Genomic DNA, 70,448 nt, shown 5'->3' on the forward strand with positions numbered 1-70,448 from the left:
CCAAACTACTCTCACCCTAGAATAGGGAGAATATGTGTTTTAAATAAAGATTAAATCAATAATATATAATAAATCAAGAGTATAATTAATGATTTATAAATTTAGAAAATTCATGAATGATAGAATAAATTGTTCACCAGGCCTCTTTTTGAACTGAAACATACTTTGTTGCATTATTTGCTATTGCTGCATAAAAACTAGCACAAATTAATGACCTAACACAAGACATTCATTATCTCACATTTCAGTAAGTGCACAACATAAACAGAATCTCTGTCCAGGATTTCACCAGCCTAAAATCAAAGCTTCATGCAGGACTGTGTTCTCATCTGGAGTTCAGGGTCCTCATCCAGACTCCTTCACATAGTTGGCAGAATTGAGCACCTTGTGGTATAGGACTGAGGTCTCTGTCTTCTTGCTGATGTGAGCTGAGGGTTGGTATTAGCTTCCAGCTGTTTGGACCTGTCTGCAAAAGGACATTTTGCATCTTCTAATCCAGCAGAGGAATCATCTGTTGTTTCTTATCTTTTTTAAATGCTCAAATAATTAGCATATTCTCCCTTATGATGAACTCAGAAGCAAATAATCAGGGTACCTCATTTACATCTGTAAACTCCCTTTGCTGGACAATGTAACATAATCACAGATGCAATACCCCATGACATTCATAGGTCCACTCACATTCCAAGGGGTGGACTAGCATTTGGGGGTCAGGAACCTTGAGTGATCTCTTAGAATTCTCCTTACACAACTATCTAGATCATTCAATTTCCAAACTTACACAAGTTCACATCTTACCTGGCCTTTGATTGACTTTTCTTATTCTCTAGTTCCATCACCTCCATTTTAAAATAAAACTCCCATTGGTTTTTGAAGAACCTACAGTATTCTCATAAGTAATTCCCCTGTCCTTAGTTGCAAGTGTTTACAAATTCTCCAAATTGATGCAAATGGGATCTCAAAAATACATCTTCACATCAGTTCTCACCCAGAACCAGCTCTTTGCTGCCTTTAGCACGAAGTTGAAACTCTATCTTTTCACCACAGCAGCCAAGGATCTTCCCAATATCACCAAAACATACTCTTGCTGCTATCTAACCTCTTCCCAACCCCAGAAACATTTTTATACAGTCAACCTGGGTTTTTCCTATTCACTAAACTACCAAATGCAGCAGGTTCTCTCTCACTGCTATGCTTTCCTTAATTCATGTACTTCCCACTCTTCTTTGAATGAGCTAAATTCTTCAGGCTCATTATTTGCTCCATTGACCCATTTATAAATTTAACATTAATTTAGTTACTTTAGGAAGATTTTGTGATATCATTTTCTCCACATCAAGTCTGAAGAATTTACTACTTCTTCTGGAGAAACATCTGTTTGTACTTGTACATTGGAATAGTTGTTATTTCATTCTATAATCGTAAGTTCTTTGAAAAAAAGACTCTCTAACTAAAATAAGCTATGGGCAGGTGGATCATTGCTAATTCATCATTATAATCCAAATACCTTGCATTCTTTTCTGTATAATGCAGGATAACAATATATACTTGATGTAAATTAAATTAAAGAGTTTTGAATCAAGGATTCTGAAAATATATCAGGACCTAAACACATTCTTGTTTTGCCTATTTCAATTATGCTATGTTTCCTGAAATCACACATGTGGTTATTGGCCTTATCTTACTGAGCTCTACCTCCTTCCCACAGAGTAATTTGTATTTGTGCCTCTGTCTGTGTGTATATATGGTTCTTTTGTTGTTTTTTGATGGAAGACTCTGTTCTTTTATTGTAAATGTTTATGTTTTCCCTCCCCCATTTATTGATAGTAAGTCTCTCCTTTTGTAAATTAACACTCCAAACCCACTGTGAAAGCATGCTGCTAGATCTATGGAGAGCTACCATGAGTTATATCTCTCCGTGATTACAGAGTCAGCTATATATTGATAGGGTCAGGCAAGCCTAAATTCAACTGCTAGAACTGTCACCAACTAGCTGAGGTTCTCCAAATAACAACTTTACATCAGATTCCACTTCTGTGAAATTAGTAGCTCATTTGTAAAGCATCTAATATACTATCACATTTAATAGTAGGAAGCATTTAATCATAGGAAGTGAGAATGAGGATAACGGTGGTGGTGGTGGTGGTGGTGGTGGTGGTGGTGGTGGTGGTGGTTGGTAGCAGTACAAACAGCTGGCCTTAGGGGACAGTTTTGAAATGTAACTCAACCCAAAACTCTCATTTCACCAATTTTATGGGCACTAACAACCTGCTCCAAGCAGCAAAACATATGCCCCATGGATTAACTGAACCCCATGGGTTAGAAGAAAATGTACCCACAAATACAGATTGTAGGAAAGAGCTTTTTGCAATTAATAAATCTCCCTCATTCTTATAGAAATCCAGTATATGCCATCTGATTTTTCCCTGAGTGCAGTATTTTTACTTATAAAGTATGGAGATGTGGTATTCCTAGCCTCATTTCCAGGAAAGAGCTTGAGGAGCCAGGGAGATGTTTTACTCACCAGTAGATGTCATATATAAGGAGCCATGACTCAGGCTGCACGAAATCTATTAATCAGAAAACTCCTGGTGTTCGTCTTTGTGACCCCCGAGTGTGAAGCTTCCCAAGGTTTCATTCTCCCTCACAACTTCCTTCCATTCTGTTCATTACACTTACTTTTGCAGGGACTGATTTATAGTTCCATATATATATATGGAAATATATATATATATAGTTCCTTGATTGTAAGTCTTGATAAGATTTTCTTAAAAGTAAGTTTGTGAGGATAAAATTTGAAACAAGAACACCTGCTCTGTGCACGGGCTCACTCCTGATCCCCACGCTACTCCCCAACCCAGCTGATAAATGTATCCTCCAGCATCATGTGGATGAATTTTGTACTCTCTTTAGAAAACTTTTCATTGCTTCCAAGAACAAATAAATAAATAAAAGCTTCATTAATTCTCTCACAAACACTTTATCTACCACATTCCAGAGTTTTTCACTGGTGATACAGAGAATAGAACGAAGTCGCTTTTTCTTAAATGTTTAAAACCCAGTAAAGAAACAGACATAAAACTCAGTGATTACAATAGGGCATGTTTATGATGAGCACAATAAAGCAGGTTTTCATCCTGCAGGAAGATCAGCCCAGGTCTGTCAGGAGACAAGAGTGCACAAAGCATAGAAAGAACAGAGGTGACTAATAACATGTTCCAAACACCTGGAACCCTGGGTTGAAGTCAGGAGCAAGTGAGGAAGCTAAACTGGGAGGCAGGACCCACATCATGGAGGTCCTGGCATTCTGAAGCATTTGAATCTAAATAACATAATAGAAATAGCTCAGCTAAGAGTTTAATCCTTCTTCTCTCTTAGAAAAACAGATTTCTACAGCTTCTTTTGAAATAACTGTGGAAGTCAAATACCTTATTTGAGGCTCCAAAATATATTGCAGTTCCCTGTTTAATGTCAATATCAACCTGAATGGTGAGACTATCAAAATTTCCCTCTAAGCCACAGTACATCCATTATGCAGAACTATTAATTTAGGAAATATTTGCAAACAATTTCAATGTTCTCAAAACATTTTAGCAGACTCTTCATCACTTACTCTTCCAAATTTTATATCAGATTAATCAGATTTATTATCAGCATTCACTCCAACAGCCTTGAGTGAGCATTGTTACAACAGGTCTATTAAAGCAAAATTTATGAAAACCTATAGACCTCTCACAGTTGGCTCTTCTTTTTTTAATTCAAGTGCCTCAGAAATGGCTATTTGAGGAAAACACACACACACACACACACACACACACACACACACACACACAATTGCCAGCCACAAAACTAGATAAAGAGCCAGGTTATCCCCTAAAGAGACCTAATGGACTCTTTTTGGATTAGCAAGTAACTTTTCTACTCACATTTATTCTTGTTTATTATACTTACTCATGTTCTTCAGCCATGGATAATCTGTTTTGGAGAAATAATAATCATTACCAATTAACTGTTAAGAATTACTGAAACCTAGACTTTCCTACTGATCTAAATTATATCAGATATCCCTTGAATAGCTACATACTCTAGAGGTGATGAGAGTCTCTAGACCCCAAAGCATGACTTCATCCATCCAGGCTTGTAAACATATTTTAGCCATGAGCCTATTCTGTGCCCAGTGAAGTATCTGTGGAAGCACCAGAAGTCCACAAGACCCAGTCCTTGCTCTCAGTGGATTTACTGTGTAAGTAGCAGGTTACTAGTTCATCAGAATAGAGTGAAAGTATGAATAAACATGCTTTTTCAAGGTATAGTTGTAACTTACACTGGTAGATAATAAAATATGAGTTAGAGGAGACTTTATAAAGATATAGTATTCTAAAAATTTCCTAAATTAGTTTAGAAAGAAATATTTTGAGCACAACCTTGCGAATTTGCTTGGTCTTTACACTGTAGATTATGGGATTCATTACAGGAGGGATAAGCAGATAAACATTGGCAATGAGAGTATGCACAATGGGAGGGGCATGCTTCCCAAATCTATGCACCAGTGACAAGCTGATCATGGGAATGTAGAAAATGGCAACAGCACTTATGTGTGAGATGCAGGTTCCAAAAGCCTTTTTCCGCTCCTCTGGGGAGGCAATGCTGAGCACAGAGTGGATAATTAGAATGTAAGAGAGAAGGATCAGGACAGAGTCCAAGCCAGCAGTAGAGATGACGATAGCCAGGCCAAATGCACTGTTGATCTTAGTGTCTGTGCATGAAAGCTTCATCACATCTGGGTGGAAACAATATGAATGGTGCAGGACATGACTACAGCAGAAGGACAGCCGTTTAAGGAGCAGAAGTAAAGGCACTAGAGCTGTTGTTCCCCTAATAACTATCACAAAGCCCATTTTCATGATCCTTGAATTGGTTAAGATTGTGGCATATCTCAGTGGGTTAGAGATGGCAGTGAAGCGGTCAAAGGCCATTGCCAGGAGTACTGAGGACTCCATGAATGTAAAACCATGAATAAAGAACATTTGGCCAATGCAGGCATTAAAGCTGATTCCTTGAGCATTAAACCAGAAAATACCGAGCACGGTGACCAATGTGGAAAGGCACAGTCCGAGGTCCGTGAAGGATAGCATGGAGAGGAAATAGTACATGGGTTCATGAAGGTTTGCCTCAGTGATGATGACAAATAATATCATGCTATTCCCAGAGATGGCAATTGCATAGAGACAACAGAATGGGATGGATATCCAAGCATGGTAAGTTTCAAAACCAGGGATGCCAGTAAGAAAGAAAACTGCAGGGTGGAAGATGCTCTGATTGAAGGATGGCATGATAAGTGAAAGAAGTAGATTACTCTAGGAGGAAAAAAGGATATCCATAAAAACAGGGAAGAAAATATTTGCCACTCTCTTCTATATATCAAATAATTTAGGATCACTAATGGACTTCATCCCATTCTTCAGTAGAAGTGTATACCCAGTTATTCCTTTCTTAGCTTTGAAGTTGATCTTGGGTGAACTAGAGGAAGGGACAGAGCACTGTAGAAGACATATGGATTTTAGCAAGACTTCCACATGTAATATCGAGGCTCAGTACATATACATATAAAATAGGAGGTTAGATAGATAATAGCAGTATATTTTTTAGTTTTATAATTCTATGATCATGGAGAGATGAGATATTTTCTGGGCAACCAAATGACAACACACAATACAATTAATCCCGCTTTTCTTCACTTCTCAGTTTCCAAGGCAAAAACCCTTAAGAGTACATTAAAATTTATAGGTTCTTTTTTAAGTATATATTATTGATTATGTTATTACAGATGTCCCACTTTTCTCCTCTTTATTCCCCTCCATCTTGCATCCCCCTCCCTACAGCATTTACCCTGCTTAGTTCATATCCATGGGTCATACATATAAGTTCCTTAACTTCTCCATTTCCTATACTATTCTTAACCTCGCCCTGTCTATTTTCTACCTACCATTTATGCTTCTTATTCCTTGTACCTTTTCCCCCACTCTCTTCCCTCCCCCTCCCCACTGATAACCCTCCATGTGATCTCCATTTCTGTGATCATATTCCTGTTCTAATTGTTTGCTTAGTTTGTTTTTGTTTTTGTTTTGTTTTTTTAGGTTCAGTTGTTGATAGTTGCAACTTTGTTGTCATTTTACTGTTCATAGTTTTGACCTTCTTTTTCTTAGATAAGTTCCTTTGAGATTTCATATAATAAGGGCTTGGTGATAATGAACTCCGTTAACTTGACCTTATCTGGGAAGCATTTTAACTGCTCTTCCATTCTAAATGATAGCTTTGCTGGATATAGTAATCTTGAATGTAGGTCTTTGCTTTTCATGACTTTGAATACTCCTTTCCATGCTGGAACCCTGTGTTGCACAGTCTGTCTTGCTCCTCAGTTCTTTCCCGTTTATCCACATGCAAATGCAGGACCGCCCAGTCTGCCAGCCACTACCTCACCTTTCATCTTTGCCCCAACTGCCCAACTCTGCCCCTCCTACCCACTTGGATGAATATTTCTTCTTAAACACCTTCGTTGTCAGACTTCCATACAGTTTGATTTTCTGGCAGTTCTGGGTGTTTTTGTTTTTAATTTGTCATTGTCTTTCTTTTTGTTGTGCAAGGAGGCAAAGTATATGTACCTAGGCTTCTATCTTGGCCATAAGTCCAAGATATATAAGTTCTTGTGTACCCAATACTGAAATAAGATAACAAAGATAATATTAAATATTCATCAGTAAATTCAATCAGAAAAACACTTATGATTGAACAAATATGAAACAGCTATTGATAAAATCTAAATATCAGGAAAAAACAGTTAAAATTGTGCAAATAGACCACAGTGAGTGATAGATATTAAAATGTTTATACAGGCAGTAACTTGAACCTAATATTATTTATGGAAAATTCTCCCTAAAGACAGATATCCTAAAGGTAACTTCAACAGTAACAGTGCAATTCAATGGAAGCTCTCAGACATTAATTGGATAATTAATATCTCAAAAGTTTGAATTTCCATCTTTGCCAAAGGGCATTGAAAATGTATTGGGGCAGTGAGTTCCCTAAGAAACCATTACTGATGCTGGATTCACCTCTATTTACATGAAGGATGATAAATATGAATCATCTTCTCTGTTTGAGGGTATAAGCATGCATTTACCCAGCTCAATAATTCTATAGAATCAAAGAAGTTCCTCTATATTGATTCTTGTACTCATTTTTCTGATACTCTACTTTTATCTTTGGAAGGAATGTATGATTTCTAAGGTCTGGGTTCCTCTTTCAATCATTGATGCATGCATTCTCTCAATAGGTATGTTTATCTCTATGAAATGGCAGTGTGTACAATGGACAGAATTAGAATTTGACCTGGTACTCCAAGAAGATTTGTACATGACTCTAGCAAAGAAAATATCTGAGTATAAGTTAACCTGATGAGTCTCATTCCAACCCCCAAATCAAATGAACAGGTAGTGGCTCCAACTTGAATGAGAATAATTGGTTATAGGAGATGTAAACAAGAAGGTTTTTCTCTAGGTATTTGAAAAAGAGAAAATGTTCAATACAGAAAGCCTCTTGAGGATTCACAAAAAAAATAAAATAAAATAATGGCTGGAAAGCTTGACTTGTGACAGTGAAAAACAGAAATAAAATCCAGGAGTTTGGAGTGAGCACTTTGACATCAGCTGGAAGACAAGCCTCATTTTTTCACCTGTGACATACTTGCAAAAACCTCTGTGATGCCCTCCTGATAACGTCTTCAGAGTTGTCAACTCTGGGGTCCTGACCCCAACTGGGGTCAGGATTAAAATCACAGAAGTGGTAAAAATATCTTGGAGTAATAAAATCTAAGGAAAAGGAAGTCTGAGGAAACAACCCTGGGAAATTTAGCAGTATTTAAGGAAAAGACAAAAGAAAGATCTATTATTAAGGCTGTAGAAGCATAGCCACTAAGGCAAAAAGGACCCCCAGGAAAATGCAGTGACCTCATTAGTTTTGCTCAGGCCTATGACCTCAGAGCCAGGAATAATATTTGGCACAGTGGCATTTAAGAATATCTGCTGAATATATGAGTGAATTGCATTTAATCATAGTTATAGACCCCAGACCTTTAATATCAGGCACATATTGTAATCCCAATATATGACCTCCCTCAAGTTAGATGTAAAGTCATGTAGCCATGTTGGCATATATTAAAAGAGATGACAAACTAGTGGAGTTCTTATTAATCTGGTATTTATTCTTGATATTAGGACTTCATACAAATCTAGACATAGTGATAAAAACTTCTTTTTCTAGATAAGATGTAACAACTTTAAGACATAGTTTTTTAATTTAAAGATGTGGAAGCAGGCTCTCAAGTTAAGGCTCTTTTTATGAAAGCAAATAAATTCAGAGACCCCAGGGGAATATCTAGGTTTCCAAGCTAGCCTTCTCTTTAGCAACAATAGTAATAATGTATTAAATGCTTCCTATGTGCCCCCAAATTTTCTTTATTATATTTTTCTCAGAATCCTTTCCACTGCCCTGCATGCTTCTCACAATATCCTTCTTCAACTCAACTTATATAATCAAAGGAACATAGAAAGACTACTCTAATGCGGGGAACTCTATTAGTGGCTAGAATAGCTTTTGTTTTTAATTTTTTATTTTTAATTATATGATTCTTTTTTAAAATTTATTTTTAGAAGTGGGAAAGGGAGGGAGAAAGAGAGGGAGAGAAATATCTCCCCCTCTTTCAGTCAGCACACTGAGCCACACCAGCCAGGGCTTTTTTCTATATTTCTTAAGTCACCCTTGAGTGTTCTTACACTAAAACTAATGAGCAAATGTTAAATAATTATTTTTGGAAAAGTATATTTGAATAATTTTTTCTCTCCCAAGGAGAATTCTTCCAGGGCTATGATTTAAATGTGCTTGTAACCAGACCACGAAGAATATAGATAGACTTCCCCAACTATAAAGCTTCACATTCATCATAATCACAGTAACATGCTTTGGGTATTATTAGCTACTTTTTATAGATAAGAAAATTGAGGCTAAGAGTAAAAAATCAAGGCTCAGCAGAATCATATTACTTTCTTCTCTCTGACTTTAAATCATATGCTTTGTCACTCCTTATTTAAAAAGAACTTCAACTTTTTTAAAATGTGGAATGAATACATGTCCATGACTTTATAACTATATTCTATATTTTAATGACTTTCTGAACAATACTGAAATTGTTTTCAAATTAATAAAATATATGAATATATATAATATCTGAACGTGTTGAATATACTAATGAAGTTATCAACTTTCTTTAAAGGTGTTCAGAAAATGCTTCAATGTACTAAAATACTGACCTCATACAAAGAAGAATTCCTGGATCTGGAAAGGAAGTTCATTTGATCCTGCCCCCCTGCTTTTGAAGAGTCATCTCAGACAATAGTAGAGAGTCTTTTAAAGCCAGAGGAGAAGGTGCTAAGGCTGGGGAAACAGTCTCTCATCAGTCTTGCCCTCTGAAACCATCTCCAAAGATATTCCCTTTTTTGCCAGGAGAACTCATAGGGAGTTCTCTGGAATGGAGAGCTATCAGATTTGAGAAAAAGAGCCTTTATAAAGAGCCCAGAAGCTTCCTGGTGAGAGACATTTACCCACTAGAAACAAATTCCTAGGAGAGAACTCTAGAACAGGGCTGTGCCCTGCTAATCCTCTGAACAGCTGTAAGTCAAAGCTTTGAATAGTGCAAAATAAGAGATAAGTGGCATTAATGAATCTCCCATCATTCATGTGATCATGAGATGGGAATCTCTCATCAAATGATGAGTTTGCTCCCATCATTTGCCAGTAGTACAGCATTCATAAGGCATAGGACCCAGATGTCAAAGCAGTTCCTGAGTAACTATATTCACTAAGACTAGTGCAATATTATGTGGTTCAGAGCCCAAGGCCTTTCCTCGGCATTATGGATATCTTGGGGGTTGTTACTAACTTATGCACAGACATAACAAAGGATAACTTGAAAAGAAGCAACAAGCATACAAAAACATGCTCCACATTACATGTCATTAGAAAATGCAAATTAAAGTAACAATGAGATACCACTACACACCTATTGGAATGGCCAAAATCCAGGGCACTAAGAGTACCAAATGCTGGTGAGGATGGGGAGCCACAGAAACTCTCATTCATTGCTGGTGGAAATGTAAAATGGTATAGCCACTTTGGAAGAAAGTTTGGTGGTTCCTTACAAAACTAATCACACTCTGACCACACAGTCCAGCAATTCACTTCTTAGTATACACCCACACAAGTTGAAAACTTGTGTCTACACAAAAATTGCACATGGGTGTTTATAGCAGCTTTATCCATAATTGCCAAAACTTCAAAGCAACCAATACAGGGTCCAGTAGAAGTAACACCTGCTTGAGTGAGGTTGGTAGGGTACTAATACAAGTGTAATAATTTATAGTTTTAATTTGAACATCTTTCTTAAAAATGCCATAGGGTGCTGCTTGATATGATATTGTTATGTTACAGAATTACATACGTAGGATTTTATAATAAAAGATTTTGTAGTAATAAAAGATTTTATAATAGAAAGATTTCTGATGTTATTTGTCCCAGACCCTGTATATTTTTCAGTAGGTTAATGAATAAATAAACTTTTATACATCCAGACAATAAAGTGTTTCCTGCCCTAAAGAGAAATTAGCCATCAATTATAAAAAATATATGAAATAATCTTAAATGCACGTTGCTAAGTGAAAGAAGCGATATAATTCCAACTATATGACATTCTGGAAAATGCAAAACTCTGGAGACAGTAAAAAGATCAGCAGTTGCTAGGGGCTGGAGGGAAGTCGGATTTAATAAGGGAGCACTGGGGATTTTTTAAGGCAGGGAGAACAATGTGTATGATAGTATAATGGTGGATATATGTCATTGTACATTTGACCATACCCATGTAAAGCACAAGACCAAGAGTGAACTCTAAAGTAAACTACGGACTTTGAATAATGGTGATGGACCAATGTAGGTTCATCAGTTGTAACATGAACCATGCTGGTGGGCGATGTTGACAATGGGGGAGGCTATACATGTGTGGGGGTCAGGTGTTGTATGGTCAATCTACACACTTTTCACTCAATTTTCTGTGAACATAAAACATCTTTAAAGAATAAAGTCTATTTTTTAAAGTGACTAAAGAAAACTACAAAACTGTTTCTCAATCTCTTATGTATCCATCAAAAGTTTACCAAGGCACTAGGCTGTTCTGATAGGTGGCCTAACACTAAAACCAGTACATTTACCTCTGCGGTGGAGACAATTAAGCATGTTTAACAGAGTTTATGCCAAAACAGTGGAAATTCATAAATGGCTTTTAGCCTTTGCCTATTAATATAGTCTTCAAAATTAGTGGTGAACTGAGAGGGTTGTTAAGTTTTAAGAATAATAACTAATTAAACATACTTCTTGACATGCAAAGCTGTGCCAAGATTTACATTGCCTTGCAAAGATCTGCTATATGGAAAGGGGGCAGGGGGTGAAGTAACTATTTCCATTAGCATTGCTGTAAAGCAGACACCTTAATTGTTCTGTTTAGTTTTTTCTCCTTTTAAAAGATTCTAGATCCCTGGGTGAGCCTGGAAAGACACATTCCTTTCCAGAAATTCATCAAGAACCTAACAAAATATACCATTGGTTTTATATAGCTTCTGGACAAATAGAAACAGTCTTTCCCACAGAAAGCCCTTTTGGGAATGGGGGAGACATTTACATAGCCTGGAATGACTTTGCCATGAAATGAATGAGACTCAGTGGGAAAAATCACAATTCATATAGAAGCTCCCAAGATACAAAAGCAAAGGAGATGCCCAGGCTGTTACAGAGATGCAAATGTGAAAATCTTGCTGCTTATGCTGAGGACTCCAATCTGAATAGTGCTGGTCCCTGAGCAGGGCTGCAGGAAGCGGTGCAGTTAGCAGAACCTCAGACTCTTTTCCAGAGCAAACCCAAGGGATTTAAATCATTCACCACTCCAGGCCTAATTATCAGTGGAAACAGAGACAAGAGGCATAATGAATAGCTAAGTGTTTTCTAGTTGGCTTGTCCCAGGCCCTGAATATTTTGAACACTTTCCGTGCATTCACTTACCCAATTGGAGCTGACATAGCATTGGTTACACTCATAGTATCTGGAACCAGACAGCCAGGGTCCAACTGCTTCACCACTTAATGTGTGACCTTGTGCTAACTATGTAACCACCCCACCTCCATTTCTTCACTTTTTACATAGGGAAAATAATTATATCTAGTTCACAGATTTATTTTCTATAATAAATAAAATGACCCAATATTAATTTGTGGAAAAGTCTTAGAATAGTACATTCTGCACGCATTCAAAATGTATTATTATTTGTCACACTATTATGGTTTTTCATTAATATAGCAGTTTAATAAGCTTTCATTTAGTGCCAAGTATGTGTCAGATACTGCACTCCAGACATGAGATGTAAAGTTGTAGTCTCTACCTTCAAGTTCACACTTCTGATAGATAAGGCAACTGTTGCAAGAAGACAGATCTGATTCGGACTTTGCTCTGTTTCTGATCTTTTGCTTCCTAGTTCCCTGAGGAATCTGGCCTTGCAGCCCCTCTGGCCCTATCCTGAGAGCACTGTCTTTCCACCTTCTCTGCTTCAACCCTACTGAACTTACCTTCAGTTCTCTGAATATGGCAGGCTTTGCTCACCTCTGAGCTTTGTCTCAATCTGTTCATCGTGGTAGTATTAAGGTGTTTATTGATTCCTTGGTTCTGCCCCAAAGGTAACTCAAAAGACATTCTACTGACATAAAATTTACATTTGTATAACAATTGAAATTGTTTTTTCCTAAGTTTTCTGATTTCAAATTGAAGCTACATTAATGTTAATTGAACATTGTCGGAGTTTTTTTAATTTTGCTTTTTGTTTTGTTTTTTTGTGTTTGTTTTCACTTGCCCTGCTCCATGGTTTCCCAATATGGTGCTGAGTTTGCTGATGGGTTGAGACACCACAGCAGCTGCCTGTGCCTATAACATTTTCTTGACCTTCTAACAGTCTGTTCACAGTACCCTCCTACTCTCCTCCCCTCCTCCCTAGCTCCCCCGGAAATAGTTTCTCACCATTTGTTTCTATATAGAAGATCTTTGCAAGGCAATGTAATTCTTGGCACAGTTCTTTATGCCAAGAAGTATGCTTAATTAGTTATTATTTTTTATTTACTTAGATCTCCTTTCAGGAACTATATTTCATTAGCTTCCCTTGACCACCTGGGGCTAGGTTTTTCCAACACTTATGTGATGATCTATATGAATTCTTCCCAAACATGATTGTCACAAGAGTCCCTTAGGTATCTTTCAAAAATACAGAATATGATTCAGTACATCTAATATATTGCATTTCCAACAAGCATTCTAACAAGCACACTTATGCTACTAGTCCTTCAATAGCAAAGATCTCTACTAATTTCCATTTTAGAGTAACTATAACACAGTATTGTAATTTCTCATATACTCAACTATGTCCTCCCCTAGACTTTGTAAACCTGGGACAACGTCTATTGCATTCACTGTTTTAACCTCAGATCTTGTTTAATAACAGATATGTGGTATGCATGCAATATTTTTGTAATAATGAATGATGAATAAAGAATGTTGATGGGAGAATTATAAGATGTAGTAGGAGCAGAGAGGAATTAGATAAATAGGAATGATAAGAATAGCCAGAGAAGTTAAATGAAAGAGGTAAGAAGGAGTTGCATTTCCTTGTCCACTGAAATTGAATGGTTGGTATTAAATGGCCTGATGTAGGCGATGTTATTAAAAAACAGAACTAGTAATCATTAAAACCAAGTCATCAAAAATTTAAAATTAAGATTGGGTTATATGTAGGATATCAGCTAGTTTGACTCTATTTTAAAAACGTGGAGACAGAGACATAAGAACAGAAGGGATAAACAGCCTAAAAGGTGTTCTCCCCATCACCATTCATTCTAAACTGTTGGTAATCCTACAAATTGCCTTTCTCTTTTACTTTATCCACTTCACAGCAGTTAGAACAACACATTATGAAAAAAATCAAAGTTGTATGAGAATTAGGTAGTATTTGCCTAACTTTAATAATAATTTTAACTAACATTTACCATTTCCTTTGAGCAGTAAATGGTTCTAAGTGCTTTTTTGCATCGATTCACACATCTTATACTGAAAGAACATTATACAGTAGTTACTTCTAATATCAATGAGAAAATTGAAACACGAAATGCTAAATAGCATGCTTAAACAGCTGGTAAGTGGCAAAGCCATATTTCACATCCATGCATACTGACTCCAGGGTCCCTCACACTCTTAAGTTCATGGTATATTGCTGCCTATACTGTAAACTACAGATATAATTACTATACAATTAATATACATGTATAGCACTAGCAATTATGTACACATATAACTGACTATACCTATATGTGTATGTGCATATGCATAATGATATATGTATATAATTATACAATTCTTTCCTCTAGAAATTTTCAACCAAATTATGGAGGTTTGAAAAGTCCAAGCAAATTTTTTAAATCTCACAAGTGTATATCTACCTGTTCTCTCCCAACTAACTGTATTCTAGAATATGTCTCAAACCTCCACCAATTTTCTGCCCGAACAGAAACTGAAAAATGACTATAGATTTCAAATGAATTATAATTTGTGTCATTTACTTAGAAATCTTTTCATCTGTGGCATATATTTCATGTAACTGCTTAATCAAGCAAGTTATTTTTCAAGTTGGATATATCCATTAAGTCTCAAATTTTTAAAGCACATATTTCAATGACACATCGGAATCACTCAGTGAATGTGGGCCCTATCACTGGTGTTAGATGCAACAAAAAAGTAGAAGTCACATCTACAGGGAACTCATTAAGTGACTATATTACTATTTAATAATAAGGATGATGTCAAAATTCTCAGTATATGTATCAAGAATATTTTAGTCTCAATTATTGTAATCTTCATCTCCTTGATCTTTGCATGCTGAAATGTCCCAGGATTTTGTTCTCAGACCTGTTACTTTCCTTTGTTGTATTTCCATTTTGGTCATCTCATTTGACTTTATGGCTTTAAATACCATCTATATGCTGACACATCCCAAGCTAATATTTATACTCCAGATTCATATCTAACTGCCTATGTATCAGTATTTCCACCTGACTGTCCAGTAATCATGTTATACTCATTATGCCCATGTACTCACATCAAAACAAAAACATAATCAATCACAGTCTCCCAAAGCTCAGAAAATCTGCTTTTAATTTTCTGAGAGAGAACACTTGGAGCCATGGTGCATGTCTCTTCCATTCCACAGCCAACTTATGGGCAAATGCTGATAACTCTTTCTTCCAGATATTTGAGACATCAGTGTCTGAAATCCAACTTTCTGCCACCTCTACTGCTATCCCCATGATCCAATCCATCGTCATCTTTGAACTGAATATGATACTCTCTTGGTGGGTCTTCCTTCACCAGGAAACAACACAAACACACAAGACAAATCATGTCACTTCCTCTGTTAAACATGTTCCAGTAGCCTCCTGTCTTACCCAGGGAAAATGCACAGACATTGTGTCTTATACCTGGCTCCTTTCCACCAACTCAACTTCATCTCCAACTACTCTTCCCTTTATCCACTCTCCTACACCTGCCCACCCTAACCGCCGAATATTTCCTTACACTCACCAAGCATGCTTCAACATCAGACTTCACATCTTCTGTTCTTTCTACCTAAAATATTTTCCCCCCAGGCACCCACATGATTTACTGTCTCACTTTATGCATGTTTCTGCTTAAGCATCATCTTATTACAGGGCTCTTGACATTATAAAAAATAGCAACACCTCTCCCCCTCAATTCCTATCTGCATTCACTCTTTTCCCTAACCACCTTGTTTTCAGTTTCTAGCACTTTTAACCCCCCAGCATATTACATATCTGTTTATTTCTCTTCTTGTTTCTCATTACAAGGTAAAATCATTGAGTATAAGTCCTTGGTTTTATTTATTCTGTCTTCTAGATATCAAAACAGGGTTTACATGTAGTAAAAAGAATACTATCTCTGATGACCTGGTTCTGTTTCCCTCTCAAGCCTTATTACTTCCCCTCTATGTGGTGCTCCAGACAACTAGCATCTCCTTAACCCTGATCACTCTATCTCACTTTCAAGCCTTTGACAAGCTGTTACTTCCACTTATAGTACCTTCACTCTCTCCCTTCTTCTGACTTAGAGTTTGAATTTTCTTCGGAGACTTTTCTTCTGACTTCTGAAGTCTGTCTGGTGTCCTTCCCAGGTGCTCCTGCAGCACCTGTGCTTTTTTCTCGTGCATGACAGCCCTCTTCAGAACCTACTGTAACCATCTCCCCTCAACAGACTCTGTGCCCACTTCTCAGGACCAGGCATATATTTTATTCACGGTTAGATATAAGTGAAAAAGTTCAGAAGATGTACAATTACATGCTGGGTGCCTGTTTCAAGCTTTTTATCCAACCTTTCATCTCTGCTCTCAGTGGGTAACTTGATATTGCCCCTAACTTTATGGAGGAAATGGAGGCCAGCAAGTGTGCCCAAACTATCTGTTGTCTTAACTACTTCCACTCCCATACTCACACCCTGCAAGGGAGACTACTCAATGGCACTTGGAGCCTTTTGTCAATCCCTCTTCATCCTTTTTACCACTTCTTTGTTGGCTGCTTATCACTTACAGGAAAAAAATCTAAATACTATAGCATGGAACCTAAGATGATTTAAGATTTTGTTTGTATGTTAAAAAAAGCTTTTTATTTTGATTCCATGTATCTGTTACCCAATTCTCCCAGTGGTCACAGTTTGCAAAGTATATACAAGATCAAAATAAAAATACTGACATTGTTACAGTTAGGATCAGAAAATGTCCATCACCACAATGATCCCTCATGGTGTCCAATTATAGCCACTACCCATCTCCTCCCTCCACATTTCCTTTATAATCTCTGGCAATCATTAATGTGTTCTATATAGCGATCTAATTTTGTCAATTCAAGAACATCATGTGAATGAAATCATATAGTATGTAATCTTTTGAGATTGTTTTTAATTCAGCATATATCTCTGGAGATTTATCAAGGTTATTTCATGTAATAATAGTTCATTTTTTTAAAAAATCTGAGTAATATTTCAGGGCATGACTATACAACAGTTTGTTTAACCATTTAACCATTTACTTATGGAAGAACATCTGTGTTGTTATTAGTTTTTGGTTATTATGAATAAGGCTGATATAAACAAATACTGTATGTGTAAGTTTTTGGTGAACATAACTCTTTATTTCTCTGGGATAAATATCCAGGAGTGCCAATGCTCAATCATATGTTAGTTGATGTTTTGTATTTTTAGAAACTGCAAGTATGTTTTCCAGAGTGGCTGGTTGTACCACTTTACATTTCAACCAGCAATGTATGTGTCAGCCGATTTCCCCACATCCTTGCCAGCATTTGATGTTTTTACTTAAAAAAAATGTTTAGCCATTCCAATAGATGTATAGTGATAGCCCAATGTGGTTTTAATTTTTATTTCCTATTAGCTAATAATTTTGATGATCCTTTCATGTACTTAAGTGTCGTATGACTATCTTTTTAATGAAATGTGTCTTCACGGTTTTTAACTATTTTTTTTAAGTTTTATTTTAAACATTGTTCAAGTACAGTTTTTTCCCGTTTACTCCCATTCCAGCCCACCCACCTAACCCTCCCCACTTCCCTCCCATTACCATCCTCCCCCTAGCTTTTGTCCATGTGTCCTTTAAATTTGTTCCTGTAAACCCTGCCCATTCTCCCCTGAAATTCCCTCTTCTCTCCCCTCTGGTCACTGTCAGCCTGTCCCCTATTTCAGTGTCTTTGGTTATATTTTGCTTGTTTCTTTGTTTTGTTGTTTAGGTTCCTGTTAAAGGTGAGATCATATGGTATTTGCCTTTCACTGCCTGGCTTGTTTTGCTAAGCATGCTTTCCAGCTCCATCGATGCTGTTGCAAAGGGTAGGAGCTCCTTCTTTCTTTCTGCTGCATAGAATTCCATTGTGTAAGTGTACCATAGTTTTTTGATCCATTCATTTACTAATGGGCATCTAGGTTGCTTCTAGCACCTAGCTATTGTAAATTGTGCTGCTATGAACATCGGGGTGCAAAGGTTCTTTTGAATTGGTGTTTTAGTGTTCTTAGGATAGAGTCCCAGCAGTGAAATTGCAGGGTCAAAAGGCAGATCCATTTTTAGTTTTCTGAGGAAGTTCCATACTGCTTTCCATAGTGGTTGTACCAGTCTGCATTCCCACCAACAGTGCACTAGGGTCCCCTTTTTCTCCACAACCTCTCCAACACTTGTTGTTTGTTGCTTTGTTTATGATGGCCATTCTGACTGGTGTGAAGTGGTATCTCATTGTGGTTTTAATTTGCATCTCTCTGATAGCTAGCAATATTGAACATTGTTTCATGTGTCTTTGAATCTCCTGTATGTCCTCCTTGGAGAAGTGTCTGTCCAAGTCCTTTGCCCATTTTTTAATTGGATTCCTTGTCTTCTTAGAGTGGAGTCTTGTAAGTTCTTTATATATTTTGGAGATTAAACCCTTGTCTGAGGTATCATTGGCAAATATGTTTTCCCATATAGTTGGTTTTCTTTTTATTTTGATACTGGTTTCTGTAGCTGTGCAAAAGCTTTTTATTTTGATGAAGTCCCATTTGTTTATTCTTTCCTTTATGTCCCTTGCTCTAGGAGACATGTCAGTAAAAAAGTTTCTTCGTGAAATATCTGAGATTTTCCTACCTACGTTCTCTTCTAGGACTTTAATGGTGTCACAGTTTATGTTTAAGTCTTTTATCCACCTTGAATTTATTTTTGTATATGGTGTAAGTTGGTGCTCAAGTTTCATTTTTTTTTTGCATGTAGCTGTCCAGTTCTCCCAATACCATTTGTTGAAGAGGCTATTTTTACTCCTATTTATGTTGCTGCCTCCTTTGTCAAATATTAATTGACCATAGAGACTTGGGTTTATTTCTGGGCTCTCTGTTCTGTTCCATTGGCCCATGTGCCTGTTTTTATGCCAGTACCAGGCTGTTTTGATTACAGTGGCCTTGTAGTATAGTTTAGTGTCAGGTATTGTGATCCCTTCTAATTTACTCTTCTTTCTCAAAATTGCAGCAGCTATTCGGGGTCGTTTATGGTTCCATATAAATTTTTGAAGTGTTTGTTCTATGTCTGTGAAATAAGCCATCGGCACTTTAATAGGTATTGCATTGAATGTGTAAATTGCTTTTGGTAGTATGGACATTTTGATGATATTAATTCTTCCAATCCATGAACACAGTATATGTTTCCATTTGTTTGTGTCTTTCTTGATTTCTTTTCTCAGTGTTATGTAGTTTTCTGAATATAGGTCTTTAACCTCTTTGGTTAGGTTTATTCCTAGATATTTTATTTTTCTTTTTGCTATTTCAAATGGGATTTTTTTCCTTGATCTCTGCTTCTGCTGTTTCATTGTTGGTGTACAGAAATGCCTTTGATTTCTGGATATTGACTTTGTATCCCGCTGTTTTGCCAAATTCATTTATTAGGTCAAGCAGTTTTTTGGTAGTCTATAGGATTTTCTATGTACACTGTCATGTCATCCGCAAACAGTGACAGTTTTGTTTCCTCCTTTCCAATTTGGATGCCTTTTATTTCTTTTTCTTGTCTGATTGCTGTGGCTAAAACTTCCAATACTATATTGAATAGAAGTGGTGAAAGTGGACAGCCTTGTCTTGTTCCTGATCTTAGTGGGAAAGATTTTAATTTTTGCCCATTGAGTATGATGCTGGCTGTAGGTCTCTCATATATGGCCTTTATTATGTTGAGGAATGCTCCCTCTATTCCCACTTTGCTGAGTGTTTTTATCATGAATAGGTGCTGTACCTTATCAAATGCTTTTTCTGCATCTATTGATATGATCATGTGGTTTTTGTCTTTGCTTTTGTTTACATGATGTATTACATTTACTGATTTGCAAATACTGTACCATCCTTGCATCCCTGGAATGAATTCCACTTGGTCATGGTGTATGATCTTTTTAATACTGTTGGATGTGGTTTGCCAGTATTTTGTTGAGGATTTTAGCGTCAATGTTCATCAGTGATATTGGCCTGAAGTTTTCTTTCTTTGTTGTGTCTTTATCTGGTTGTGGAATTAGGATGATGTTGGCCTCATAAAAAGAGTTTGGGAGTCTTTCATCTTTTTGGATTTTTTGAAATTGTCTGTGAATGATAGGGGTTAGTTCTTCCTTAAATGCTTTGTAGAATTCTACTGTGAAACCATCTGGTCCTGGACTTTTGTGTGTTGGGAGTTTTTTCATTACTGCTTCAATATCTTTTGCTGTCATTGGTTTGTTCAGGCTTTCTGCTTCTTTCCCATTGAGTTTTGGAAGATTATATTTTTCAAGAAATTAGTCCATTTCATCTAGGTTTTCAAATTTTTTGGCATAAGTTCTTTGTAGTAATTTCTTACAATCCTTGTATTTCTGTAGTATCTGTTGTAATCTCTCCTCTTTCATTTCTGATTTTGTTTATTTGGGTCTTCTCTTTTTTTCTTGATGAGTCTGCTTAGAGGCTTGTCAATTTTGTTTATCTTTTCAAAGAACCAGCTCTTGGATTCATTGATCCTTAGAATTGTGCTTTTAGTCTCTATGTCATTTAATTCTGCTCTGATCTTGGTTATTTCCTTCCTTCTGCTTGCTCTGGGCTGCTTTTGTTGTTGTTCCTCGAGTTCTTGTAGATGTAGGGTTAGGTTGTTTGTTTGGAATGTTTTTAACTTTTTTAGGTGAGCCTGTATCACTATGAACTTCCCTCTCAGGACTGCCTTGGCTGTGTCCCATAAGTTTTGGGTTGTTGTGAGTTCGTTTTCATTTGTTTCCAGAAACCTTTTGATTTCTTCCCTAATATCATTCTTGACCCATTCCTTGTTTAATAGCATGCTATTTAATCTCCATGATTTTGAGTGTTTTGGTTTTTTTTCCTTGGGGTTGGTTTCTAGCTTCAGTCCCTTGTGATCCGAGAAAATGCTTGGTATGATTTCAATTTTCTTGAAATTGTTGAGGCTTGTTTTGTGTCCTATCATGTGGTCAATCTTTGAAAATGTTCCATGTACATTGGAAAAGAATGTATACTTAGCTTCTTTTGGATGGAGGGTCCTGTATATATCAGTAAAGCCCATTTCATCTAGGGTATTGTTCAACGCCACAATATCATTGTTGATATTTTATTTAGAAGATCTGTCCATTTTTGATAGTGGGGTGTTAAAATCCCCCACAATAATTGTGTTGCTGTCAATATCTTTCTTAAAGTCCTCTAAGATTTTCTTTATGTATTTCGGTGCTCCTATGTTGGGTGCATATATATTTATAATATTTATGTCTTCTTGGTGGACCCTTCCCTTGAGTATTATGAAATGACCTTCTGGGTCTCTCTTTATGGTCCTTTTTTGGAAGTCTATTTTGTGAGATATGAGTATTGCTACCCTGGCTTTTTTTTCCTGTCCATTTGCTTGGAAAATTTGTTTCCAGCCCTTCTCTTTCAGCCTGTGTAGGTGTTTTATCCTGAGGTGGGTCTTTTGTAGGCAGCATATGCGTGGGTCATTTTTTCTTATCCAATCAGCTATTCTATGTCTTTTGATTGGGGCATTTAATCCATTTACGTTTAAGGTTATTATTGATAGGTACTTATTCATTGCTTTTTATGTACGTGTGTTCCTCTCTCACTCTCTCTTTTCCTTTCTTTCCTTAAAGCAGTCCCTTTAGCATCTCTTGCAGAGCTGGTTTAGTGGAGGTGTATTCTTTTAGACTTCATTTGTCTGAGAAGCTTCTTATTTGGCCTTCTATCTTGATTGAGAGCCTTGCTGGGTAAAGTAGCCTTGGTTGCAGACCTCTGCCTCTCATGAGAATGAGAAGTCATTCATTCTCATGAATGGCAGAAGAGAACTGCCATTCTCTTCTGGCTTGGAGTGTTTCCATTGAGAAGTCAGCTGTTAGCCTTACTGGGGCTCCCTTGTATGTTACTTCCTGTTTTTCCCTTGATGCCTCTAATATTCTCTCTTTGTCTTGAAATTTTGCCATTTTAGTTATGATGTGTCTTGAGGTGGGTCTCTTTGGGTTTCTCTTAATTGGGATTCTTTGTATTTCCTGGACTTTTGTGACTTTTTCTCTCATCAAATTAGGGAAGTTTTCCATCATTACTTTTTCAAGTAGGTTTTCTATCCCTTGTTCTTCTTCTTCTCCTTCTGGTATCCCTATTATATGGATATTATTAGATTTCATATTGTCTTGCATTTCTCTTAATCCCTCTTCATTCTTTCTGAGCCTCTTTTCCTTTTCTTGCTCTTTCTGGATGTTTTCTTCTACTTTGTCCTCTAGCTCGCTGATCTGATCTTCTGCTTCATCGATCCTGCTTTTTACTCCTTCTACTGTGTTCTTCAGTTTGGAAATTGTAGTCTTCATTTGGCCCTTTTTGAGAGTTTCTGTTTCCTTTTTCATGCTGATGTAGTTTTCAGTGAGTTCATTGTAGCTTCCCTGTAGTTTCTGGTAGCTAATTGTGAGCTCATTGAGCTTCCTGACGATCATTGCTTTGAACTCAATATCTGATAGTTGAATTGCCTCTCTTTCATTTAGCATTCTTTCTGAGGCTTCCTCCTTTCCTTTCATTTGGGGATTGTTTCTTTGTCTTCCCATTGTTTGTGAGACTCTTCTTGTTAGCCTCAGCTTCTTAAATTGATCCGTGCTGGCTCCCTGGGTTTGTGGTGTGAACTTGTTTAGTAGAATAGTAGTGAGTTTCAGTGGTGCAGTTTCCTTGATCTCCCAAGCTCACTGGTCTTGGGCTGTTATTAAAGTTGCCCGTGTGTTTGCTTTTGGGTTTGATTGTTGTTGAGTCTTTCTTTGGTGGTTCCTTCTCACTAGCTGGTTAAATGAGGGTCACTCTGTCCACCTCCTCTTGTATTTTGTTGTGCTGGTGAGGGCAGGTTGTGTTGAAGCTGGTTCTTCCGTGTGTATAAGGTTTAAAGAATTCTCTCTTGCTCTTGTTCAGTTGTTTGTATTGGGTACTGTCTCTACTGTTTAGTTGCATTTCCAAATAGGTCCTGGATTGAGGTTTGTGTGGTTACTACTCCCTCCTTCACCTTCTTCTGTTGTTATCTGTTAGTGGTTTCTTTGTTGTTGGGTTTCCTCTTCCAGTGGGTATACTGATGTTCACCACCTCCACCTATTCTTTTTTGTCATAAGTTGAAGGGGGAAGGCAAAATGGTTTAAGACGGCAACAGAGAATTCTATGATATTTACAGTAGTAGCAAGTAGGGAAGAGATAGGAGATTCTTTGACTATGTATAGTGTTAACCGTGATCTTCACTCAGCTAGCTTATTTTTAGAAGGGATGGAAAGAAGATAAGACTCTTGTTGGGGAAGGAAGGATTGTGAGTTGGATCTATAAAGCAGGGAGGATGTGGGAGGTCAGATTCTGTGGTACGGTGAGAGTAAAGGATAGTAAATAGGTGTGGTGTGTGAGAGAATAGAGTTAGCCACTACAGTAATAGAGTTCAGGAAACTGAAATGGGCTAAGATCTGGGGGGGGGGGGGGGGGTTGTGAAGTAATTACAATTGCATGGAACAGCAGTTATTTACAATAATATTATGGCAACAATCATATGACAGAATCTATGAGATCTAGGTAACAAGAATAGGGAGTACAGAACCTTGAGTAGTGTGCTAATGGGACACAGGTGAGTTAAAGGACGGTAGGAAAAAGATATCAGGGGAAAGCTGTCAGATAATACAATATATCCAGCCTAGCAAAGAAGAGTATACAAAAAAAAGAGGGATACAAAAATACTATTAAAAAAAGATGTAGGAATACTGGAAAAATAATAATAATACAAATATGCAATAACTTGCAGGTTCTCTGTAATAGCAGAGTAAAATTTATCTCACTGTCCCAGCTGTTGTGATGCCCCATCATTGAGTTCAACTTTGGTCTTTTCACAAATCCAGGATTTTGTCTCACTTGTAGGTATTTAGAAAAAATTTAAAAAAGTAAAAATAGAAAAGGCAGAAGAAGGAAGGAAGAAGAGATAAAATTGGAGGAAAGGAAGGAGGAAGGAATAAAACAAGAAATCAGGAAAGAGAGGAAAAAGAAATTAAAATAGAATAAAAACAATAAAAATTAAAAAATTAAAATTGTTAAAAAAATAGAATCAAGTTAAAAAGTCTCTTGGTTTCAAAGTGGCCAAACCAGTTTTTCTGGTCTTGCTGGCTGCGGCAAGCTGAGGGGTGATTGGTATGGCTTTTCTTCCTTGCCCGGGGAGCTTGCACTAGCTCCTTAGCCATGCGCCATGGGTGTGGGAATCAGGTCTTTCCCCAGGGTTACTGCTGTGGACTGGGGTGCGGGGATGCTCTCCCTGCACATGTGCCCGTGTGCCCATGCGCCCTTGCACCCACGTCTGGGTAGCAGGGAGGCTGGAGCCACTGATCACTTTAGGAGAATTCCCAAACAGTGTCTGTGTCTATTCACTCCTTCCTCTTGAGAAATTCCTCCTGTTCAAGCCTGCCCCTCCCCACAGTGGCCTGGCTTCTCCCACAACCAAACGCTCCAGCCAGACTGGTGACTGTGGGGGTCCCAGCTTGCTGCACGACCCAGCCTCTCCAGTGTCTACAGCCTCCAAAGGTGCTCACAGCCCTTGTGTGTTTCCTAGCACCTGGATTCCTCCCAGTGCTGCTCAGACCTTGTTTGGCTGGGGAGGGAGCAGTTGTCCCAGCTCACTCCCAAGGACTCTGTGGAAAACCCAGCAGTGGGCCCTGGGCCTGGGGCTGCAGCCCCTGGACCACATGCTGGTCCCCGGGACCCTACCTTGTTGCAGCACTCTTCTTAGGGTCCGGTTTTTTGGTTCTGCCACAATCCTTGGTCCCCTATTTTCACATATGCTGAAGTATGTTGTTTGCTTGCTTCTCTACTCCATAGACCGGCCAGGATTTTCTCCCCGAGCAGAGGGAAGCTGAATCTGCTCCTTCCTACTCTGACACCATCTTAGCCCCATTCGGTTTTTAATTATTTATCATTAGATTTTTATTTTTCTAGTTGAATTTTCAGAATTCGTTATATATTCTAGATACTAGACCTTCATTAGATATGTAATGTTCATGTATCTTCTCCCACTGTGTAGGTTGTCTCTTCATCATCTTCATTGAATCTTTGATTCAATAAATGTTTTTAATCTTAATAAAACCCAATTTATGAATTTTTCTTAAATAAATCATACCTTTGGTGTCAAGAGTAAGAAATGTTTGCCCTAGATCAGTTATCAATTTTTTAAGTAATTTTGAATGTATTGAGGTATAATTGACAAATAAAGTTGTAATACACTGGAAGTATACAATGTGGTAATTTGATATATGTGTACATTGTGAAAGGATTCCCACCATTGAGTTAATAACACATCCATTACCTCACATATTTTTTTCTGAGAACATTTAAGTTCTACTCTCAGCAAATTTTGATTATACAACATTGTATTATTAACTATTGCCATCACACTATACATTAGATATTTAGCACTTATTCATCTTGTAACCCAAAGCTCATATCTTTTTTCACCATTTCCCTATTTCCCTACCTTCCTGGCCTCTGTCAACCAACATTCAAATCTCTGTTTCTGTGAGTTTGACTTTTTTCTTCTTGATTCCACATGTAAGTGATATCATGCAGTAGTTGTCTTTCTCTGTCTAGTATATTTCACTTAGCATAATGCCTTCCAGTTTCATCCATTTTGTTGCAAATGGCAGGATTTCCTTTTTTTTAAGTCTGAGTATACACAAATATATAACACATATGTCATGTTTTCTTTATCCATTCATTCATCAGACACTTAAGTTGTTCTCATATTTTGACTATTGTCAATAATGCTGCACTGAATATAGGAGTACAGATATCTCTTTGAGATAGGGATTTTGTTTTCTTTGGACACACACCCAGTCAAAACTGAGATTGCTGGATCATAAGGTATTTTACTTTGTGAGGGTCCCCCATACTGTTTTCCACAGTAGCTGCTCCAATTACATTCTAACCAACAGCGCACAAGGTTCCCTTTTCTTCACTCACCAACCCTTGTTGTCTGTTTTCTTTTAGATGGTATTTGATACCCATTATAATATCCGCCATTGTCTATTTTTGTATTTTCTTCACCTTTTACAGGGTCTGGGACATTAAAATGATTTTTGAATGTTCACCATTGAATAATGTGAAAGAAATGACCATTGGGCATGACTTTTGACACCAGCTAGAGAATTGGTGGTGATCATTGTCAGAAAGAATCTCAACTATATGATGCTGGCATTCTCTGCTCATAAATATGAATGGACAATAAATCTTGCCTTCTGATTATAAAAAAGGTTTGTTGCCAGAAACAAACACATTTGTGTTCTGTTCTTATTTTTGGTCAATTCAATTTGATATAAATAATGTGCTGCTCAGAGATGGGTCTAAGTGAAATTAATGGAGAATGGACTCTTCTACTTATGGGGAAATCTCAGACTCTGTCTCTCAAGGGGAATTGGATACCTAAACTGGGGCTTTCCACTGTCTGGCCAACATAAATATGGCTGGGAACAGAGTAGTGTTTTTATAGTTTTTGGTCCCTGGAGATACTTTTTCACTGGGAAAGATATGCTTACTGCATTGAGCAATTGCCTGAGACCCAGAGATCTTTCACAGCAGCAGCTGCCTGGGACCACCTCTGTGAGTTAACTTAGCTTCCCAAGTACCCAGAGGGCATCCTCCTGAAAGGTCTTCCCTATCAATGGGAACCAGAACACAAACACTCTCCCAGGATCAAATAAAGAATAAGCAATTGCCATATTGCCCTTTAGTTTTTCACCTTCTAGAATGCAATTTTTCTGGAAAAGCTTTGAAAATGACCTTTTTGTTGATCTTCCTCCTTTAGTGCATAACATCAGTTATTTCAATCCCATTTGAATCCTATTTAAATCCCACCTCCCCCATCCACCACACTCCATCCCTTTTTTCCCCATCCCCTAACCTTAGTCTTGGTGCTGGTGTAAGAGAGGGGTGGAGGAAGTCCCGTTTCTAAACTCCAAGCTCTCAGGCTAATGTGACTCAATGAGTACTTACAAAAAAATTTGTGTGGCTTGCTTGTCACAGGCAGAAACACACATTTCTATCCCTTCAATATCCTTCTCAGGCAGGGATTATTTTCTGCCTCCTCCATGGAAGTAATAATAATGAATACTTAGTGACTTCACAGTACTTCATAGTACATACTAAATACTGTCCTAAGTGTCGTACATTAATGATTGCATACAATTCTCACAAAAACACTGAAGGGTAGACACTGTTATCCCTAATAAACAGATGAGGATAACAAGCATCACAGAGAGTATATTGACTTCACAAGTCACTCAACTGTTTGATCTTTCTGTTTTATATTTTATTTTATTTTATTATTTTATTTTATTTTATTTTATTTTATTTTATTTTATTTTAATTGTTGTTCAAGTACAGTTTTCTGTCTTTTATTCCCATCCCATTCCACTCCCCTAGCCCTCCCCATCTCCTTTCCATTCCCTGCCCCCCCCCCAGTTTTTGTCCATGTGTCCTTTATACCTGTTCCTGTAAACCCTTCCCCTTTTCTCCTGAAATTCCCTCCCCTCTCCCCTCTGGTCACTGTCAGCTTGTTCTCTATTTCAGTGTCTTTGGTTATATTTTACTTGTTTGTTTGTTTTGTTTCCTAGGTTCCTGTTAAAGGTGAGATCATATGGTATTTGTCTTTCTGTTTGACTGGGTTTCCTTTTAGAGAGCCATGAATATCCCCTGGGGTGGACAATCCCTAATCTTTGATAACAGTTTTGGTTTTTGGAAAGAGCCCTAAATGGAAGAAGATTCAGAGGGCAGGAAATCAAGTTGGTGCTATGTTAGGGCAAATAGCAGGTATGGCCTCAGGAAAGGGGTCCCTGGAAGGTTTCAGCCTTTCAGGCCCTTCGGAATTGATTGTTTATGGTTTCTTCATGCTCAGAGCACATGATATTTAGAATGGAGATGGGATTTAGAGGTCATCTGATTTAATAACCATTTTTAGCAGAGTTCAAAAAGGTTATATGAAGTTGACAATGTTACCCACCTAGTGACAGAACAGAAACAATAGCTCAACCAACATTCTATCCCAAATCCTATCCCAGGGCTTTATCCCCTTTGAAGGTAGGGGATCAAACATCATCCTCCTTAGGCTACTTTAAAAACACTTAGGAATATATTTTATTTAATCCAATATATCCAAAATACAGTCATTTCAACATGTTTTTGATATAAAATTGATAAAGAAATAGCATACATTCATTCTTTGCTAATTATTGCAGTAAAACATATATAACACAAAAATTTATCATTTGAAATTTCTTTAAGTGCATAATTAGGTGGGATTAAGTATATTCACATTGTTGTGAACCATCACTATTGTCCATTTCTAGAAATTTTCATCATTTCAAACTGAAATACCCATTAAACAATGATAACTCCTCCTCCTCTCCTCCCCACAGCCTCCGGTAACTTCTATTCTACTTTTTGTCCCTACAAATTTTCCAGTTTTAGGTACTTTGTATAAGTGGAGTCATGCAATATTTGTACTTTTGTGCCTAGCTACATCACTTAGCTTGTGCTATTTAGCATAATATTTTCAGGGTTCACCTATGTTGTAGAATGTATCAGAATTTTGTTTCTTTTTATGGATGAACAACATACAATTTTATGTATACCCCACATTCTATTTATTCATTCATCTGTTGATGAATACATGGGTTATTTCCACTTTTTTGACTATTGTGAATAGAGCTTCTATGAATATTGACATATAAGTCTTTAGAGGACTTTTAAAAATAAAGATTTTAGGGCAAAGGGAAGGGTAGGGAAGACACGAATAATATTAATAAGTTGAACTGTGGTGGTATACAGTGGGGAATTTGGGAGCAAGAGATATACACTTTATTAAGTTGTCAGTCTGGCCATGTTCTTAGGTACCTGGAAGTGGGCAGGAGGATGTCACTGAGATACAGTAATGCACAGGAAGAGAGAAGCAGATGTGGGTTGTGGGGAGAGACACAGAAGATTCAACCTCATGAGATGAGGCTGCTCATCTCATTACTTAGAGTAAGTCCCAATACCTGAATCTTCACTTTTACAAAGCACAGACATGCCTTTGTTTCTATAGAGAAGTCTCCTCTGTGTTCCATTTTCTCTCTTTCCCTCAGTCCTGTTCTATATGTATTGATTAGCTTCTCTGAGCAGGTAATCACGATTGGATGCTCTGAAGTTCCCTCCTCTTAAGTGAGAGCCTACAGGTTGGAGTCTCCCCCATGGTTTATCCACCCAACCTCCACCCAAGATTTGTTTAATGAAACTACTGGGGGGAAACAGGCCCAATGATTATAGTTAGATTTCAGCTTTTCATCATATCCTGAGAAAAGATGCATTAGCATCTTACAGTTGTACCAATAATACCTGTCCAGATTCCTGCACTGATGGGAAAGAAGACTAGGAAACCTCTCATATCTTCAAATCTGAGTTTAGAGGATTCTATAAATACAAAAGCAATAGGTATACCACTTAGCAAGATTTAAAATATACTTTTATTGTATCTTATAATTAAGTTAAAATCCAGACATTTGAAATGTTTGACAGATACAGAATACACTAAAAATGGGAGACACAATTAAGAAGGTATAAGAGATAAATAGACAAAAATATTATTCTTCCTTAGTCTGGAAAGAAGCCAAATGTAGAATATGAAAGGTGGTTGTAAAACATGAAGAGTAATCTGGATATGCAGCCCACAACAAGGGCAGGGTTACTTCTCAAAACACATAGTCATTCATCTCATAAAGCACACAGCAGAGAGAAAATAGGATTGCACAGGCGGAGGAAATAAATGGCAGATGTTAAAAAGGAAGCAATATAACATGGAAGTTAAGTAACTGTATTTGATCAGCAAATGCAATTTCCAATCTTGGCACATAACTAATATATTTTTTGAAAGAGTTTTCTGCACTTAGAAATATTTTGTTAGGACACATTTTCAAAAGTGAGATTTCAGCATTAAAGCCTATAACTTTTAAAAAGTCCTTGCTGCATCTTACACCTACCATCAGCTGTGAAGTTCAAGGATATACACTTTAATACAGTCTCCTTTTTCATTGTGAATTTTCATTAATAAAACTCCTAATTTGAAAGAAAAAAATGAGGCCTGGGTTAGTAGTCATATAGAGTAATTTTTCATTTTTTTAAAAGATTTTTTTTATTTATTTTTAGAGAGAGGGAGAGGTAGGGAGAAAGAAAGGGAAACATCAATGTATGGTTGCCTCTTTCATGCCCCATACTGGGGACCTGCCCCACAACCCAAGCATGTGCCCTGACTGGGAATAAAACTGGTGATCCTTTGGTTTTCAGGCTGGCAGTCAATCCACTGAGCCATACCAGCCAGGGCTAATTTTTCCCTTGTTTTAAAGCTGGAATGTTTGACCTTTTGGCATCTCTGTACCACACTAACAGAAGAAGTGTTATTCTGGACCACACATTAAATATTTTGTTACATGTAATCACAAAATAAAGCTCATAATGTTTTAAGTAAATTTATGATTTTGTGTTGGGCTGTATTCACAGCCATCCTGGGCTCCATGCGGCCCATGGACTGCAGGTTGGACACTCCTGTTTTAAAGCCAATTGCATTTTTTGTCACTCTATTTTTTAAAAATATTTTATGAGCATCAGTAGATTTTCTAATTATTATTTTTTAAATATAATACGGATATCAGTAATGTTTTGATCTATGGGAGGAAATCATGATATTTCCTTAAATATCACTCTGAGCTGAGGCAGAATTTAGAGGTCTTACCAGAGAAAACCACTGACATGCTTATAAGCAACTGAAATTAAGCGAGCATTAGTAAGTCATTATATCAAGCCATTAAGGATAAGGGGAAATGTAGCGGTAAGGGTCATCTGCATTACACAGTCTGAAGATTCTTGTCACAGTTGATCTTGAACATAGCCAGAACCCGAGTTCTGATCTGTTTGGTTTTGGCACCATAGATGATGGGATTTATCACAGGAGGGACAAGTAGGTAGACATCACCCATGAGAACATGCACAATGAGAGGAAGGCTGTTTCCAAAACGGTGCACCACTGAGAGGCCAATGAGAGGCACATAGAAGGCCAATACCACACTGATGTGTGACACACAGTTTCCAAAGGCCTTGGCTCGCTCTGACTTGGAGGGCAGTTGTAGAATTGTTCGTATAATCAGAAAATAGGACAAGGTGATGAACAGGACATCCATGCCCATAACCAGCAGAATGGCAGTAAGACCATAGACCACATTGGGCAATGTGTCTGTGGAGGCCAACTTCATCACATCCTGATGTACACAATAGGAATGTGAGAGCACATTGGAGCGGCAGAAGGCCAGCCGCTTGATGAGCAGAGGCAGTGGGATGAAAAAGAGAGATCCACGGACCACAGCCACCATGCCAATCTGGGCTGTTACAGTATTGTTGAGCACTGCAGCATGGCGTAATGGGTGGCAGATGGCTATATAACGGTCAAAGGCCATGGCCAGCAGGATGGTGGACTCAATGGCTGAGAGAGCATGAATGAAGAACATCTGGGCAATGCAGGCATCAAAGGTAATCTCCCGGGAATCAAACCAGAAGAGGGCAAGGATCTTGGGCACGATGGATGTGGACAAGGCCAGGTCAATGGCTGCCAGCATGCAGAGAAAGAGGTACATGGGAGCGTGCAGGCTGCGCTCCATCCTTATGATAAAGACCACGATGCAGTTTCCAAATACTGCCATGACATACATTGAAAGCAGGGGGAAGCCCATCCAAAAATGGGCTTCTTCTAGTCCTGGGATACCAATAAGCACAAAGGTGGCATGTGTGAAGTTGCAGGAACTCATAGTTGGCACAGAGAAGGGGGCACTGGAGAAGGTCAGGTCACACTGGCAGCCTGGTAGGACATGGAGCACAATCAGAGAGGCCAGACCTGGAAACCTGGGGACTGAATGCACTTTAGCTCTCCTTCCCTTATTCTCTCCTCCTTCTTCCAAGCCATTTAGTCTCACATAAGATATGAAGCCATCTTCCAAAGGGGAAAGTGACAGCTCACATTCATATACTGATCACTATTCTCAAGGCCCATTTACATATTTAAAAGGTAACCTGGGAAGAACAATGCTTATCCAACAATGTATCCTTCTCAAGTTCCCTAGGACTCTTTCTTCTGTCCCATACCTTCATTGCCTGGATGCTGGATGGTTCTTTACTCAGGTAGGTATTAAGAGATACCTTATTAGGAACTGTTTCAAGATAAAGCTGTGTCCTCTCCTCCCTTCTCCTCTTCTCTGCCGCCATCTTTTCTCTTCCTTTCCTTCAATTATTCATTCCTTTCATAAGCATTAACTTATATGACTTACTATGTACAAAGTTATTTGCTGGATGCTATTGATACAGAGGTGAAAGACACCTTTTACCCTTCAGATGCCCTGCCTAGGTTGGAAGACAGTTAAGTAACAAAATTATTAGAGTTTTGGGATGAGTGTTAGCATAAGGTGTGCATTTAATGCATGGGCAGGGGAGAGGCATGATCATAGAAACCTTCCTGAGTAAGAAGATTTTTCTATTCAGTGTTGAAACATGAATAGAACTCAGACAGAGAAGGGGATAAAGGGCATATTAAGCCATTGAGGGTTTTTTTTTTCTTCAGGCTTTTAAGATTCCAGGTCCCCACATCTAAGGTCAGTGGTTGTTGGGGTGGGGTGGGGGGAAGAAACACAGCAGCATTTTTTGAATTAAAAGGAAAAATACAAAGCCAAAAAGACCAACAATGAATCTACTAAGAAAAAAAAGGAAACATCTGGGGTCATTGAATGAAAGGCAGTAGCTCTGTTCTATGACTTCCCTGAATATAAAGGTGCTGACAGGCTGTGTGGCCTCCAGCAGATCCTAGCTGTCTGGCAGGGTCCCTGTGAAGGCTCTTCTGTCTGCTCCTGGCTGATGAGTTCCTACACACCTGAGAGCTGCCTCCAAGGCCACTCTCATTGCCTCAAAGAGAACTGGGACTGGGTCTAGATACTACTAGAACTTTGTCTTTCCTGGAACGTTGACCAATAAGTCATTCATATTAGGGCAGACATTTGCTGTTCGGAAACCCACTGTTGTTCTGCCCCACCACCTCCCCAAGCATAAACACATGTGCTCTGACTTCTTTAAATGTTTTCCCTACTAGGCTCCCTAGTGCCCTGGTTTTTACAGCTAATTTTCTCTAAAGAGCCAAGGCCTTGTTTTCAAGAAGAGCCTCTGAATCGTGGGAATAAAGTCTGCAGGAATATTTATTAGTGGTGTTCAGGTTAACCTTTTCATCTTCCTAGGATTCTTTTTTGCTCCTAACCCAGGTCCTTACTGCAACTGTGGGATCCTCTCCATTTGGCCTTAGTGGAGAGTTTGGAAAACAGTGGTCTTAAAATAAATATGATAATATGGGAACTAAAAGATTTGACTTCATTGTGGATAAGCCAGGAAGAACAGATCCAGGGCTTAAGGGTTATAAAATTCATACTTCTGACCACTATTTGCTCTTCTCCATCCTCAGAACTTGTACAAAGACATAATAGCTATACTCCTTGATAAATACAGATCCCAACTTTGGACCCTAGCTACTGTCAGAGAATAAAATGCCCTTTTCAGAAGCAGATAATTGCAGCCTTCAGTGAGATAAAATGTAGCTTATATATTGTATCCTTCCAACCATCTATGTATTTATCATAGGTAACTTGGGGAAAGAGATTCAGAAATAAAAAAAAATCAGGCTGAAAAGTATGTGGTAATGCTAAGATAGCTTCCCTGGAGGGAGGCCAGATCACTGGACCTCTGTGTCCAAGAGAAATGGGAGCTGGGTGAAGAAAAGGGTAGGCATGGGAAGTAGCAAGGGAAGCACAGTAACATATCCTCCCTTTCCAGAGGCCTCCTGCCCATGGTACTGCATGCAGCACTCACAGATACAAGGGTCTCTGTTGGCCACAGAGTCAGGCACTGTCCTGACCCCTCTCTTCACAGGGCATCTTTTTTGCCTTGCTGGTAGCAGTCTACGATTTGGGCCATCATCTTGTTTTCCCAGTTACCTATTCCAGAAGACCTCACATCTCCCTCTCATGTTGCCTGGCCTTCTGCCTAACGTGACCCCTGAATAGACTCAATTTCCACTTCTCTTTGTGTCCAAATGTGGCTGTTGTATTCATACTCACTTGTCTCACTGGATAGCCAGCTAATGCTGTGGGACATTCCTTCTTGTTCTATGAAAGTTTACGTGGCACACAAGGGCTTCCCTTGCCCTGCCATAAGGCAGTTTGTGGGGTCTTCAAATTCCCTTAGGATAGTAGGATTTGGGCTTTCTAAAACCACAGGATGGACTCCCTTGAAAATGGTGCAGTCTTACCAAGAGGAAACAGCTAGAGCTGGCTCACCCCTTCTGGCACCGGCTTATTCATAATGCTGACCAGGAGGCCCATGGGAACAGGCTGGGGGCATAAAGTGAGGCTCCAGGGATGTGGTAGATGGTACAATATCTCTAAGTTCTTTTATGTGTCATTCCCACAGGGTTCACACTGTTTCTGTCTCTGGGGGGAAGGGGAAATCACCAAGGGCCCACTGCTTCTGCCATTACTCCCACACTTACAGATACAGGGCTCTCGACAATCTGTCTCCCTGTTGCAGGTGACTCAAATTCCCACAGTCAGCCACAGTCAGTGCTTTTCTTCATTAGTCACTTGGCCAAACACAACGGCCAAGGCACATTTATTAGTTTTGTCCTTGGACCCTAGAAGTTCAAATCCTCTTTAAAAACCAAGATGTGTACAAAAAAATGTAGTCTTGTCATTCAAAGGGTAAGCATGCACTTCTTCAGTTTTTCTTTTTCCATCTTTTCTTTCAGTTGATGAAACAGACCTCAATGTATGGAAGCCACTCTTTATTGCACCTGTGTTATAGAGAAAGGTTAGATGAGATTAAAACTAATTGTGTTAGGTCACATAGTTAATTAGTGATAATATCAGTTGGAGAATCAATTTTTCTATTTATTCATCCACATCCAACATTTACTTAACAAGGGCTCATAGTGTAAAAAAGAAAAAATAGACAGCCTCCCTCCAAAAAAGAAAAACCTCTCATCCTTATGGAGTATACATTCCAGTGACAGGGACAGAAAATAAATGGAGTTAATATGAAAAACCAAATAGGATGTTAAGTAGTCTTAAGGATGAAAAAATAAAGGGGAGATAGGAATCAATAATTATCAAGGGAGCAGTTGAAGTTTTAAATGAAGTAGCCAGGGAAGGCCTTACAAAAGGGAGACATTCGAGGAGAAGACTGAAGGGAGGGAGAAATATATATGGAGATATTTGAGAAAGGCCATTTCAGGAAGAAGATACAGAAATTACAACTAAAGTTCTAAGAAGGGAGTATATCTGATAGTTTAGAGCAATAAGGAGACCAGGTGTGCAGATGGACAAGGGGGATAATAGTAAGGAGATGAAATTATAGAGGTGATGGGGAGTTTAATCATATAGGCTCTTGCAGGACTTACAGGACATTAAGGGGTTTCACTTAGATTCTGGGTTCGAGTAGCTACAATAGTGGTAATGTGTCTATTATTGCTCTGGCTTTCAGAAAAGTCTCCAATTCATTGTGAACTTGCTCACCTTAGTCAGAACATGATATTTAAGCTGCAAATCACCCATGTCTAAAGTGTCCAAATTAGTCACTCTTCAGGGATGTAAGTTTATAAGTTTCAAAGATTGTTAGGTCCTAGAGCTGTTCACACATTAGTGTGTGTGGATGAGGTGGGAGAGAAACACCTGTACAGGTAGTGTGAACATCTTGGCTGTCTGGGTCTTGAGTCTGAAGTTCTTTCTTCTCCTTTCCATTGTTAGGACTCTGAGTACCCCCACCCTTTTCTCTCCAGCCCACATCACTCTTTCTCTTTCTCTCTTTGCTCTCTCCATACTCTATCATATGTTGTGTGTTGAAACAGGCACCCAGCATGTAATTGTACATCTTCTGAACTTTTTCACTTATATCTAACCGTGAATAAAATATATGCCTGGTCCTGAGAAGTGGGCACAGAGTCTGTTGAGGGGAGATGGTTACAGTAGGTTCTGAAGAGGGCTGTCATGCACGAGAAAAAAGCACAGGTGCTGCAGGAGCACCTGGGAAGGACACCAGACAGACTTCAGAAGTCAGAAGAAAAGTCTCCGAAGAAAATTCAAACTCTAAGTCAGAAGAAGGGGAGAGAGTGAAGGTACTATAAGTGGAAGTAACAGCTTGTCAAAGGCTTGAAAGTGAGATAGAGTGATCAGGGTTAAGGAGATGCTAGTTGTCTGGAGCACCACATAGAGGGGAAGTAATAAGGCTTGAGAGGGAAACAGAACCAGGTCATCAGAGATAGTATTCTTTTTACTACATGTAAACCCTGTTTTGATATCTAGAAGACAGAATAAATAAAACCAAGGACTTATACTCAATGATTTTACCTTGTAATGAGAAACAAGAAGAGAAATAAACAGATATGTAATATGCTGGGGGTTAAAAGTGCTAGAAACTGAAAACAAGGTGGTTAGGGAAAAGAGTGAATGCAGATAGGAATTGAGGGGGAGAGGTGTTGCTATTTTTTATAATGTCAAGAGCCCTGTAATAAGATGATGCTTAAGCAGAAACATGCATAAAGTGAGACAGTAAATCATGTGGGTGCCTGGGGGGAAAATATTTTAGGTAGAAAGAACAGAAGATGTGAAGTCTGATGTTGAAGCATGCTTGGTGAGTGTAAGGAAATATTCGGCGGTTAGGGTGGGCAGGTGTAGGAGAGTGGATAAAGGGAAGAGTAGTTGGAGATGAAGTTGAGTTGGTGGAAAGGAGCCAGGTATAAGACACAATGTCTGTGCATTTTCCCTGGGTAAGACAGGAGGCTACTGGAACATGTTTAACAGAGGAAGTGACATGATTTGTCTTGTGTGTTTGTGTTGTTTCCTGGTGAAGGAAGACCCACCAAGAGAGTATCATATTCAGTTCAAAGATGACGATGGATTGGATCATGGGGATAGCAGTAGAGGTGGCAGAAAGTTGGATTTCAGACACTGATGTCTCAAATATCTGGAAGAAAGAGTTATCAGCATTTGCCCATAAGTTGGCTGTGGAATGGAAGAGACATGCACCATGGCTCCAAGTGTTCTCTCTCAGAAAATTAAAAGCAGATTTTCTGAGCTTTGGGAGACTGTGATTGATTATGTTTTTGTTTTGATGTGAGTACATGGGCATAATGAGTATAACATGATTACTGGACAGTCAGGTGGAAATACTGATACATAGGCAGTTAGATATGAATCTGGAGTATAAATATTAGCTTGGGATGTGTCAGCATATAGATGGTATTTAAAGCCATAAAGTCAAATGAGATGACCAAAATGGAAATACAACAAAGGAAAGTAACAGGTCTGAGAACAAAATCCTGGGACATTTCAGCATGCAAAGATCAAGGAGATGAAGATTACAATAATTGAGACTAAAATATTCTTGATACATATACTGAGAATTTTCACATCATCCTTATTATTAAATAGTAATATAGTCACTTAATGAGTTCCCTGTAGATGTGACTTCTACTTTTTTGTTGCATCTAACACCAGTGATAGGGCCCACATTCACTGAGTGATTCCGATGTGTCATTGAAATATGTGCTTTAAAAAATTTGAGACTTAATGGATATATCCAACTTGAAAAAATAACTTGCTTGATTAAGCAGTTACATGAAATATATGCCACAGATGAAAAGATTTCTAAGTAAATGACACAAATTATAATTCATTTGAAATCTATAGTCATTTTTCAGTTTCTGTTTGGGCAGAAAATTGGTGGAGGTTTGAGACATATTCTAGAATACAGTTAGTTGGGAGAGAACAGGTAGATATACACTTGTGAGATTTAAAAATTTGCTTGGACTTTTCAAACCTCCATAATTTGGTTGAAAATTTCTAGAGGAAAGAATTGTATAATTATATACATATATCATTATGTATATGCACATACACATATAGGTATAGTCAGTTATATGTGTACATAATTGCTAGTGCTATACATGTATATTAATTGTATAGTAATTATATCTGTAGTTTACAGTATAGGCAGCAATATACCATGAACTTAAGAGTGTGAGGGACCCTGGAGTCAGTATGCATGGATGTGAAATATGGCTTTGCCACTTACCAGCTGTTTAAGCATGCTATTTAGCATTTTCGTGTTTCAATTTTCTCATTGATATTAGAAGTAACTACTGTATAATGTTCTTTCAGTATAAGATGTGTGAATCGATGCAAAAAAGCACTTAGAACCATTTCTGCTCAAAGGAAATGGTAAATGTTAGTTAAAATTATTATTAAAGTTAGGAAATACTACCTAATTCTCATACAACTTTGATTTTTTTCATAATGTGTTGTTCTAACTGCTGTGAAGTGGATAAAGTAAAAGAGAAAGGCAATTTGTAGGATTACCAACAGTTTAGAATGAATGGTGATGGGGAGAACACCTTTTAGGCTGTTTATCCCTTCTGTTCTTATGTCTCTGTCTCCACGTTTTTAAAATAGAGTCAAACTAGCTGATATCCTACATATAACCCAATCTTAATTTTAAATTTTTGATGACTTGGTTTTAATGATTACTAGTTCTGTTTTTTTAATAACATAGCCTGATGTAGGCTGTCTCTAGAATTCTGTGAGTCTATGTGTCTTTGGGATGGAGAATTTTCATCACAGCTCTACGTATCTGTTTGGTCTTCACACTGTAGATAATGGGGTTCATCACTGGGGGGATCAACAGGTAGGTGTTAGCAATCATAGTATGTACATAGGGTGGGGCCTGTTTTCCAAACCTGTGAACAAAGGACAGACTGATCAATGGAATGTAGAAAATAGCAACAGCCCCAATGTGGGAGATGCATGTGTTGAAGGCTTTCTTCCTCTCTTCTGGGGATGCGATGCTGAGGACAGTCCTAATGATCAAAACATAAGAGAGGAGGATGAGGATTGAGTCTAGCCCAACAGTAGAGATCATGGCTGTCAACCCAACTGCGCTATTAATCCTGGTGTCTGTGCAGGAGAGCTTCATCACATCTGGGTGGAAGCAGTAGGAGTGGTGTAGCACGTGGCTGTGGCAGTAGGACAGTCTTTTAAGAAGGGCTACCATTGGTGTCAGCATTAGTGTCCCCCTGATGACAATGGACACTCCAATTTGAGCTATTCTGGAGTCAGTTAAAATGGTGGCATACCTGAGAGGATTAGAGATGGCTACAAAACGATCAAAGGCCATGGCCAAGAGCACTGAAGATTCCATGACAGTGAAGAGTTTAATAAAGAACATCTGCGACAAGCAGGCATTAAAGCTGATCTTCCTGGCATTGAACCAGAATATACCCAACATGGTGACTAGGGTGGATATGGACAAGCCAAGGTCAGTGGTGGACAGCATGGAGAGGAAATAGTACATGGGTTCATGGAGGCTGGGCTGAGTGACAATGGCAAAGAGAATCAGGCTGTTTCCTGAGAGGGCAGTTAGATAGAGGAAGCAGAAGGGAATGGAGATCCAGGTGTGGAAGGCTTCCAGCCCAGGAACGCCAGTTAGCAGGAAAATGATGGAAGAGGATGTGGTATTCTGGAAGTTGGGCATGCTGAATTATAAGTACAGAATTCCAAGGTGAAACTCTGGAATGATGAAAAAACTGCATTAAAAACCTCGTTTCAATTAATTTTCTTGAATCCCAAACCAACCAAAGATGAATATTTATATGCTACACAAATATGAATGACTCACTTAAATTGATAAAAATAATTGTAAGTTTTTAACTGCTGTAGTATGCACCATTAATTTATTTTTTATTTTATAATTTTGTATTGGTGTCAGCCCACAATTTTTCTTCCTTGGGGCCCTTTGCTTGTAGCTATGTTTATTCTATGTGACCTTTGCTTTCATTCCTTTAGTCAGAGATGACTGGACTAAATAAAGACATTTTATCCAAGGCTGACTGATCATATTTCATTCTTGCTGGAATGTTTAAATTGTGATAAAGAGGTTGCACGTTGGTTTTCCTGTATAGTAGGCTTCAGAGAAAAACAGATTGGGGCTATGGAAGAGCAATAATACTACATCAGCCAGAAGTATAGAAAGCAGAGAATCTCAAGACAATTTGGGAAACCAGAAAAAACTGAGAAAGAGATACTGGTTTATAATACAAGTAACATATTACATTATGGTAAATGTCTTAGGACCAGTGCAGTCACGTGTAGCTTACTACAGTATGTAACCTTCACAGTGGCAGTTAGATTGCAGAACCTGGCATCGTGTTTGAGAGAGATGGAGAGTCAGAACAGACTTACCACCGTAGGGACAGAGGCCTCTGCCCCCACTTGACATAACGTGCTGCCATGTTCAGATATATTTCTCTCTTCAATCTGCTTGAAGACGAGTTGTTCCCAGGACAGATTTTCTCCATTTTGTGAAGACATACTTTCCAAGAGATACCTAATATGATATTACTGTTTTGCTTTAAGGGGAAAGATATAACCTGACAGCAAATGTCTTCTGGCTTTTTTCATTGAGCAGAGAATTCAAACTAGATATATGGATATGTATGAGTTGGAAGAGGGGGCCTGGGGAAATCAGAGGGGACCTCTCTTGTGCCTGGAGAGAGGGTTCAATCATTGGGAAGCAGCCAGCATTAAGATCACTGTTCCTTGGGGAAACCCAAGAGTTTTCAGCACACACAAGTTCACCAGATAAAGTGCCACCTCAAGGATTTCCTAAAGAAAACATTAATTTAAAAATTGTGAAATTTTGAATTGAAAATTAGAGAAAACAAGAAACATTAAGTTACATAAGTTAAGTAAGTGAACTATAATGTAAGAATCTAAGGTTTAGGGTTACAAGAGTGTTCTCAGGGAACCAGTGAAGTTGCTGTCAGGAATGCTTCAGCCAACCTCATAATGAAAATAAGAATTAACAGGAAGGGGGCATGCACTAAGAGAGGGAACATCTTTCTGACACTTCCAGTGACTGTTTATTAAATGCCATGAATACTGTTGATGTTATACAGAAATCAAGCCTTGCCCAACTGGTATGCATTTCACAATAAGCTGTGAAAGTTTAACAGGCTAACAAGTTCTATTGGTGCTTTTCATAAATAGACTGATTTCTGAAAAAACATTTTTAGTAACTATACTTAGCTTTGAAGAAACTATATATCGAGCAGAAGGACAAACTAAAACTGTATTTATGAAATAAATGATACATAGGATAGTTTTAAATAGTTGGTGCACCTCTCATTTCCCACATGTTTTTGTCCTGTTTATTTACTATTATTGATTTACAGAACCTGGGACTCAGTCTTTGAAGTCAACTCCTGGAGTTAGTGGGAGGTAGAGTAATCATGAAACAGGGAATTCTTTAATTCTATGTACAAAAGGATCTGGGTATTTAGTGATGGTTAGTTAGAAAAATCAATGCTTGAAAGAATTCTATGTTTTGTCTAAGTTGAGAGGTATTCCCAGGCTTTTAGGAAAAGCATATGTAAAAATTATTGTGGCAGAATGAACTTGTAATATTTGTGCTTGGCTCTTGCCTTATGTTCTCAGAGACATTTACTGAGCACCTACTTCATGCACAATAGAAAAGTATGACATAACATGAACAAAACTCCCCTTAAAAATTTATAATGAAGCAAAGGAGAAAGACTAGCACTATTTCTAAATAACTCCAATATCTAATATACAATGATGAATAATAAAAATGGGTGTGAGAGTACAGAGGGCCTTCACATGTGCTGATTAATTCTGGCTATCACTATGATTTTCATGATGTTAATGATAATACACACGATGATTGAGTTGGAATTTTGATCACTGAGTTTTAGGTCATTTTATGAGACCAGTTATTTTTTAAAAATTACTAGCTGAAGAATCTCTCACTCATTCTAACTTGTTCATGGTTCCTTTTACATCATTTCATTAATTTAAACAATTTACTCCTTTCTCATTGCATTTGTTTTGTCAGATTTTCCCTTCCATTTCTGGCTTGGAGCTCAGAAGAAAAATGCAGAGTTGAGGTTGAAATGATCTGCACTGAGCCTGGCAGAAGAGAATGCCTTCAAATTCAGCTCCCCTCTTTTCTATATCTTCCTTCACCTGCTCCTCATTTATGCTGGGCTCAGACACAGGGGATTCCTTATTCCTTTGCACAGTCAGTGACTCCATGCAAGCTCTTGATCATCTACCATAAACACTTATTTTGTTTTAGTATTCAACCGAGAGCTCAAACTGTGTATAGTGTCAACACTAAGCATATGAAGCAAATAAAATAACAGTGGTTTGGTGCCTGAGAAAATCAGAGAGGTTGCCAGGACTTTTTCTTTTTAAAGCCAAAACCCTTGTTTTTAATAAGAACTAGTGAGTTATGGAAATGAGAAATGAAAAAGGACAAGTTTTGAATACTTACTACATGCTGGGCACTGTATTAGTTACATGTCAGAGGATATGTAACTCTACCATTGCTTGTAGAGTGTACAAAGACATGATGTTTCTAAGCAATAAGACAGAAATATTGTGAAGTGACAGATACAGAGTATGTGTATACAAGAATATGTCTGTAAGTCTTCAAGAATTATTAGTTCCAAGAAATCTTAACAGAGTACATAAAATATAACTGTGTAAAGTTTTGATGAATAGCTAAAAATGGAACTGCCTTTTGACCCTGCAATTCCACTTGCTAGGATTATACCCTAAGAACCCTGAAACACCAATCCAAAAGAACCTATGCACCCCTATGTTCATAGTAGCACAATTTACAATAGCCAAGTGCTGCAAGCAACCTAAGTGCCCATGAATAAATGAGTGGATCAATTAACTGTGGTACATTTACACAGTGGAATTCTATGCAGCAGAAAGGAGCTCCTACCTTTTGTGACAGCTTAGAGAGAACTGGAGAACATTATGCTAAGTGAAATAAACCAGATGGTGGAAAACAAATACCATATGATCTCACCTTTAAGTGGAACTCAATCAACAACAACAACAACAAAAAAAAGCAAGCAAGCAAAATATAACCAGAGCCATTGAAATTAAGAACAAACTGACAGTGACCAGAAGGGAGATGGGAGGGAAATAATGGGGTGAAAAGGGGGAAGGGTTTTTAGGAACAACAGTAAAGGACACATGGAGAAAACCAAGGGAGGGGGGTGGGATCAGTGGAGAGAAGTGGGGATGGCTGAGTGGAGGGGGAGTGGTGAGGAGAAAACACAGACAACTGTACTTGAACAACAATAAAATAAAAAAAATGAACCCCCCCAAAAGGTTTTGAGGAATACAGTGAGTTTATGAGGATGAAAAGCAGGAGAGAGCATTTTTGACATAAAGATATGAGCAGAGACTGAGTGAAACAAGAAAATACAAGAAAATTGCCATGCTGGACACTTACATGTGAAGCTGGAGGACTCAGGGGGGCTAGGAAATGAAACTCTTGCATTCCGTGGAAGAATAAGGAACTTAGATTTTAGTTGCAAAGCATCAAGAACCAGCCATTTCCAAATATTTTATGAGTAAGTACACAAATCATTCTCTGTCTCTTCTAATTTAACTACAGCAATTTTTCTTTCCTTTTTAGTATCTTATTTTGTACCACTGGCTTTTGTTTAGCATTCTACAATATTCACATTTTATCCCAACCCAATAATGAATGCTTCCCACACTTTCCTGTAGATGTTTTCAACACACACCCAATTTAACCAAGATATATCAACTATATATTATGATTGGCCATTGTGCTTAGTCAGTGAGGGTGGTAAGACATAAATCCTGTATCTCTCTCTGTTTTGTGCCATATATTTTATGACAAAAATGTTCTTTGGACAGTCTGGTTTTGTTTATTTTTCTTTCACCTTCACTAACAATCTGGAATCTTTCTCCAATGACTCAAAGAAAATTCTCCAACTGATGTCACTAATGACTCTCTAAATACCAAATCTAAAAGTTTATTTTCAGATTTGTTTTTCTGCCCTTCCTCTCATTTTCCCCCCATGTTTCCCACTTCCCCTTTGAAACTTTTTCCTTCCTTACCTTCAGTGACAGTTGTTCTGTGGGTTTCCCCTGTCCCCATTTACCAAATAATATTTTTGTTCTGTGTCTTCAAATTATGGTATTCTTTTGGGGTCTTTCTCCCCCCCACTCCCAAGAAGTCCCTCTTCTTTTCTTGCTATCTGAGATACTACACTCTCCTTGGAATATCTTAGTTATTTCCATGGCATTAAATAGCATTTATATCAAGACAACTTGCAATACTGAAATTTAATTGTGGACTCTTCTGAGTTCTATACTTCCAAAGTTGATAGAATTTTCAAAGCTGTGGCAAGGTTTTAAACTTGAAGGCAGTACCAAATCGTGGAACTACAGTGAGGAGATCACATCAACAATTTAGAAAAAGTAATTCACAGCAGGAGAACAAATCAAAGGTAGTGATGGGTGCTGGTCAATAAAAGGTGAATAAAATTTTATCTCCTCTTGAGGGACATCTTCACTCACAATCCCTCAGATAACCCAACCTCAGTGTGAGTCAAATCCAGTGTGTTCCTTTCCCCATTCCAACCTCACTCCTTCTCCTTTGCTTTATTTGTTAGTAAATGACATCAAACTCTAGTAAATCATCTAATTAGCATTACCATCCTCACACACACAGATGTCATATGCACCCATTCTTTTCTCTCTCTCTTTCATCATCTATATACAAATATTAATTGCATTTTGTATTGATTCTACTTGTGAAATGTCAAAAATTAGAACATGAGGTGGTCCACATATGAAGTCGAAGTAACAGCAATATAGTTGGTAGTGGGTATTTGAAGGTGTATTTCATTGCATTTTCTCACATTGGATATTTCATTGTATTTTTTTTAATTATTTTTATTTATTTATTTTAAAGATTTTATTTATTTATTTTTAGAGAGGGAAGGGAGGAAGGGGGGGAGAGAGAGAGAGAAACATCAATGTGTGGTTGCTGGGGGTTATGGCCTGCAACCCAGGAATGTACCCTGGCTGGGAATCGAACCTGGGACAGCCCGCGCTCAATCCACTGAGCTACGCCAGCCAGGGCTCATCATTGTATTTTCTTACATTGAAGGAATGTTACTGTTTATATCAAAGAATAAAGGGGGACTAATGGATAAATTTAGGAGGAAGTACTAAAAATTCCCCTGAGCTACTGTTTTGCATTGTCATCACCCTCAAACCTGTTTAATTCATCCACTCCAATCCATACACAGCCTTCCTTTTCTCTTGTGAGAAATGACCTATAGTCTTTCAACTAATTTCCCTGTCCACTTAGATCACAAATATTCTCTTCATTGTTGCACTGTTGTGAGCTGTGGCTTGTGTTTATGTCTTTAACTGCTGAAGTAGATCATATGTCATTATCACTATTGTCCAAGCCATTGTCAAATGTGTGTTACTGACCTGGATTCAGATCCTTGCACAAACACTAACTAGCTTTGAGACTTTATACAGCAATGCTAATAAAAATATTAATCATAACAATAATAGCTGCCACTGATTAGAACTTGTTCCATGACTATTACTGTGCTGAGCATGTTATAAACATATAATTTTAATTCTTAGTACAATAGCATGTGGCAAGTATTATTAAATTCACTTTAAATTCTCTTTTTGCTAAAGAGACTGAGTATCAGAGAGATTATGAAATATATACAGGGTCACACACAACTAGGGCATGTCTGAGCTGAGATTCCAAACCCAGTTCTTCTTAATTCCAAGGCTTATGGTTTTAGAACTATTTCACTTGCAAGTAATATAAACTTTTTTTGATCCAGTTTCATCATCTATGGGGTAGAATATGCCTAATACAGTACCTGGCATGCAGTGGTATTCAAATTGGCATTTTTTAAGAAACATTGAGCTTAGAAATGAGGTTTAAGCCTCTGACAACCTCTTTGGTTTTCTCAAGCACCAAACCACTAAACACCATAAATATATTAGTACAATGATCAAGTCATTTGATTAATGAACAACCAACTATCCAACCTACACCAGACAGAACAAAATATACATTTCCTGAGAATAAATAATTCTACAAATTCTTCCATCCACCTCAGTCTACCACCTCACTCTCTAACCTGATTTTGTACAACGTGAGAAAATTCTGTCCTGTGCACAAGAAACCTCAGTTCATCCAGAGTCAAGTGTTTTCATCGAAACAAAACAGATTTACTTACAGAGCCCATACAGCAGGTCTGTCTGTTCCTCTTAGGCTGACTTAGAAGGCTGAGGAGGCTATAGGTTTCAGGGGAGATCCAAGCTTATGAGGGCACTTGTTCCAGCCTCATAGAGACAGTGACAGAGCTGAGAGACCAGTTCCTGCTGGTGGTGTAACTTGTGTCTCCAGTGTCTGGGTGTTCCCAGAAGATTTCTTTTTCCTCATACAAGTCTTTTTATATCTGTTCCATTATGCAATTAGTTATTGTGGCAAAGTGTTTTATAGGCTGATATGTATTTTATTGTCCTTGTGCCCTTTTATGGAAGGTTTCTTTGTAAAAACAGTTTTGAGATATGATTCATATACCTTAAAATTCACCCACTTAAAGTACAATTCAATAGGTCTTTGTAAATTCTCAGACTTTTGCAATAGCATAATCACCATCTAATTTTAGAAAATTCTCATCATTCCAAGAAACCTCATGCCAACTCTAACAGCCACTCTGAGGAGGAATTTTTAAGATGAAATTTTATACCAGACTGCTAAAAGGCATCTGCTTTTGTAAATGTAAATCAGACTTTATGCCACAATGCTTTAGCATCTATTGTTACTCACAGCAGTCATATTTCATTAGCCTACCTGGGCTTCCTAGTATCCTCTCTTTGCAAGCAGAAAAAACAATTGACTTATCCTCACATGTATCTAGTACATGTTTCATAAGGGTGCCCTTATATTCTAAACATCATGCTAAGTGCTGAGGATTTAAAAAAGAATGCAATGTAGTTCTTACTGTCCAGGGTCTCCCAGTTTAGCCTAGAAAACAGATTAACCAGTAGTCATCAATGTTGACGACCATTGACAAGGTGATCATTGAGGTGTGAACTAAGTGCTTGATGAATATAGTAAGCAAATCTCAGTCCACAAGTTAGGTGTGCAGAAATAAAGTTTTACTTTTTCATAATTCAATCTATTTTCTATTTTAGAATTCTAGCCCACTAGATGGAAGAAAAGTAATCACAATAATTAGGGGTTTTTCCCACTTGTGTTCAGATATTGAGGGTGGTACCTTATATCACAGAATTTGGGTAGGTGGGTGATGGATCTGGCCAGTAATGTCATCAGAGGGGAAGCAACTACTGCCCTCTTTAGTCTCTAGTAAACTGTCTCCACAGATTGATGTAGCCTTACAGCCCCTTTAGATCCTCAGATATCCCCTTTATTTCTGGACCATGCTGAGCATAAAAGTCATCCTTGATTTCTGTCTCCTACACTCTGCATACAAACCTGCAAATTCTGCCAATATCTTTGAAAATATCACCAGAATTTAATGCTCTCCATCACCTCCAAACATCCCAAGGCACAAGTATCTCCCACTTGGGTAATTTCAGCAGTTTCTTAACTATTCTCCCTGCATTTGGGCTTATCTCTCTGCACTACCCAGTCTGTTTTACCACAGTAAATTTAGGCCAAATACATTGGCCTAAAATATTTTATTCTTTATCATGTAAAAAAATAATAACAATAATACCTATCTGGCAGGGGAGACACCATGATCACGAAGATGGATTTCCCAGTGTGAGGCTTATCCATTGCTCTCTGGGTGTGCTGAGTCCTGCTCATTTCCCCAAATGTGGGGAACTTGACTGTATAATTTGTTGTAGTGGGGGCTGTGTTCATACTCTCCCCTTGGAAAAAAAAACCCAAACACTGTTGTATGTCTTAAGATTTTATATCAATTGTTTGTGGTAGACAAGATAATAACCCGGGAAGATATCTGTGTCCCAATGCCTGGAACTTGTGAATATGCTACCTTTACGTGGCAGAAGGAAATTTGCAGATACGATTCAAGTTGAAGACCCAGATGGGGTCATTATCCTGGATTATCTGGGTGGGTCTAATCTAAGCACGTGAGTTCTTAAAAATAGAGAACTGGAAAGATAGCACTATGAGAAGAGCTTGCTCCACTGTTGTTGGCTTTGAAGATGACAGAAGGAGACCATGAGCCAAGACATGTGGCTAGCAACTAGAAGGAGAAAACAGAAGAGTTTTGATTCTTTCCCAGGCCCTATGGAAAGGAATGCAGCCCTGCTGATGCCTTGGTTTTAGCTCTGTGAGACTCATTTCAGACTTCTAACCCACATAAGTGGAAGATAATAAATTTGGTAGAAGAATCTATTATTACTTTGATTTATGCTGTTACCGAGGATTAAATGGTTTAAGTAATTACTTAGGTTTCTCAGTTAATAAGTAGCACAACCAATATTCAAAGCTTGGGATATTTGGAGACCCTTTTGGTTTTAAAAATTCATTTCTTAAAGAATCATCATACAACTCTTCTTCTTCCGGTAATTCCAGTTCAAGTCATTCTAAACTCTATAGCACACATGCATGTTGTGTGCCAGACAAGATGTTAACATGCTGTCACTTGTGTAAGCTTATGTTTGACATATGAAAGTTTGTTCTGTTGTGTGTGCTTATAATGAACTCCTCGGGACTTTTGAAAACATTTTCTCTACCAGGCTGGGAAACTTCTAGGGCAGTGACTCAATTCCCATTAGTCTCAGAAATGACTTAGAAGGGATCATATTTATATTTACCCTGGCCAAAAGAATGTGACTTTTTTTTCTCAGAGCAATAGTACTGCAGGAGTGTCACGTGGAACTGGTGTGCACACTGGAATGGTGCTGACTCACACTGGTACACATGCTTTCAAAGCAGGGCTCTTCTCACCAACCTACTCTCCACCCAGCCCAGCAAAAGAGTCACTGGTAATTTGATTCAACCTTCTAAAGTCTGAGCAAAATGCCCCTCAATAAAATTACACAGCAACAGGAATGTGCAGTTGTCAATACCAATACCATTCATTCAACCATGGAAACATACCAGTCTGTGACATCATTTGCCTTCATATTCATGCTTTCCAAACTTGTTAATCCAAAGAGAAAGAGCAGAACTAGAAACAAGAAAACTGTGCCATAGGGACTTGCAATGTTATTTATTATCTCTATTTTACAGAAAATTGTGCCATAGGGACTTGCTATGTTATTTATTATCAATATTTTACTACAGTAAATAGTGAAATATTTTTGCCTGTCAAATCAACACATTTTTTAAAAACTTAATACACAGTATTGTGTTTCTGTATTATAGTGGACTAAGCAGTATTTTATAATGTTTGTGTGAACTTTCTGGAGGTGAATTTTCCAGTATATTGCCTCAGCATACCTATAATATTCTATTTCTAAAAATTCATCCAAAGCAATTTATCAGAGATGCAGGCTATGTTGTATAGAAGGAAACATCAATTACAGCATTATTCACAGTAGTCAAAACTATCGGTAACAAAAATTCTCAGTGACATAAAAATAAAATGTTATATCCAGTCATAAAATGCTGTACAACCTTTAAAATTCATGCATGTAGCAGCTTATATGGATGGTCATGCTGAATCAGGAAGTGGAAAAGCAGAAATCAGGGCTAAGAGTCTTAAAATACAATGTATAGTGCAAGTTCTGCAAGAAACAGAAAGTCTGAGACAGGAACAAGTGTCCTGAGGCATATCAGGTAATCTAGAATTAATGGACTAAAATTGTAGAAAGAAATCTAAAGCAAGCAAACAATAATAACAAAAAATGTCACTGCATTAATGATTGTTCTGTTTAGGCCACTATTTATAAAAAATATCAGGGTCCTACAACTTCTACTGACCCTCCATGGTCTGATGAAAGTCTCATTTTCCTCTCCTCCTGGATCCAGCCATGTCAAATTATGAGCAGTTCTACCCTGTTGATTTGGCCAACACCAGCCATTCAATTTCAGTGGACAAGGAAATGCAGTGCATTCTTACCTCTCTCATTTAACTTCTCTGGCTATTCTTATCATTCCTATTTATCTAATTCCTCTCTACTCCTACTACATCTTATAATTCTCCCATCAACATTCTTTATTCATCATTCATTATTACAAAAATATTGCATGCATACCACATATCTGTTATTAAACAAGATCTGAGGTTAAAACAGTGAATGCAATAGACGTTGTCCCAGGTTTACAAAGTCTAGGGGAGGACATAGTTGAGTATATGAGAAATTACAATACTGTGTTATAGTTACTCTAAAATGGAAATTAGTAGAGATCTTTGCTATTGAAGGACTAGTAGCATAAGTGTGCTTGTTAGAATGCTTGTTGGAAATGCAATATATTAGATGTACTGAATCATATTCTGTATTTTTGAAAGATACCTAAGGGACTCTTGTGACAATCATGTTTGGGAAGAATTCATATAGATCATCACATAAGTGTTGGGAAAACCTAGCCCCAGGTGGTCAAGGGAAGCTAATGAAATATAGTTGCTGAAAGGAGATCTAAGTAAATAAAAAATAACTAATTAAGCATACTTCTTGGCATAAAGAACTGTGCCAAGAATTACATTGCCTTGCAAAGATCTTCTATATAGAAACAAATGGTGAGAAACTATTTCCGGGGGAGCTAGGGAGGAGGGGAGGAGAGTAGGAGGGTACTGTGAACAGACTGTTAGAAGGTCAAGAAAATGTTATAGGCACAGGCAGCTGCTGTGGTGTCTCAACCCATCAGCAAACTCAGCACCATATTGGGAAACCATGGAGCAGGGCAAGTGAAAACAAACACAAAAACAAAACAAAAAGCAAAATTAAAAAAACTCCGACAATGTTCAATTAACATTAATGTAGCTTCAATTTGAAATCAGAAAACTTAGGAAAAAACAATTTCAATTGTTATACAAATGTAAATTTTATGTCAGTAGAATGTCTTTTGAGTTACCTTTGGGGGCAGAACCAAGGAATCAATAAACACCTTAATACTACCACGATGAACAGATTGAGACAAAGCTCAGAGGTGAGCAAAGCCTGCCATATTCAGAGAACTGAAGGTAAGTTCAGTAGGGTTGAAGCAGAGAAGGTGGAAAGACAGTGCTCTCAGGATAGGGCCAGAGGGGCTGCAAGGCCAGATTCCTCAGGGAACTAGGAAGCAAAAGATCAGAAACAGAGCAAAGTCCGAATCAGATCTGTCTTCTTGCAACAGTTGCCTTATCTATCAGAAGTGTGAACTTGAAGGTAGAGACTACAACTTTACATCTCATGTCTGGAGTGCAGTATCTGACACATACTTGGCACTAAATGAAAGCTTATTAAACTGCTATATTAATGAAAAACCATAATAGTGTGACAAATAATAATACATTTTGAATGCGTGCAGAATGTACTATTCTAAGACTTTTCCACAAATTAATATTGGGTCATTTTATTTATTATAGAAAATAAATCTGTGAACTAGATATAATTATTTTCCCTATGTAAAAAGTGAAGAAATGGAGGTGGGGTGGTTACATAGTTAGCACAAGGTCACACATTAAGTGGTGAAGCAGTTGGACCCTGGCTGTCTGGTTCCAGATACTATGAGTGTAACCAATGCTATGTCAGCTCCAATTGGGTAAGTGAATGCACGGAAAGTGTTCAAAATATTCAGGGCCTGGGACAAGCCAACTAGAAAACACTTAGCTATTCATTATGCCTCTTGTCTCTGTTTCCACTGATAATTAGGCCTGGAGTGGTGAATGATTTAAATCCCTTGGGTTTGCTCTGGAAAAGAGTCTGAGGTTCTGCTAACTGCACCGCTTCCTGCAGCCCTGCTCAGGGACCAGCACTATTCAGATTGGAGTCCTCAGCATAAGCAGCAAGATTTTCACATTTGCATCTCTGTAACAGCCTGGGCATCTCCTTTGCTTTTGTATCTTGGGAGCTTCTATATGAATTGTGATTTTTCCCACTGAGTCTCATTCATTTCATGGCAAAGTCATTCCAGGCTATGTAAATGTCTCCCCCATTCCCAAAAGGGCTTTCTGTGGGAAAGACTGTTTCTATTTGTCCAGAAGCTATATAAAACCAATGGTATATTTTGTTAGGTTCTTGATGAATTTCTGGAAAGGAATGTGTCTTTCCAGGCTCACCCAGGGATCTAGAATCTTTTAAAAGGAGAAAAAACTAAACAGAACAATTAAGGTGTCTGCTTTACAGCAATGCTAATGGAAATAGTTACTTCACCCCCTGCCCCCTTTCCATATAGCAGATCTTTGCAAGGCAATGTAAATCTTGGCACAGCTTTGCATGTCAAGAAGTATGTTTAATTAGTTATTATTCTTAAAACTTAACAACCCTCTCAGTTCACCACTAATTTTGAAGACTATATTAATAGGCAAAGGCTAAAAGCCATTTATGAATTTCCACTGTTTTGGCATAAACTCTGTTAAACATGCTTAATTGTCTCCACCGCAGAGGTAAATGTACTGGTTTTAGTGTTAGGCCACCTATCAGAACAGCCTAGTGCCTTGGTAAACTTTTGATGGATACATAAGAGATTGAGAAACAGTTTTGTAGTTTTCTTTAGTCACTTTAAAAAAATAGACTTTATTCTTTAAAGATGTTTTATGTTCACAGAAAATTGAGTGAAAAGTGTGTAGATTGACCATACAACACCTGACCCCCACACATGTATAGCCTCCCCCATTGTCAACATCGCCCACCAGCATGGTTCATGTTACAACTGATGAACCTACATTGGTCCATCACCATTATTCAAAGTCCATAGTTTACTTTAGAGTTCACTCTTGGTCTTGTGCATTACATGGGTATGGTCAAATGTACAATGACATATATCCACCATTATACTATCATACACATTGTTCTCCCTGCCTTAAAAAAATCCCCAGTGCTCCCTTATTAAATCCGACTTCCCTCCAGCCCCTAGCAACTGCTGATCTTTTTACTGTCTCCAGAGTTTTGCATTTTCCAGAATGTCATATAGTTGGAATTATATCGCTTCTTTCACTTAGCAACGTGCATTTAAGATTATTTCATATATTTTTATAATTGATGGCTAATTTCTCTTTAGGGCAGGAAACACTTTATTGTCTGGATGTATAAAAGTTTATTTATTCATTAACCTACTGAAAAATATACAGGGTCTGGGACAAATAACATCAGAAATCTTTCTATTATAAAATCTTTTATTACTACAAAATCTTTTATTATAAAATCCTACGTATGTAATTCTGTAACATAACAATATCATATCAAGCAGCACCCTATGGCATTTTAAGAAAGATGTTCAAATTAAAACTATAAATTATTACACTTGTATTAGTACCCTACCAACCTCACTCAAGCAGGTGTTACTTCTACTGGACCCTGTATTGGTTGCTTTGAAGTTTTGGCAATTATGGATAAAGCTGCTATAAACACCCATGTGCAATTTTTTGTGTAGACACAAGTTTTCAACTTGTGTGGGTGTATACTAAGAAGTGAATTGCTGGACTGTGTGGTCAGAGTGTGATTAGTTTTGTAAGGAACCACCAAACTTTCTTCCAAAGTGGCTATACCATTTTACATTTCCACCAGCAATGAATGAGAGTTTCTGTGGCTCCCCATCCTCACCAGCATTTGGTACTCTTAGTGCCCTGGATTTTGGCCATTCCAATAGGTGTGTAGTGGTATCTCATTGTTACTTTAATTTGCATTTTCTAATGACATGTAATGTGGAGCATGTTTTTGTATGCTTGTTGCTTCTTTTCAAGTTATCCTTTGTTATGTCTGTGCATAAGTTAGTAACAACCCCCAAGATATCCATAATGCCGAGGAAAGGCCTTGGGCTCTGAACCACATAATATTGCACTAGTCTTAGTGAATATAGTTACTCAGGAACTGCTTTGACATCTGGGTCCTATGCCTTATGAATGCTGTACTACTGGCAAATGATGGGAGCAAACTCATCATTTGATGAGAGATTCCCATCTCATGATCACATGAATGATGGGAGATTCATTAATGCCACTTATCTCTTATTTTGCACTATTCAAAGCTTTGACTTACAGCTGTTCAGAGGATTAGCAGGGCACAGCCCTGTTCTAGAGTTCTCTCCTAGGAATTTGTTTCTAGTGGGTAAATGTCTCTCACCAGGAAGCTTCTGGGCTCTTTATAAAGGCTCTTTTTCTCAAATCTGATAGCTCTCCATTCCAGAGAACTCCCTATGAGTTCTCCTGGCAAAAGGGAATATCTTTGGAGATGGTTTCAGAGGGCAAGACTGATGAGAGACTGTTTCCCCAGCCTTAGCACCTTCTCCTCTGGCTTTAAAAGACTCTCTACTATTGTCTGAGATGACTCTTCAAAAGCAGGGGGCAGGATCAAATGAACTTCCTTTCCAGATCCAGGAATTCTTCTTTGTATGAGGTCAGTATTTTAGTACATTGAAGCATTTTCTGAACACCTTTAAAGAAAGTTGATAACTTCATTAGTATATTCAACACGTTCAGATATTATATATATTCATATATTTTATTAATTTGAAAACAATTTCAGTATTGTTCAGAAGTCATTAAAATATAGAATATAGTTATAAAGTCATGGACATGTATTCATTCCACATTTTAAAAAAGTTGAAGTTCTTTTTAAATAAGGAGTGACAAAGCATATGATTTAAAGTCAGAGAGAAGAAAGTAATATGATTCTGCTGAGCCTTGATTTTTTACTCTTAGCCTCAATTTTCTTATCTATAAAAAGTAGCTAATAATACCCAAAGCATGTTACTGTGATTATGATGAATGTGAAGCTTTATAGTTGGGGAAGTCTATCTATATTCTTCGTGGTCTGGTTACAAGCACATTTAAATCAATGCCCTGGAAGAATTCTCCTTGGGAGAGAAAAAAATTATTCAAATATACTTTTCCAAAAATAATTATTTAACATTTGCTCATTAGTTTTAGTGTAAGAACACTCAAGGGTGACTTAAGAAATACAGAAAATAAGCCCTGGCTGGTGTGGCTCAGTGTGCTGACTGAAAGAGGGGGAGATATTTCTCTCCCTCTCTTTCTCCCTCCCTTTCCCACTTCTAAAAATAAATTTAAAAAAAGAATCATATAATTAAAAATAAAAAATTAAAAACAAAAGCTATTCTAGCCACTAATAGAGTTCCCCGCATTAGAGTAGTCTTTCTATGTTCCTTTGATTATATAAGTTGAGTTGAAGAAGGATATTGTGAGAAGCATGCAGGGCAGTGGAAAGGATTCTGAGAAAAATATAATAAAGAAAATTTGGGGGCACATAGGAAGCATTTAATACATTATTACTATTGTTGCTAAAGAGAAGGCTAGCTTGGAAACCTAGATATTCCCCTGGGGTCTCTGAATTTATTTGCTTTCATAAAAAGAGCCTTAACTTGCCCTGGCTGGCATAGCTCAGTGGATTGAGCACGGGCTGCGAGCCGAAGTGTCGCAGGTTCAATTCCCAGCCAGAATATATTCCTGGGTTGCAGGCCATAACCCCCAGCAACCACACATTGATGTTTCTCCTTCTCTCTCTATCTCCCTCCCTTCTCTCTCTAAAAATAAATAAATAAAAACTAAAAAAAAAAGAGCCTTAACTTGAGAGCCTGCTTCCACATCTTTAAATTTAAAAACTATGTCTTAAAGTTGTTACATCTTATCTAGAAAAAGAAGTTTTTATCACTATGTCTAAATTTGTATGAAGTCCTAGTATCAAGAGTAAATACCAGATTAATAAGAACTCCACTAGTTTGTCATCTCTTTTAATATATGTCAACATGGTTACATGACTTTACATCTAACTTGAGGGAGGTCATATATTGGGATTACAATATGTGCCTGATATTAAGGGTCTGGGGTCTATAACTATGATTAAATGCAATTCACTCATATATTCAGCAGATATTCTTAGATGTCACTGTGCCAAGTATTATTCCTGGCTCTGAGGTCATAGGCCTGAGCAAAACTAATGAGGCCCTTGCATTTTCCTGGGGGTCCTTTTTGCCTTAGTGGCTATGCTTCTAGAGCCTTAATAATAGATCTTTCTTTTGTCTTTTCCTTAAATACTGCTAAATTTCCCAGGGTTGTTTCCTCAGACTTCCTTTCCCTTAGATTTTATTACTCCAAGATATTTTTACCACTTCTGTGATTTTAATCCTGACCCCAGTTTAACAACTCTGAAGATGTTATCAGGAGGGCATCACAGAGGTTCTTGCAAGTATGTCACAGGTGAAAAAATGAGGCTTGTCTTCCAGCTGATGTCAAAGTGCTCACTCCAAACTCCTGGATTTTATTTCTGTTTTTCACTGTCACAAGTCAAGCTTTCCAGCCATTATTTTATTTTATTTTTTTGTGAATCTTCAAGAGGCTTTCTGTATTGAACATTTTCTCTTTTTCAAATACCTAGAGAAAAACCTTCTTGTTTACATCTCCTATAACCAATTATTCTCATTCAAGTTGGAGCCACTACCTGTTCATTTGATTTGGGGGGTGGAATGAGACTCATCAGGTTAACTTATACTCAGATATTTTCTTTGCTAGAGTCATGTACAAATCTTCTTGGAGTACCAGGTCAAATTCTAATTCTGTCCATGGTACACACTGCCATTTCATAGAGATAAACATACCTATTGAGAGAATGCATGCATCAGTGATTGAAAGAGGAACCCAGACCTTAGAAATCATACATTCCTTCCAAAGATAAAAGTAGAGTTTCAGAAAAAAATGAGTACAAGAGTCAATATAGAGGAACTTCTTTGATTCTATAGAATTATTGAGCTGGGTAAATGCATGCTTATACCCTCAAACAGAGAAGATGATTCATATTTATCATCCTTCATGTAAATAGAGGTGAATCCAGCATCAGTGATGGTTTCTTAGGGAACTCACTGTCCCAATACATTTTCAATGCCCTTTGGCAAGAAATTCAAACTTTTGAGATATCCTCTCCAATTAATGTCTGAGAGCTTCCATTGAATTGCACTGTTACTGTTGAAGTTACCTTTAGGATATCTGTCTTTAGGGAGAATATTCCATAAATAATATTAGGTTCAAGTTACTGCCTGTATAAACATTTTACTATCTATCACTCACTGTGGTCTATTTGCACAATTTTAACTGTTTTTTCCTGATATTTAGATTTTATCAATAGCTGTTTCATATTTGTTCAATCATAAGCTTTTTCTGATTGAATTTACTGATGAATATTTAATATTATCTTTGTTATCTTATTTCAGTATTGGGTACACAAGAACTTATATACCTTGGACTTCTGGCTAAGATAGAGGCATAGGTACATATACTTTGCCTCCTTGCACAACCAAAAGAAGGACAGCCCCTGTCTCAGACTTTCTGTTTCTTTCAGAACTTGTACTATGCGTTGCGTTGTAAGACTCTTAGCCCTGATTTCTGCTTTTCCACTTCCTGATTCAGCATGACCACTCATATAAGCTGCTACATGCATGAATTTTAAAGGTTGTACAGCATTTTATGACTGGATATAACATTTTATTTTTATGTCACTGAGAATTTTTGTTACCGATAGTTTTGACTACTGTGAATAATGCTGTAATTGATGTTTCCTTCTATACAACATAGCCTGCATCTCTGATAAATTGCTTTGGATGAATTTTTAGAAATAGAATATTATAGGTGTGCTGAGGCAATATACTGGAAAATTTACCTCCAGAAAGTTCACACAAACTTTATAAAATACTGCTTAGTCCACTATAATACAGAAACACAATACTGTGTATTAAGTTTTTTAAAAATGTGTTGATTTGACCGGCAAAAATATTTCACTATTTACTGTAGTAAAATATTGATAATAAATAACATAGCAAGTCCCTATGGCACAATTTTCTGTAAAATAGAGATAATAAATAACATTGCAAGTCCCTATGGCACAGTTTTCTTGTTTCTAGTTCTGCTCTTTCTCTTTGGATTAACAAGTTTGGAAAGCATGAATATGAAGGCAAATGATGTCACAGACTGGTATGTTTCCATGGTTGAATGAATGGTATTGGTATTGACAACTGCACATTCCTGTTGCTGTGTAATTTTATTGAGGGGCATTTTGCTCAGACTTTAGAAGGTTGAATCAAATTACCAGTGACTCTTTTTGCTGGGCTGGGTGGAGAGTAGGTTGGTGAGAAGAGCCCTGCTTTGAAAGCATGTGTACCAGTGTGAGTCAGCACCATTCCAGTGTGCACACCAGTTCCACGTGACACTCCTGCAGTACTATTGCTCTGAGAAAAAAAAGTCACATTCTTTTGGCCAGGGTAAATATAAATATGATCCCTTCTAAGTCATTTCTGAGACTAATGGGAATTGAGTCACTGCCCTAGAAGTTTCCCAGCCTGGTAGAGAAAATGTTTTCAAAAGTCCCGAGGAGTTCATTATAAGCACACACAACAGAACAAACTTTCATATGTCAAATATAAGCTTACATAAGTGACAGCATGTTAACATCTTGTCTGGCACACAACATGCATGTGTGCTATAGAGTTTAGAATGACTTGAACTGGAATTACCGGAAGAAGAAGAGTTGTATGATGATTCTTTAAGAAATGAATTTTTAAAACCAAAAGGGTCTCCAAATATCCCAAGCTTTGAATATTGGTTGTGCCACTTATTAACTGAGAAACCTAAGTAATTACTTAAACCATTTAATCCTCGGTAACAGCATAAATCAAAGTAATAATAGATTCTTCTACCAAATTTATTATCTTCCACTTATGTGGGTTAGAAGTCTGAAATGAGTCTCACAGAGCTAAAACCAAGGCATCAGCAGGGCTGCATTCCTTTCCATAGGGCCTGGGAAAGAATCAAAACTCTTCTGTTTTCTCCTTCTAGTTGCTAGCCACATGTCTTGGCTCATGGTCTCCTTCTGTCATCTTCAAAGCCAACAACAGTGGAGCAAGCTCTTCTCATAGTGCTATCTTTCCAGTTCTCTATTTTTAAGAACTCACGTGCTTAGATTAGACCCACCCAGATAATCCAGGATAATGACCCCATCTGGGTCTTCAACTTGAATCATATCTGCAAACTTCCTTCTGCCAAGTAAAGGTAGCATATTCACAAGTTCCAGGCTTTAAGACACAGATATCTTCCCGGGTTATTATTTTGTCTACCACAAACAATTGATATAAAATCTTAAGACATACAACAGTGTTTGGGTTTTTTTTTCCAAGGGGAGAGCATGAACACAGCCCCCACTACAACAAATTATACAGTCAAGTTCCCCACATTTGGGGAAATGAGCAGGGCTCAGCACATCCAGAGAGCAATGGATAAGCCTCACACTGGGAAATCCACCCTTGTGATCATGGTGTCTCCCCTGCCAGATAGGTATTATTGTTATTTTTTTTACATGATAAAGAATAAAATATTTTATGCTGATGCATTTACTGTGGTAAAACAGACTGGGTAGTGCAGAGAGATAAGCCCAGATGCAGGGAGAATAGTTAAGAAACTGCTGAAATTACCCAAGTGGGAGATACTTGTGCCTTGGGATGTTTGGAGGTGATGGAGAGCATTAAATTCTGGTGATATTTTCAAAGATATTGGCAGAATTTGCAGGTTTGTATGCAGAGTGTAGGAGACAGAAATCAAGGATGACTTTTATGCTCAGCATGGTCCAGAAATAAAGGGGAGATCTGAGGATCTAAAGGGGCTGTAAGGCTACATCAATCTGTGGAGACAGTTTACTAGAGACTAAAGAGGGCAGTAGTCACTTCACCTCAGATGACTGTTGGGAACTGTTACAGGGTGCAGCCAAGAGGGGGGACCCCAAATGGGCATTTGAAATGGAGTCCAGAACTTAAGGTGTCCAGATTTTAAGATGTCTCCATCCCCCAACCCAGGGTGTGGGTTGGGGAAGGGACAAATGGAGCAGGGCCATTGAGAGCTGTTTTGCATAGCAACAGCCTCGCAGCTACCCTCTGGCATGGTCATTTAACATATCTATAGCCTTTGGCTGGTCGCTTAGATATGTTAAATAGCTGTGATCATCTCTGAGCCAGGGGAATGGAAGTAACTTCCCCACCAAGACGTGACTGGGGGCAGATCCCCCCAAGCTACAGTGCCTGCGTGGGAGCTCAGAGAAGATTGGCTCCTGGACATGGGGCCACGCCTGCCCAGACTCAAGATGGCAGCCCAATAAAGCTGGAAGGATATGAATTCTGGCAAGTGAAGCCAAGTGTGGGAGGAGCCGGAAATGAGGCTGCAGAGGAAGATTGGCCGCGGGGATTTAAAACCCAGACTTGGCGGCCATTGGGAGAGAACCACGCGGCTTTGACGGAGTGGAGACTCCTGCATCCCAGAGAGAACCGTGCTGCTTTAGGAGAGAGAAACACGTGGCTTTGGCAGAGTGGGGACTCTCCCCTTCCCGCAGCCCTGAAAGGGAGAACCACGAAGCCTGGACAGAGCGGGGACCCCCGCAGCTTTAGAAGGGGGAACCACCACCTGGTTTTAGCAGAGATCCCAGCGACTCAGCAGAGGGTGCTGGGAACCCAGGGAAGTCTCCCAGTCGAGAAGGAGGACTAAGAACCAGAGGACTGTCTGAGCCATGGACTTCGTTTTCCTTCCCTGAGATACGGTACTCTGGACTGGGCAAAGGGGGAAGGAAGGAAGGACTGTGTTTGTGGGTGTTTTGGGGGACTTTGGGATTTTTGATAAAGACATTAGGTCACTACTTTAAGTTTGTATAGCATTAAATAAACATTTCCTTTCCTTTTCACGAATCTCTGGCATTGAGAAATGTCTTTCCTCTGGTGGCGGACATAACGGACCCGGGGCCTTCTTTCAATAATAGTATATCGTTCCAGGCCCCCCTTGTTCTGTTCTGTAACAGAACCACCCTGCCTGGTATCAGAAGCTGTAACCCCTGCCAAGGCTAAGGCTGAGGGAATGACCTTGGACCATAAGCCACCAAGGAGACAAAAGCTTATCTCCCTGGCAGGAGCACTGCTTCTGCTCCTTTTACTTCACCCTTAACCCCCATTGCTTGGTTGGTTACCAATGACAGGTAAGATTTCCCAAGGGGAGAATGATCTAAGACAGGCACGATCACGTGGGAGGCCCCCAAGGAAGGACTTTGGGGGCTACAGCAAAAGGGGGTGATGGACACCCACCCCTCAGCTTTGACGTAGCCTGAGTCCTCATTGTCTGCGAGAAAATCTCCTAATCTCTTGGCTGGTTTACTTCCCTTGCTCCACCTAAACCTGAAACAATGACGGAAGGTGGTGCAGCCCTGCGCTGGAAAGGGCAGGTTCCCTTGGTGATCAGGGGTAAGAAAGAATATGTAAAATCCTCTGAAAACTACTTTGTTTAGAATGCTCTCAAATAATAGATAAGGGTCCAAGGAAGAAATAAGTTTGTCCCTTAAAGTTTTTTACAGCTCTTTAGCTATCTGACCCTGACTCAAAATAGGCCCTCAGAGTTCCTTGTTATTTGATCCTTACTTGGAGACAATTAGTAATGAGCTTTACCTGAATTCCTGTGTAAACAAACCCAAGAAAAGCCATTGAGGAAAAGGCTCTTGGTCCTTCTCCTTAGAGAGACTGGCCGCCTTTCCTCCCAAAGCAGATCATGTCTTGGTGGACTTATTCTCAACCATGGCAGATGGGGGCTCAGCGGACAAAGATCCCCCACAGATGACATTGCTGGCAAGATCCATCACCCACCTACCCAAATTCTGTGATATAAGGTACCACCCTCAATATCTGAACACAAGTGGGAAAAACCTCTAATTATTGTGATTACTTTTCTTCCATCTAGTGGGCTAGAATTCTAAAATAGAAAATAGATTGAATTATGAAAAAGTAAAACTTTATTTCTGCACACCTAACTTGTGGACTGAGATTTGCTTACTATATTCATCAAGCACTTAGTTCACACCTCAATGATCACCTTGTCAATGGTCGTCAACATTGATGACTACTGGTTAATCTGTTTTCTAGGCTAAACTGGGAGACCCTGGACAGTAAGAACTACATTGCATTCTTTTTTAAATCCTCAGCACTTAGCATGATGTTTAGAATATAAGGGCACCCTTATGAAACATGTACTAGATACATGTGAGGATAAGTCAATTGTTTTTTCTGCTTGCAAAGAGAGGATACTAGGAAGCCCAGGTAGGCTAATGAAATATGACTGCTGTGAGTAACAATAGATGCTAAAGCATTGTGGCATAAAGTCTGATTTACATTTACAAAAGCAGATGCCTTTTAGCAGTCTGGTATAAAATTTCATCTTAAAAATTCCTCCTCAGAGTGGCTGTTAGAGTTGGCATGAGGTTTCTTGGAATGATGAGAATTTTCCAAAATTAGATGGTGATTATGCTATTGCAAAGTCTGTGAATTTACAAAGACTATTGAATTGTACTTTAAGTGGGTGAATTTTAAGGTATATGAATCATATCTCAAAACTGTTTTTACAAAGAAACCTTCCATAAAAGGGCACAAGGACAATAAAATACATATCAGCCTATAAAACACTTTGCCACAATAAGAAATTGCATAATGGAACAGATATAAAAGACTTGTATAAGGAAAAAAATAAGTCTTCTAGGAGCATCCGGACACTGACTGGAGACACAGCAAGTTACACCACCAGCAGGAACTGGTCTCTCAGCTCTGTCACTGTCTCTATGAGGCTGGAACAAGTCCCCTCATAAGCTTGGATCTCCCCTGAAACCTATAGCCTCCTCAGCCTTCTAAGTCAGCCTAAGAGGAACAGACAGACCTGCTGTATGGGCTCTGTAAGTAAATCTGTTTTGTTCGATGAAAACACTTGACTCTGGATGAACTGAGGTTTCTTGTGCACAGGACAGAATTTTCTCACGTTGTACAAAATCAGGTTAGAGAGTGAGGTGGTAGACTGAGGTGGATGGAAGAATTTGTAGAATTATTTATTCTCAGGAAATGTATATTTTGTTCTGTCTGGTGTAGGTTGGATAGTTGGTTGTTCATTAATCAAATGACTTGATCATTGTACTAATATATTTATGGTGTTTAGTGGTTTGGTGCTTGAGAAAACCAAAGAGGTTGTCAGAGGCTTAAACCTCATTTCTAAGCTCAACGTTTCTTAATAAAAGTGAAAAAAATGCCAATTTGAATACCTACTGCATGCCAGGTACTGTATTAGGCATATTCTACCCCATAGATGATGAAACTGGATCAAAAAAAGTTTATATTACTTGCAAGTGAAATAGTTCTGACAATCATAAGCCTTGGAATTAAGAAGAACTGGGTTTGGAATCTCAGCTCAGACGTTCCCAAGTTGTGTGTGACCCTGTATATGTTTCATAATCTCTTGGATACTCAGTCTGTTTAGCAAAAAAGAGAATTTAAAGTGAATTTAATAATACTTGCCACATGATATTGTACTAAGAATTAAAATTATATGTTTGTAACATGCTCAGCACAGTAATAGTCATGGAACAAGTTCCAATCAGTGGCAGCTATTATTGTTATGATTAATATTTTTATTAGCATTGTTGTACAAAGTCTCAAAACTAGTTAGTGTCTGTGCAAGGATCCAAACCATGGTCAGTCACACACTTTGACAATGGCTTGGACAATAGTGATAATGACATATTATCTACTTCAGCAGTTAAAGACATAAACACAAGCCACAGCTCACAACAGTGCAACAATGAAGAGAATATTTGTGATCTAAGTGGACAGGGAAATTAGTTGAAAGACTATAGGTCATTTCTCACAAGAGAAAAGGAAGGTTGTGTATGGATTGGAGTGGATGAATTAAACAGGTTTGAGGGTGATGGCAATGCAAAACAGTAGCTCAGGGGAATTTTAGTGCTTCCTCCTAATTGTATCCATTAGTCCCCCTTTATTCTTTGATATAAACAGTAACATCCCTTCAATGTAAGAAAATACAATGAAATATCCAATGTGAGAAAATGCAATGAAATACACCTTCAAATACCCACTACCAACTATATTGCTGTTACTTCGACTTCATATGTGGACCACCTCATGTTCTAATTTTTGACATTTCACAAGTAGAATCAATACAAAATGCAATTAATATTTGTATATAGATGATGAAAGAGAGAGAGAAAAGAATGGGTGCATATGATATCTGTGTGTGTGAGGATGGTAATGCTAATTAGATGATTTGCTAGAGTTTGATGTCATTTACTAACAAATAAAGCAAAGGAGAAGGAGTGAGGTTGGAATGGGGAAAGGAACACACTGGATTTGACTCACACTGAGGTTGGGTTATCTGAGGGATTGTGAGTGAAGATGTCCCTCAAGAGGAGATAAAATTTTATTCACCTTTTATTGACCAGCACCCATCACTACCTTTGATTTGTTCTCCTGCTGTGAATTACTTTTTCTAAATTGTTGATGTGATCTCCTCACTGTAGTTCCACGATTTGGTACTGCCTTCAAGTTTAAAACCTTGCCACAGCTTTAAAAATTCTATCAACTTTGGAAGTATAGAACTCAGAAGAGTCCACAATTAAATTTCAGTATTGCAAGTTGTCTTGATATAAATGCTATTTAATGCCATGGAAATAACTAAGATATTCCAAGGAGAGTGTAGTATCTCAGATAGCAAGAAAAGAAGAGGGACTTCTTGGGAGTGGGGGGGGGGAGAAAGACCCCAAAAAGAATACCATAATTTGAAGACACAGAACAAAAAATATTATTTGGTAAATGGGGACAGGGGAAACCCACAGAACAACTGTCACTGAAGGTAAGGAAGGAAAAAAGTTTCAAAGGGGAAGTGGGAAACATGGGGGGGAAAAATGAGAGGAAGGGCAGAAAAACAAATCTGAAAAATAAACTTTTAGATTTGGTATTTAGAGAGTCATTAGTGACATCAGTTGGAGAATTTTCTTTGAGTCATTGGAGAAAGATTCCAGATTGTTAGTGAAGGTGAAAGAAAAATAAACAAAACCAGGCTGTCCAAAGAACATTTTTGTCATAAAATATATGGCACAAAACAGAGAGAGATACAGGATTTATGTCTTACCACCCTCACTGACTAAGCACAATGGCCAATCATAATATATAGTTGATATATCTTGGTTAAATTGGGTGTGTGTTGAAAACATCTACAGAAAAGTGTGGGAAGCGTTCATTATTGGGTTGGGATAAAATGTGAATATTGTAGAATGCTAAACAAAAGCCAGTGGTACAAAATAAGATACTAAAAAGGAAAGAAAAATTGCTGTAGTTAAATTAGAAAAGACACAGAATGATTTGTGTACTTACTCATAAAATATTTGGAAATGGCTGGTACTTGATGCTTTGCAACTAAAATCTAAGTTCCTTATTCTTCCACGGAATGCAAGAGTTTCATTTCCTAGCCCCCCTGAGTCCTCCAGCTTCACATGTAAGTGTCCAGCATGACAATTTTCTTGTTTCTTCTTGTTTCACTCAGTCACTGCTAATGTCTTTATGTCAAAAACGCTCTCTCCTGCTTTTCATCCTCATAAACTCACTGTATTCCTCAAAACCTTTTGGGGGGCTTCATTTTTTTTATTTTATTGTTGTTCAAGTACAGTTGTCTGTGTTTTCTCCTCACCACTCCCCCTCCACTCAGCCATCCCCACTTTTCTCCCCTGATCCCACTCTCCCCCCCCCCTTGGTGTTCTCCATGTGTCCTTTACTGTTGTTCCTAAAAACCCTTCCCCCTTTTTACCCCATTATTTCCCTCCCACCTCCCTTCTGGTCACTGTCAGTTTGTTCTTAATTTCAATGGCTCTGGTTATATTTTGCTTGCTTGCTTTTTTTTGTTGTTGTTGTTGTTGATTGAGTTCCACTTAAAGGTGAGATCATATGGTATTTGTTTTTCACCACCTGGTTTATTTCCTTAGCATAATGCTTTCCAGTTCTAGCCACGCTGTAACAAAAGATAGGAGCTCCTTCTTTCTGCTGCATATAATTCTACTGTGTAAATGTACCACAGTTAATTGATCCACTCATTTATTCATGGGCACTTAGGTTGCTTGCAGCACTTGGCTATTGTAAATTGTGCTACTATGAACATAGGGGTGCATAGGTTCTTTTGGATTGGTGTTTCAGGGTTCTTAGGGTATAATCCTAGCAAGTGGAATTGCAGGGTCAAAAGGCAGTTCCATTTTTAGCTATTCATCAAAACTTTACACAGTTATATTTTATGTACTCTGTTAAGATTTCTTGGAACTAATAATTCTTGAAGACTTTACAGACATATTCTTGTATACACATACTCTGTATCTGTCACTTCACAATATTTCTGTCTTATTGCTTAGAAACATCATGTCTTTGTACACTCTACAAGCAATGGTAGAGTTACATATCCTCTGACATGTAACTAATACAGTGCCCAGCATGTAGTAAGTATTCAAAACTTGTCCTTTTTCATTTCTCATTTCCATAACTCACTAGTTCTTATTAAAAACAAGGGTTTTGGCTTTAAAAAGAAAAAGTCCTGGCAACCTCTCTGATTTTCTCAGGCACCAATCCACTGTTATTTTATTTGCTTCATATGCTTAGTGTTGACACTATACACAGTTTGAGCTCTCGGTTGAATACTAAAACAAAATAAGTGTTTATGGTAGATGATCAAGAGCTTGCATGGAGTCACTGACTGTGCAAAGGAATAAGGAATCCCCTGTGTCTGAGCCCAGCATAAATGAGGAGCAGGTGAAGGAAGATATAGAAAAGAGGGGAGCTGAATTTGAAGGCATTCTCTTCTGCCAGGCTCAGTGCAGATCATTTCAACCTCAACTCTGCATTTTTCTTCTGAGCTCCAAGCCAGAAATGGAAGGGAAAATCTGACAAAACAAATGCAATGAGAAAGGGGTAAATTGTTTAAATTAATGAAATGATGTAAAAGGGAACCATGAACAAGTTAGAATGAGTGAGAGATTCTTCAGCTAGTAATTTTTAAAAAAATAACTGGTCTCATAAAATGACCTAAAACTCAGTGATCAAAATTCCAACTCAGTCATCGTGTGTATTATCATTAAACATCATGAAAATCATAGTGATAGCCAGAATTAATCAGCACATGTGAAGGCCCTCTGTACTCTCACACCCATTTTTATTATTCATCATTGTATATTAGATATTGGAGTTATTTAGAAATAGTGCTAGTCTTTCTCCTTTGCTTCATTATAAATTTTTAAGGGGAGTTTTGTTCATGTTATGTCATACTTTTCTATTGTGCATGAAGTAGGTGCTCAGTAAATGTCTCTGAGAACATAAGGCAAGAGCCAAGCACAAATATTACAAGTTCATTCTGCCACAATAATTTTTACATATGCTTTTCCTAAAAGCCTGGGAATACCTCTCAACTTAGACAAAACATAGAATTCTTTCAAGCATTGATTTTTCTAACTAACCATCACTAAATACCCAGATCCTTTTGTACATAGAATTAAAGAATTCCCTGTTTCATGATTACTCTACCTCCCACTAACTCCAGGAGTTGACTTCAAAGACTGAGTCCCAGGTTCTGTAAATCAATAATAGTAAATAAACAGGACAAAAACATGTGGGAAATGAGAGGTGCACCAACTATTTAAAACTATCCTATGTATCATTTATTTCATAAATACAGTTTTAGTTTGTCCTTCTGCTCGATATATAGTTTCTTCAAAGCTAAGTATAGTTACTAAAAATGTTTTTTCAGAAATCAGTCTATTTATGAAAAGCACCAATAGAACTTGTTAGCCTGTTAAACTTTCACAGCTTATTGTGAAATGCATACCAGTTGGGCAAGGCTTGATTTCTGTATAACATCAACAGTATTCATGGCATTTAATAAACAGTCACTGGAAGTGTCAGAAAGATGTTCCCTCTCTTAGTGCATGCCCCCTTCCTGTTAATTCTTATTTTCATTATGAGGTTGGCTGAAGCATTCCTGACAGCAACTTCACTGGTTCCCTGAGAACACTCTTGTAACCCTAAACCTTAGATTCTTACATTATAGTTCACTTACTTAACTTATGTAACTTAATGTTTCTTGTTTTCTCTAATTTTCAATTCAAAATTTCACAATTTTTAAATTAATGTTTTCTTTAGGAAATCCTTGAGGTGGCACTTTATCTGGTGAACTTGTGTGTGCTGAAAACTCTTGGGTTTCCCCAAGGAACAGTGATCTTAATGCTGGCTGCTTCCCAATGATTGAACCCTCTCTCCAGGCACAAGAGAGGTCCCCTCTGATTTCCCCAAGCCCCCTCTTCCAACTCATACATATCCATATATCTAGTTTGAATTCTCTGCTCAATGAAAAAAGCCAGAAGACATTTGCCGTCAGGTTATATCTTTCCCCTCAAAGCAAAACAGTAATATCATATTAGGTATCTCTTGGAAAGTATGTCTTCACAAAATGGAGAAAATCTGTCCTGGGAACAACTCGTCTTCAAGCAGATTGAAGAGAGAAATATATCTGAACATGGCAGCACGTTATGTCAAGTGGGGGCAGAGGCCTCTGTCCCTACGGTGGTAAGTCTGTTCTGACTCTCCATCTCTCTCAAACACGATGCCAGGTTCTGCAATCTAACTGCCACTGTGAAGGTTACATACTGTAGTAAGCTACACGTGACTGCACTGGTCCTAAGACATTTACCATAATGTAATATGTTACTTGTATTATAAACCAGTATCTCTTTCTCAGTTTTTTCTGGTTTCCCAAATTGTCTTGAGATTCTCTGCTTTCTATACTTCTGGCTGATGTAGTATTATTGCTCTTCCATAGCCCCAATCTGTTTTTCTCTGAAGCCTACTATACAGGAAAACCAACGTGCAACCTCTTTATCACAATTTAAACATTCCAGCAAGAATGAAATATGATCAGTCAGCCTTGGATAAAATGTCTTTATTTAGTCCAGTCATCTCTGACTAAAGGAATGAAAGCAAAGGTCACATAGAATAAACATAGCTACAAGCAAAGGGCCCCAGGGAAGAGAAATTGTGGGCTGACACAAATACAAAATTATAAAATAAAAAATAAATTAATGGTGCATACTAAAGCAGTTAAAAACTTACAATTATTTTTATCAATTTAAGTGAGTCATTCATATTTGTGTAGCATATAGATATTCATTTTTGGTTGGTTTGAGGTTCAATAAAATTATTTGAAACTAGATTTTTAATTCAGTTTTTTCATCATTCCAGAGTTTCACCTTGGAATTCTGTACTTATAATTCAGCATGCCCAACTTCCAGAATACCACATCCTCTTCCATCATTTTCCTGCTAACTGGCATTCCTGGGCTGGAAGTCTTCCACACCTGGATCTCCATTCCCTTCTGCTTCCTCTATCTAACTGCCCTCTCAGGAAACAGCCTGATTCTCTTTGCCATTGTCACTCAGCCCAGCCTCCATGAACCCATGTACTATTTCCTCTCCATGCTGTCCACCACTGACCTTGGCTTGTCCATATCCACCCTAGTCACCATGTTGGGTATATTCTGGTTCAATGCCAGGAAGATCAGCTTTAATGCCTGCTTGTCGCAGATGTTTTTCATTCAACTCTTCACTGTCATGGAATCCTCAGTGCTGTTGGCCATGGCCTTTGATCGTTTTGTAGCCATCTCTAATCCTCTCAGGTATGCCACCATTTTAACTGACTCCAGAATAGCTCAAATTGGAGTGTCCATTGTCATCAGGGGGACACTAACGATGACACCAGTGGTAGCCCTTCTTAAAAGACTGTCCTACTGCCACAGCCACGTGCTACACCACTCCTACTGCTTCCACCCAGATGTGATGAAGCTCTCCTGCACAGACACCAGGATTAATAGCGCAGTTGGGTTGACAGCCATGATCTCTACTGTTGGGCTAGACTCAATCCTCATCCTCCTCTCTTATGTTTTGATCATTAGGACTGTCCTCAGCATCGCATCCCCAGAAGAGAGGAAGAAAGCCTTCAACACATGCATCTCCCACATTGGGGCTGTTGCTATTTTCTACATTCCATTGATCAGTCTGTCCTTTGTTCACAGGTTTGGAAAACAAGCCCCACCCTATGTACATACTTTGATTGCTAACACCTACCTGTTGATCCCCCCAGTAATGAACCCCATCATCTACAGTGTGAAGACCAAACAGATACGTACAGCTGTGATTAAAATTCTCCATCCCAAAGACACATAGACTCAA

At 38.2% G+C, this 70,448-nt stretch overlaps 4 protein-coding genes and 2 non-coding genes across 7 annotated transcripts; 2 read left to right on the forward strand and 4 right to left on the reverse strand.

Moving 5' to 3' along the window:
- Nucleotides 1-4,388: 4,388 nt before the first annotated feature.
- Nucleotides 4,389-9,407, reverse strand: LOC123805515 (olfactory receptor 51F1-like). Its single transcript, XM_045818143.1, has 2 exons — nt 9,366-9,407; nt 4,389-5,357 (listed from the first exon to the last, which is right to left on the reverse strand). The coding sequence occupies exons 1-2, from the start codon at nt 9,405-9,407 to the stop codon at nt 4,389-4,391; spliced, it is 1,011 nt and encodes a 336-aa protein (XP_045674099.1).
- A 21,437-nt stretch (nt 9,408-30,844) lies between these two features.
- LOC123805469 (olfactory receptor 51E2) lies at nt 30,845-46,586 on the reverse strand. Of its 2 annotated transcripts, XM_045818073.1 has the most exons (4): nt 46,490-46,574; nt 40,596-40,740; nt 34,856-35,155; nt 30,845-32,131 (listed from the first exon to the last, which is right to left on the reverse strand). In XM_045818073.1, exon 4 carries the CDS (start codon nt 32,079-32,081, stop codon nt 31,128-31,130), a length of 954 nt encoding a protein of 317 aa, XP_045674029.1. In that variant the 5' UTR covers nt 32,082-32,131; nt 34,856-35,155; nt 40,596-40,740; nt 46,490-46,574; the 3' UTR covers nt 30,845-31,127. The 2 variants fall into 2 exon arrangements, with proteins under 2 accessions (XP_045674029.1, XP_045674030.1); XM_045818074.1 differs by lacking the exon at nt 40,596-40,740 and having other exon boundaries at nt 46,490-46,586.
- Nucleotides 38,944-46,498, reverse strand: LOC123805471 (olfactory receptor 51F2-like). Its single transcript, XM_045818075.1, has 2 exons — nt 46,490-46,498; nt 38,944-39,873 (listed from the first exon to the last, which is right to left on the reverse strand). Exons 1-2 carry the CDS (start codon nt 46,496-46,498, stop codon nt 38,944-38,946), a joined length of 939 nt encoding a protein of 312 aa, XP_045674031.1.
- A 1,408-nt stretch (nt 46,587-47,994) lies between the features above and the next one.
- On the forward strand, nt 47,995-48,158 carry LOC123805666. The gene has a single exon (XR_006783330.1). It is a non-coding gene; the product is annotated as a U1 spliceosomal RNA (small nuclear RNA).
- Nucleotides 48,159-59,511: 11,353 nt separating this feature from the next.
- Nucleotides 59,512-59,675, reverse strand: LOC123805678. Its single transcript, XR_006783339.1, has one exon. It is a non-coding gene; the product is annotated as a U1 spliceosomal RNA (small nuclear RNA).
- Nucleotides 59,676-63,074: 3,399 nt separating this feature from the next.
- LOC123805516 (olfactory receptor 51F2-like) lies at nt 63,075-70,442 on the forward strand. The gene is made up of 2 exons (XM_045818144.1): nt 63,075-63,083; nt 69,513-70,442. The coding sequence occupies exons 1-2, from the start codon at nt 63,075-63,077 to the stop codon at nt 70,440-70,442; spliced, it is 939 nt and encodes a 312-aa protein (XP_045674100.1).
- Nucleotides 70,443-70,448: the final 6 nt, after the last annotated feature.

Source organism: Phyllostomus hastatus, unplaced genomic scaffold (assembly GCF_019186645.2).
Source record: "Phyllostomus hastatus isolate PE091 unplaced genomic scaffold, TTU_PhHast_1.1 phas_scaffold_317, whole genome shotgun sequence".
NCBI lineage: Eukaryota > Metazoa > Chordata > Mammalia > Chiroptera > Phyllostomidae > Phyllostomus > Phyllostomus hastatus.

What these genes read in the sequence shown, in the direction of transcription:
- LOC123805515 (XM_045818143.1), bottom strand. Translation starts at nt 9,407, where the DNA reads ATGAACTTCCTTTCCAGATCCAGGAATTCTTCTTTGTATGAG. An exon ending in GGAATTCTTCTTTGTATGAG is followed by an intron (nt 5,358 to 9,365) that starts GTCAGTATTTTA and finishes TTTTCCTCCTAG; the next exon opens with AGTAATCTACTTCTTTCACT.
- LOC123805469 (XM_045818074.1), bottom strand. Translation starts at nt 32,081, where the DNA reads ATGAGTTCCTGCAACTTCACACATGCCACCTTTGTGCTTATTGGTATC.